This window comes from Nicotiana sylvestris, chromosome 9 (assembly GCF_000393655.2).
Source record: "Nicotiana sylvestris chromosome 9, ASM39365v2, whole genome shotgun sequence".
Classification (NCBI taxonomy): Eukaryota; Viridiplantae; Streptophyta; class Magnoliopsida; order Solanales; family Solanaceae; genus Nicotiana; species Nicotiana sylvestris.
Genome location: NC_091065.1, coordinates 21,299,473 through 21,371,561, shown reverse-complemented (window position 1 = coordinate 21,371,561; position 72,089 = coordinate 21,299,473). Strand labels below are relative to the sequence as shown.

The 72,089-nt window shown below is 40.3% G+C and overlaps 1 protein-coding gene across 1 annotated transcript; it reads right to left on the bottom strand.

Moving 5' to 3' along the window:
* Positions 1 to 49,783: 49,783 nt before the first annotated feature.
* Positions 49,784 to 50,830, bottom strand: LOC138877320 (uncharacterized). Its single transcript, XM_070156921.1, has 3 exons — positions 50,438 to 50,830; positions 50,027 to 50,287; positions 49,784 to 49,867 (listed from the first exon to the last, which is right to left on the bottom strand). Exons 1-3 carry the CDS (start codon positions 50,828 to 50,830, stop codon positions 49,784 to 49,786), a joined length of 738 nt encoding a protein of 245 aa, XP_070013022.1.
* Between the last annotated feature and the right edge of the window lie 21,259 nt (positions 50,831 to 72,089).

Sequence of the window (72,089 nt, the reverse complement as noted above, 5' to 3'; positions counted from 1 at the left end):
ACCTGGAGAACAAGGACAAAGAAAAATAGAAGTCAGGCGTCCACCTGGAGAACAAGGACAAAAGAAAGAAGAAATCAGGCATCCACCTGGAGAACAAGGACAAAAGAAATAGAAATCAGGCACCCACCTGGAGAATAAGGGAATACAATTGAAGTATTGAAGTCAAAAGCCCGCTCATATGAGAAAGGAGCACACTCATAATCAATAAAGCAGAGGAATACAACAGGAATCCCCATCAAGAAGCAATAAAAATCCCCAGCATTCACAAAAGGCTGGTCAGAAAAGAGAAAAACAAAAAGGGAGAAAAACACGAAAGTGGAGAGCAAATGTGGTCTGCTCAAGAACTAGCACCTACAACTAGCAAGTATCAAGGTTCAGATCCAAAGTCTGCGTGAAGCACCATTCAAGACTCAAGACCAAGCTTCAGAAGACTTAAGAGATAGGAATCCTTGTAACTAGTAGCTGATAGGCTTAGTTAGTCTTTTTCAGTTTTCATTTTTGTTGTAATGACAGGATCGCGGACCGGAACCTCGACGGAACGGCACCTCGATCGGCTCTTCACCTCGGTACACTTCACTATCTCTCTCATTTCCGAACTACACGTGGCCTGATTCCTGTATAACCAAGGATATGTAGGCAGCTCAGATACCAGGGCTCGGTCACAATCCCTCCCTTTCCTTAAGTGTAGTCCGTCCAAGCAATGGTCGGGTCAAAAACACGTCTAGTCGTTCTTTGTCGGAAAACTCTTCGTGTTTCCAGTCAAAGAGGGGCAGCTGTAAGCACGTGATTTTTAACCCTCCCCGAGAATTTTCACATTTTTAGCGTGAATATGTGAAATTGGGTCTAGTATAGCTATTTTAACTATTTTACCTTATTTTGTTGCAAAAAGAAAAAATCACAAAATATATATATAAATTTTAGTTTATGTATTTCTCATAAACTTGAAAAATACAAAAAAATTGTACTTTATTTTGGTACTTTATATAAAATTCGAAAATTACAAAAAAATATAATTCTATTAATGATTTGTAGTCATTTTAATTTTGGAAAAATACAAAAAATATTACTTTATATTTTGTCTTTATTAAAAAACGAAAATTACAAAAAAATAGTTTTTTATTAATATTCTATAGTCATTTTAACTTTGAAAAATACAAAAAAATATTACTTCATATTTTATCTTAATATTTAAGAAAAACGAAAATTACAAAAAAAAATAGTTTCATTAATATTTTGTAGCTATTTTAAATCTTTAAAAAATATTTTAAAAAAATATATAGTTTTGTTTAAATACTAGTCTTATTTTTGGTAGTTATTTTGCTTACATAGGACTAGTTAAGCAACGTGTTCCTATTTCTCGGGTCCGGGCAAAAGAATAATATTCGGGTTCAAACTACCCGGTTTTAGGCCTAATTTTCGGACCTAGCCCATAATAAACCGTGTCCAGGACACGTGGGGAACCCCACCACGCGTGGGGGACATATGCCTTGAACCCCACCACGCGTGGGCTCATTTTTCTGGGCAAAGACTATACAAATACACGGACAAAACTTTGAATTGGGGGACTTTTGGATTTTTTGGTCAGAAAAAGAAAAAAACGGAAAAATTTCTTTGCACTGTTCATCTTCTTCTTCACAAAGAAGAAGAAGAGAAAACCCTACCGGACCCCCCCCCTTCACCTTCCCTACGTCCAAACGCTCCAAACACCACCACCACACGGACCCTCCTCCTCCCAGCGCCACCATCGTCACCTTCCCCCAGCCCGCGAGCTCCAGCTCCATCACTGCATCGCCACCACCAAACGACGCCATAACCACCATCGTCAACCTCCAGCCCTCCGTCGACCACTACCCAAACCAGTCGACTCTATTGCATCGCCACCACCAAACGACGCCATAACCACCATCGTCAACCTCCAGCCCTCCGTCGACCACTACCCAAACCAGTCGACTCTATTGCATCGCCACCACCAAACGACGCCATAACCACCATCGTCAACCTCCAGCCCTCCGTCGACCACTACCCAAACCAGTCGACTCTACTGCATCGCCACCACCAAGCGACGCCATAACCACCATCGTCAACCTCCAGTTCCGTCGACCCTACTGCCCAGCCCGTCGTCAAATACCACCGTCAACAAACCACCAGCCAAATGACCCTCCATAGCCTCCTCCTTCCTCACATCCAAACGACCCCTTTGTTGCCTTTTGTCGAACTAGTTGCTGCGTCAAAAAATACACAGCAGCAACCAACAATCTCAGGTCGTTGACAGACTTGGTCCGAGTTTTCTTTTTCCGTCGTGGTCGACTTTGGCTCGTCGAGGTCCGGTACGCCGAGTTGCTGTCCGAGGTTCCATCGTTGTTCTTCGTTTAGAGAGGTCCGGCTCGAGTTCCGTCGGAATCGTGTTTGTCGTTCTGAGTTTGTTGAGGTTCAAAGGTTAGTAAACCTCGATGTATTGGATTAAAGAAATTTTACGTTCAATGTTTGAAGTTGCAATATATCAATTGATATGATAATTTTCTGCTTATGTTTCACCGTATGCATTTTCGTTCAATGTGTTATGTTATTATTGTCTTAGTTTATTTGGACAAAATTAGTATTAGTACATGTTGTTGCTACGCCCGAAACACTCATTCGCTTAACTTCCTTTGTTAAATCTTGACAAGTTATGAGATTGTATTTGTAAAGAGGCTGTAAGATTTAGTATGGTTAAAGGCGTAAAAATGGCATCCCTTTAAAAATATAAAAAAATAATAAAATAAAAAATAATAAAAAATAAAAAATAATAAAAAAGAGGCGAGCTTCGCTAAATAAAAATGTACGAATTGCGGAGCCCTCGCAAAATATATGTATTAAATATTTAGATCCCGGGATGGGTCGTTTAGCAAATTTCACGGCCCTACCCAAAAATAATAATGTGCTAGTCGCTTTAGGCGCGCCTTTAATAATGTTATCTCCCTAAACTCGGGTGCACATTTATGTGACCCAAATTCAAATCTCAACGGAGTCGAAATATGTCTCTAGTCACGGGCGCATTGATTGTGGCGCGGCCCGAGATGCATTTCCATGACGTTGCAAATTCTTAAAAAAAAAATAAGAATGAGATGAGCCTCGCCGAATAAAAATACAGATTGCGGGGCCCTCAGTAAATACTTGTTTAAAATTACTTAGAATTCAGGAGGGTTGTTTAGCGAATTTCACGGCCTCCGCAAAATAATAACGCGATAGTCTCTTTAGGCGCACCTTTAATAATCTAATTTTCTTAAACTCGGGTGTGCATTTCATGCGACCCAAATCCAAATCCTAAAACATCAAATAAAATATGTTTCGGATTGTGGGTGCATTTCATGTGACACAGTCCAAAGATATATTTTAAGCGATGTTCACATTCTTGTAAAAACAATAATAATAAAGCGGTTAAAAGATAAATTTGCACATAAGTTCATAGTGTATTAAAAATCAGATAAATAAGCCAAATATAACAGTTGAGCGACCGTGCTAGAACCACGGAACTCGGGAATGCCTAACACCTTCTCCCGGGTTAACAGAATTCCTTATCTAGATTTCTGGTACGCAGACTGTAATATAGAGTCATTATTTTCCTCGATTCGGGATTAAAATTGGTGACTTGGGACACCCTAAATCTCCCAAGTGGCGACTCTGAAATAAACAAATAAATCCCGTTTCGATTGTCCTTTAATTGGAAAAAAACTCCCTTGCGCCCCTCGGGCGCGGAAAAAGGAGGTGTGACACTGGGTAGCTCAGAAATTGAAACATTATTTGTCATCCTACACTACTTACCTCATTTCGCGTCTGGATCCCTTGAAATATATTTTTCAAAAGCCTATGCCAACGGGAAAACTTGCAAAGTGGCAGATATTGCTCACAGAATTTGACATCGTCTATGTGACTCGGACTGCAATGAAAGCCCAAGCACTGGCCGATCATTTAGCCGAAAACCCGGTCGATGAGGAGTACGAGCCATTGAAAACCTATTTTCCCGATGAAGAAATAATGCATATCGATGAGATGGAGCAAATTGAAAAACCTGGCTGGAAACTTTTCTTTGATGGGGCCGCTAACATGAAAGGAGTCGGGATAGGAGCTGTAATTATTTCTGAAACCGGGCATCACTATCCGGTTACGGCTCAACTTCGATTTTATTGCACCAATAATATGGCTGAGTATGAAGCTTGTATTTTGGGGTTAAGGCTAGCTGCAGACATGGGTATCCAGGAAATCCTGGTCTTGGGAGATTCGGATCTTCTGGTACATCAAATTCAAGGAGAATGGGAAACACGAGACTTGAAGCTCATACCATACCGACAATGTTTACATGATCTTTGTCAGCGGTTTCGATCAGTGGAATTCAGGCATATTCCAAGAATCCATAATGAGGTTGCCGATGCATTGGCTACCCTGGCGTCAATGTTGCACCATCCGGACAAAGCTTATGTGGATCCACTGCATATTCAAGTCCACGATCAGCACGCTTACTGCAACATGGTTGAAGAAGAATTTGATGGTGAACCATGGTTCCACGACATCAAGGAGTATATCAGAATGGGGATGTATCCAGCACAAGCCACAGGAGATCAAAAGAGAACCATTAGGCGATTAGCAAATGTATTCTTCTTAAGTGGAGGAGTATTGTATAAAGGAACACCAGACCTTGGTTTACTAAGATGCATAGATGCTAAACAAGCTACGACTGTCATGTCTGAAGTACATTCGGGAGTTTGCGGACCCCACATGAGCGGATATGTGTTGGCAAAGAAAATTCTCCGAGCTGGTTACTATTGGCTTACCATGGAGCGAGATTGTATCAGTTTTGTGCGCAAATGTCATCAATGACAGATACATGGGGATTTGATTCATTCTCCACCATCCGAGTTGCACACAATGTCGGCACCATGGCCCTTCTTCGCTTGGGGCATGGATGTCAATGGACCAATTGAGCCGGCAACATCCAATGGGCACAAGTTCATTTTGGTAGCCATTGATTATTTCACCAAATGGGTTGAGGCCAAAACATTCAAATCGGTGACCAAGAAAGCTGTAGTAGATTTTGTTCACTCAAACATCATATGTCGATTCGGAATCCCAAAGGTGATCATCACAGATAACGGTGCTAATCTTAACAGTAGCTTAATGAGAGAGGTATGTCAACAGTTTAAAATTGTACATCGCAATTCTACCCCATATCGGCCCAAGGCGAATGGAGCAGTCGAAGCAGCCAACAAAAACATAAAGAAGATACTTCGGAAAATGGTAGAAGGTTCAAGACAATGGCACGAAAAATTACCATTTGCGTTGTTGGGATATCGCACTACTGTTCGCACTTCAGTAGGAGCAACTCCTTATTTGTTGGTATATGGCACTGAGGCGGTAATTCCTGCAGAAGTTGAAATTCCTTCCCTTCGGATCATCGCCGAAGCTAAGATTGATGATGATGAATGGGTCCAAACCCGTTTGGAACAATTAAACTTGATTGATGAAAAACGATTGGCAGCAGTATGTCATGGCCAATTGTATCAAAGAAGAATAGCAAGAGCATACAACAAAAAGGTGCGTCCCCGAAAGTTTGAAGTGGGTCAACATGTGCTGAAACGTATTCTTCCACATCAGGTTGAAGCAAAGGGCAAATTTGCCCCGAATTGGCAAGGACAGTTCATTGTGACCAGAGTATTATCCAATGGCGCATTATATTTAACAGATATTGAAGGAAAATGCATAGACATGGCTATCAATTCTGATGTGGTAAAGAGATATTATGCATAATTTTTCTTTGGTATGGTTATTGAATGTTTGTATTCGGTATTATTTCGAAGATTGGAATGACAAAGGCAATTTATTCTGCTATCCAAACACTGTACCCTTTGTTTCCCCTTTGAGCCACATTTGTTTCTTTCCTACCCTCTTTTGGAATCAATTAAAAAAAATTATTATTATTGGAGTGAACTACGTTTGACCTGATTCCTCAAAGAGGATATGTAGGCGCCTCACAGCTCGGTCATAGGGTGCATAATATGCATAATGTGCATATAAGGAAACATCAAGAGACCCCCAATCAAGAAACTGGGGCAGGAATTGTATTGGCAATAAGAAAAATGATTCCAAGAGTTGTAATTTTTAAACCCCTATCAAAATTGTTTAACTTTTGATACCCTTTCATTCCAACCACATACCAAAAAGACCTTTCGATCAATCTTAGAAAAATGCTGAGTCAAGCAAATAAAGGTGGTTCATAATACTCTGGTCCAAACAAGAAAAACGATGAAGATGAGAGAGTCTTATAGGTGAAAACCCTTATAGGTGAAAACCCACACGGGCACCATGAGACGACGGAGGCTGACAGGAAGTAAAATGAGAGTCTTATAGGTGAAAACCCGCACGGGCACCATGAGATGACGAAAGCTGAGAGAAAGTAAAATGAGAGAGTTTTATTGGTGAAAACCTTCGCAGGCACCATAAGGCGAAAAGGAATTAAGAAATAAATAAATGAGGAAGGTTTGTCGGGGAAAACTCTTTAAGATGTTGCAAGTCGAACAAGGTCTGTAAATTGGCAAAAGTAAAATTGGGTTATGGAAATTCTGGAAAGAGTGAAAAGGAGATTGGTTAAATAGACTGGGCTGATTAATCCAAAATGCATGCCCCGATCATTGGTGCCAGTAACTCCAATCAGATAAGTTCCTTATTCTTTCTCCAACAGTCATCCAAATTTGGATTTTTCTTTTCATTCTTAATTGTCAAAATCATCATGTTTCGTCACTAATAATCTTACTCTTCTAAAGCTTTTGAGGTAAGTTTCGTTCCAAACAAATAAAAAGGAATGTCAAGGTATACTACCAAGATTCAAGATTGCATAATGCAAAATACGGCCACAATAGGCGGGAAGTAATAGGATGAAAATAAGATATGGGTATGAGAAAAGTTGAATCGGAAAAGTGGTTCAGTAATGTCAGGAGAGATATATGATTACAATTGAAAGGATTTGAAGTGAAAACAACAGTTGGGGATCCTACGGTTAAGGATCAATTACAAGGACAAAACAGTCTTTTCAACCACTCCAAGGCAGTAAAACAGGACAAAAGAAACCCCACCCTCAGCAAGAATGCCACAACTAACCACCCTGCTTTAAATTAACAAAATTTTCTTTGATTTGAAATAGGGGCAAAAACAACATTTGTTTCAGGAAACACCCGATGAGGGAAGTATTAGCAGTCAGGCGTCCACCTGGAGAACAAGGAAGAGCAATGGAAGTATTAGCAGTCAGGCGTCCACCTGGAGAACAAGGAAGAGCAATGGAAGTATTAGCAGTCAGGCGTCCATGTGGAGAACAAGGAAGAGCAATGGAAGTATTAGCAGTCAGGCGTCCACTTGGAGAACAAGGAAGAGCAATGGAAGTGTTAGAAGTCAGGCATCCACCTGGAGAACAAGGAAGAACAGTTGAAATAGCAATCAGGTGTCCACATGGAGAACAAGGAAAAGCAATGGAAGTATTAGCAGTCAGGCGTCCACCTGGAGAACAAGGAAGAGCAATTAAAGTATCAGCAATCAGGAGCCCACCTGGAGAATAAGGGAATACAATTGAAGTATCAGCAATCAGGAGCCCACCTGGAGAATGAGGGAATGCAGTTGAAGTATCAGCAATCAGGAGCCCACCTGGAGAATAAGGGAATACAATTCAAATTTTAAGTGATCAGGAGCCCCCTGAAGAATAGAATGGCAATTTGTTTTTGACATTGCTGGTTGAAATCAAGAGCCCGCCCATATAATAGAGGAGTGCACTTAGAGTCAATAAAGCAGAGGAATCCAACCAAATCCCCAGCGGGAAACAACAAGAGTCCCAAACAGAGGAAGGAAGTACAAGACACAATGAAAAAAAAATACGAAAGGAAAAAAAAGCAGTTCGAGATCGGTGGTCCAATGAGAATACGAGACAAATCAGAAGCAAGGGATACCAAAGAGTCACCAAGACATCAAAGCAACAAGAAACGCAAGGGCATGATCTAGATAAGATTTTGTAATTTATATACCATGGTCTAGTCTAGCTTTTTGTTTTTCATTAAGCAGGGTGTAATAAGGAGGTCAACAAGCAGTAAAAGCAGCACGCAACAGCAGTAAGATCGCAGTCCCATGGTAGTCCCAGCTACCAAAACATCCCAAACTACATTGACCTGATTCCTTTATAGCCAAGGATATGTAGGAAACCTTTGAAGCAGAGGTTCGGTCAAATCTTTCAAAAAATGCTTCCCACGGAGTATTCAAACAGGCAAAAGTCGCTCGTATCTGCTCACTTTATCTTTGCACGAAAACTTTTCGTGTTTTGGGGCAAAGAGGGGCAGCTGTGAGCACGTGATTTTTGCCTCACAAGAACTACTCCAAAAGAAATCACAAATAATTGTTTTCTTTGTGTGCAATTTTTGAATGTTTCGTGGCATTTCGTCTGTGCATGTTCATTTTTATTCTAATTAAGGAAAATACAAAAAAAAATGGTAATGTAGATGCATATGCATTCCGGAATTAATATTACCTTTTTAGAATTAATTAATCATTGGTTTATATAAAAGGATAATAATAAAAATAATTAGGAAATTATAAACTATAGTTCGGTTTTGAAAGAAGGAAAATCACAAAAAATATATAATTATTATAATTTTTGTCATTTAAGTATGTCTTTGTGTGGTTGTGATGTTTAACTACTTGTTTAATTTGTATGATATTTATTGTCAAAATGTCAATTGATTTTACAATTTAATTAAGAATTATATAAAATTAGGAATAAAAGTAGAAAATGAAAAGGATTGAAAAATAGGCAAAACGGATCTGGGCCAAGAAATTTTAAACAAAAATCAGGCCCAAATTCACAGCCCATACCCGCCCCAATCCAGTCCACTCAGGGGTAAACCAAACGACGGTGTTTGGTCATTTCATCAAGGCCATTGGATTAAATCAATCCAACGGTTGAGATCCCATACCCTTACCTGTAACCCCATACCCGACCCATTGCCCGGTTCAGCCCGACCCCAACACTAAACCAAACGACACTGTTTAGTTAAATATATTAATCTCAACCGTATATCTTACCTGATCCAACGGACGAGATCAAACCACCCCTCCCCTATATAAGCCCCAAATCCTTGCCCCACCCCCCAAACCAAACACCCCCCTCCCTCTCCTGTTCATCATCGTCTTTGAAGACGATACCCCTAACCCTAGCCGCCCTAACTCCCCCTCGCCTGAAACCCGGCGGCAACGACGCCGCCGGTCACCACCTTAACACCCCTGAACCCCCTGACCATCCTCTATCCGAATATGGTAGCCACTGAGCTCGAATCTTTCTGGAGTTTCTCGAATCTTCATTTGAAGATTCGAGCCAAACTCAGATCCAAACCCAACCGTCTCCGATGGCCGCCCCTTTAACACCATAACACCTCCTTCACACCCTGAACCCAAATCCCTTACCCCGTTGGTTCGAATCTAGCTAGAAACACTCGAACACCAAATCGAAACAAACAAAACCCTAGAAAACCCGGAACTGATTTCTGTCCAAATTTTAAGAGATTTTGGGTGTTTAACTGACATTAGTCGAAGTGTTTTCAATTGAAAACACTTCGATTAAAGTTTGTTTCGACCTCAAAGTGCTAAGGCCTGAGTTCAAACCTGGGTCCGAAGGCATTTGATATTCTGAGGTAATTTTGTTTTTCCTTTGATCTATATTCATGTTTTTTTTATCTATGTAATGTTTAGTTTAATTAATTTCCCCTGCTTTTCAATTCATCTGCTTATCTCCAGTAGACCTGTTTGTTTGATCCAATTCCGACATTATTTCTGTTTGCTTGTTGTGATTGTTTACAATGTGTGTAATCGACTCGATTAAGTTCATCGATTAGTTGTTTTATAAATTCTTGTTTCCGTTAATGCTGATTGAAACAACTTGTTTGTCTATTTTGGGATTGATTTTTATCAATTATTGTAGATAATCAGTTGATTAGTACTCGTCAATTAAATCATTTTTGTAAATCAATAAGTTCGTCAAATGGATGTTGTGTATGTTGATCTCTAGGCAGTTAGTTTCAGGGCAGTGTCAATATACTGACAATGCTCCTGCATTTGTTGATCTTAGTTCAATTTTTGAATTTCAGTTTAAATGATTCTGCTGTTTCTGTGTAGTGTTAATATGTTTTATTCAAGTTCAGTGTTCAGTCTGTTAGTCTCAGTTGGAATTTAGCCTTTGTCCATTAATTATTAGACATTTGGTATGTTGGATCAATTAGCTATTGCATTTCCCTGTTTGGCACAATCTGTGAGGATAGAATGTTTGTTTGATTTAGGAATTGGTTATTAGCTGTTAAACAGTTTAGTTCAGATAAATTGTTAAAGTTTGGGCAGTTTTGGTCTGGGGCTGTAATAACAGTAGGATTATAGGGGTATTTTGGGAATGAAACAGTAAGAACAGTATTTTAGTATTAGTGTGTTATAGTGGAATGTTAATGGCTTTAATTTAATGGGATAATGGGAAACAAAAGGTATTGGAGGGGGCTGAAATTAAGGGAAAAAGGTATCCTTAGTGGTTTGGTCATTAGAAAATCAGCCTTAGTGTTATTTGAGTGGAGATTTCTGATTTTAAAAGAAAAAAGGGGTCCGGACAGTAGGCTGCTAGAAAGAGAGTTTAATTGTATAAAGAGGGGGTGTTGAGGACTGAAACAGGGGAGGACAGAAAAAAAAAAAAGAGCAGAAGAAAGAAAAGAAAGAAAATCTGAATCAGAAAGAGAGAATATACATAGAAAAATCAGAACAAAAAATCTGAAAAGGAGAAAGAGAATAGAAAAAGAAAAAAAAAACAGAACAGCAAAAAAAAAAGAGTGCACACACACACACACAGAATCTGAAACAGATAAAGAATAAAGAAAGAAAATCAAAAACATTGTGTCCTTGAGTCTGTCCGGGTTTGTTTGTTGATATCGTTCGGTTTAAATCTGAAATTTTCTAAGATTCCTGCCACTATGTGTCTGGGTTTCACGGTCTTGTTTTTTGCTCGAAGCTGTTGAATCATTGGCATTTTTCTGCTGGTTTTGTTGCTGCTGCTACTGCTGAACTTTACTTCTTTTACCCTCATTTCAGGTACATATCTGTAGATTCATGTCATGAAAGCTTCAATATTGCAAGAAAAAATGAAATCAGGAATTTCAAATATGTGTTGTTTATCTTAATGCATTAGTTGAGGTTTTTTTTATTAACTATTAACTTACACTTGACGTGAGAACTGTTAATTAATCATCCTCTTTTGAAATTCGCCTAAGCTATGTAATAATGTTATGTATTTCAGAATCTCATTAAGTATAGCTATATTCGAATTATAAGATAGGGAACATGGCGGAAAGCTAGCCATTAATTAAATCTTGTGATATTGTTGGCTAAGTATAGAATAGTATGGAAGTATCAAGAAACTACATTACTAGCATATCTTGTCAAAAAATCCGATTTTGTTTAAAGCTAGATTGATGTAAGTTGTATGTTGTTCGTATATGGCGTGATAACGGTTATGTGTATAACCATAGGTGAGAGGTGAGTTGATATAATCCGTTACGATGTTGGAACATTATGAATGGTTCAGATGTACAACTACGTTATATGTAATGTCATTTTATTGAATCAACTTGTAGAATAGTTCTCCTTCTTATCAACAAAGGGTCCCTTTATTTTAATTCACTTCTTAAAAATAGTATATAAAAAATAATGTCAATGATTCTTACAAAGTGTATATTTAGTGACTGTAAATAGCTTGCATAGGCCGAGAATAAAAATTGGTTCAATTTTACCTATCCCAAATTCAATATCGTAAGCAAATTAATTAAATAATTATACTTTTTGGATTAAAAAACAAGTTGTGTAGAAGAAGGTCGGATTTATAAATTGTAACATTTTAAGTCAAAAATGTATAAAATAGCGTTCGCTCCAAATAGAATAAGGGAAACTCTTCGAAAAATTATTAGTTTGCTTATTAATTAGATTTTCCTAGTTTTTACACATAATTCGTTTTTTTGGTAAATTTTCAAACGTATACATTTAGTCTTAAGCTTATAAAAAATAATAAATGATTTGCGCATATAATTATCAAGTATTGAAAGTGTATATACCGTATTCACGATAAAATGGTAAATTTAGTCGCACGTTATTTATTTTTCATATCATTAATTCGTTAATTTTAGATAGTTTTGAGGTATATAATTCATACGTTTAAAATATAACCTATGGTCAACACCTAATAAATTTTGAATTCTTTTCAAGAAATTTAGAGGCGTCTCAAATAGTGATTTCTCATGACTTTCACATTAAAAATAGATGGATGTAATAAACAATTTGTGGAGAATTTATACTACCATCAAGAATATTTTGTGTAATTAGGGATACGTTCGCGTGACCTGATTATATTTCTAAAGGCAATTCGGATTATGCATTCGCGCAAATTCTAGCAAAATTTTGTTTAAAAAGGGGGTTCTTCGGAGGATATTAAATTAATTTCATATAACCCGAGATGTGCAGTTCACTATTTAATCATACAAGAGTGACGAACGTTCTTAATTTTATTTTAAGCACAATTTCGAACATAAGTTTTTTTTATAATAAAATATATAAAAATAATATTATCAATCTTATTGTGTACACGTATGTGTGACACGATTCTTTACGTTTATAAAAAATATATAATACGAATATACGTACGCGTGATTCGTTTCAAAGAAGGGTCTATAATTATAAACAATCTAAGGCGGTAACGAAATCATGTAACAACAAAAAATGTATTTAGTAAATCGAGATAATTAAGCCAAGTATAAAATGGTTAAGCGACCGTGCTAGAACCACGGAATTCGGGAATGCCTAACACCTTCTCCCGAATTAACAGAATTCCTTACTCTGATTTCTGGTTCGCAGAATAACAAACAAAGTCATATTTTCCTCGATTCAGGGATTAAAATCGGTGACTTGGGACGCCATAAAATTCCCAGGTGGCGACTCTGAAATAAATAAACGAATCCCATTTCGAATGTCCTTTAATTGGAAAAACTGTTGTACCCTCGCGTGGGCGGAAAAAGGAGGTGTGACAATAATTAAGTTGAATCTGTGAAGTTTGGTAAGAATCGGAGTCCGTTTAGTATAAATCGGACCTTTATTTGAGAAAATTGGAAATTTTGATGTTCTTGAGTGATTTCAAGAATTTGTGGCTTAATTCATAATTGTTGATGTTATTTTGATGATTTTATCACACTAGCAAGTCCGCATGATGTTTTTAGGTTAGGGTGCATGTTTGGTTTGGAGCCCCGAGGGCTCGGGTGAGTTTTGGATAGGCCACGGAGTGAAATTGGACTTAGTAAAAAGTTGGTGGTATCTGATATTTTGCCAAGGCCTTGCGAGATCAGGCTTGGTAATAGCGACCTAGGCGTCGCAAATGCAAAACAAGCCTGGGCAGGCCCTTTTCGCAAATGCGAACCCAGGGTAGGAATTGCGAAGCCCTCCTTTTCGCAAATGCGATGTTACCTTCGCAAATAAGAAGGTGATCGGATTTTTTCTTTGGTCACAAATGCAACAGGTTCTTCGCAATTGAGATGATAGCAGGTTCCAAAGGGGTTCGCAATTGCAAACCCTGTTCGCAATTGCGACATCTGCGACCTGCTAAATTATAACTTAGCTGAAAATTCTTCATTTTTCAAACTCCCTCAAACCCTAAGCTCTCTTGGGCGATTTTTCCAAAGAAAGTTCTTCTCCAAATCGATTGTAAGTCATTTCTAACTCATTTTCTTTAATCTATAACATCTTTTCACATGATTTCAATCCAAAATCAAGGGTTTTCATGGGGGAAATTGGGTGATTTGGGTAGAACTTAGGATTTTCAAATTTTGGGGATTTGGACCTCTATTTGAGGTCCGATTTCAAAACAAATTATATATTTGGGTTCGTGGGTTAATGGGTAATCGGATTTTGGTTCGAACCTCGGGTTTTGACCATGTGGACCCAGGGTCGATTTTTGACTTTTTGGGAAAATTATTAGAAAACCTATTTTCATGCATTCGAATTGATTCATTTAGCATTTATTGATATCGTTAAATAAATTGTGGCTAGATACAAGCGAATTGGTGGTGGAAACAAGAGGTAAAGCGATAGTTGAGGCTTGAATTGTGTTCGTGGCATTGAGATAAGTATTTGGTCTAATCTTAGCTTGAGGGATTAAGAGTCGTGTCTTATTTGCTATGTGTTAATTGTTGAGTACGACGTATAGGCATGGTGAAGAGTATCTATATGTTGGTGCCAAGCATGCCCGTGAGTCTTATACTATGTTTAATGTGACTCCGTTTGGTATTGTTCATGCTTTATATGATGATTTCTATTGTTGAACAAGGCTTGTGGAAGTATTATTGGTAATTGATCATTGTAGAGCGTTGGCTCAAGTTGAGAAATGAGTTGTGAAAAAATTGTGGAAAAGAGTAGAGGTTTTTGATATTATCTCCCTTGCTGGGATGTTATTATTCATGATATTGTTTCCCTTCCCGAGATATTGTTGTTATGCTATTGTTCCCTTCCTGGGATTTTATTGAAATATTATTGATTCCCTTGCCCAAATTGCTTTGTGATTGTTGCTTAGGTGAGGAAGAGTGTAAAGCACGAAGGGTGATGCCGTGTATGGTTTTTGAGAGTGTTAATGCACGAAGGGTGATGCCGTGCCGATATTGTGAGGTAAAAGCACGAAGGGTGATGTCGTGCCGCACGATGTACAATGTCGTGCCATGATATGAGTGATAATGCACGAAAGATAATTCTATGCCATGATTATGTGAGGTAAAAGCACGAAGGGTGATGAATGATTCTTGTTGATAATTGAATTATTGTGTTATTTATATTTATCTATCGTTTTTCTGTTGATACTTATTGTTCCCCGTAGCATGTTTCTCCGCTCCTATCCTTAGCTGTAAATTTTTGCCTTTATTATTTCCGCTGTATGTGATTTAACTACACAGGTTTATTTGGTTGTCTTGTGCTAGCCTCGTCACTACTTTGCCGAGGTTAGGCTAGGCACTTACCATCACATGGGGTCGATTGTGCTGCTACTACACTCTGCACTATGTGCAAATCCCGGCGCTGCAGCTTTTGGACCACAGTGAGGTTGCTGCCTTCAATCCATCAGGCGACCCAAGGTAGTCCTGCAGACGTCCGCAGGCCTTGGCGTCTCCTTCTTTCTTCCCATTTTGTTTCTTTTATGTATTTCATAAACAACTTGTAATTTTCTTTTAGGCCCTTATTTGTAGTACTCTTAGACAGTCTGTGAAATTGTGACACCAGTTCTGGGTACCTTATGTTTAAGGATTTGTGTCAGTAATATTTAAATTTGTTATATTTCGTTCTTCCGCTTATTTAATTCCGCTGTTTATATAATGTTAATTCATAACTGTTAAAGGATTAAAAATGGAAAAGGTAAATATTTGGAATGATTGGCTTGCCTATCTTTCACTAGTAGGCACCATCACGACTCCCGAAGGTGGGAAATCTGGGTCGTGACAAGTTGGTGTGAGCACGTGATTTTTGTTTCGCACGACAATCGCTCCAAAAGAAATAAAAAATAATAATTGGCCCTGCTGTACAATTTTCGGATTTCTGTGCGGCACTTTGTTGATTTATTTGTGACTTTTGCCCATTTTTATTTTTTCTTATTTATTTATTTAAAATACAAAATGTGTGTGTCAGGCGTAATTCGAACCGTAATCCGGTCGTTAAAAAAAAGAAAATCATAAATAGGCATCTTCGTCCGTGATTTTGATTTGTTTGATTTTACCTGTTTTGAAATATTTTAGTGTGTGTGAATAATTGTATTGAGTGTGTATTTCATTTTTAATTTGATTTTTTGCTTAGTTTTGTTTTTAAAATAAAAAAAAAATAATCTTCTTCCGGATTGGGCCAATTTATTAAAATTGGCCCAAAACAAACAACGTCCAAACCAGGCCTGCCCGGTCCAAGTCCAGCTGATGCCTAGAGAGTCCAAACGACGTCGTTTCAATCCAGTGTGGTCTGGGCCGTTGATCTCAGATTGATCAACGACCAAGATCACATTTCCCATACCCACGAACAAAACCCGACCCGTTCCACCCGGACCAACCCAAACCCCCATTAGTTGAAACGACACTGTTTCCCCTAAGCCCTTAGATCCAAGCCATTGATTTCAGTTGATCCAACGGCTGAGATTAACCCACCCATTCCATATATAAACCCTTTAACCTTACCCTGCCCCCCATCCGACACCCCAGCCTCCATCTTCAACCTCATCCCCATCAAACCCTAGAGCCGCCCCTGTATCCCCCACCATGAAAACCGGCGGCATGGACGCCGGTGACCTTCCCCTTTACACCCTAGAACCCCCTTGCCATCCTGAACATGAATCTGTTAACCATGTAGTTCGAATCCCTCCCCACCTTCTCGAATCTTCATTCGAAGATTCGAGTCAAAACTCGATCTACACAGTTTAACCCCAGTTTCACACCAGACACTCCCCAGACCCCCTCGTGACCAAACCATACTTGGTTTGGTCCGAATCTGACCAGGGAAGCATGAATCCCGGATCTGAGTTTTGGAACTTTGTAGTTCTTCATCACTGGCCCATGTCCGTCCGAGCCAAAGAGATTAAGGTCTAATGGACCTTAATCGAAGTGTTTCTCATCTGAGAAACACTTCGATTAAAGTCCGTTCAGCCTTAAGAAAGGTCTGTCCAAATCCGAGTTCAAACTTTTAACTTTTCAAGTTTTAAGGTGAGTCTGCTTTCTTTCCTTTATTTGTTTTAGTCCGTGTGATTTGTTTTAAAAGTCTGTTCATATTTGTTTTAATTTTATCAACTTTTGTTTGTCCACTTTACTTGAACCTCTGTGTTTGTCTGAATCCCCCCTCCTATTCTGATAAGGCATGTGTATTGGTTGTATTCCAAATTTGTACTGACTAACTGATTCCTCGAAGTATAATTCTGTTTAATCAGTATAAGTCGAGTCATGTGTCCCATGCTTTTGAATGTCTAATTTTTGGCTACGATTGTGTATGTTAATGCTAATATAGTCGAGTCGACATGTGTCGTCAATTAGTTTCAGCTATCCGAACAATGACAAATCGACTTACTTCTGCTAAGCATTTGATGAATCAATTAAGAACCAGTTTTGGTTTACCTATAGCTGTTTGAATTGATCAGTAATGTAAAAGGGATGTTTGGTTTAAATTCTGAATTGGAGGGCATGTGCACTCGTGCACAGCATGTGCATTGGTGCACCTCATGTGCTTTGTGCACAACCTGTGGCCTGCATAAAGGTCTTTGTTAAGTTTTAAATAATTTGACAGCATATGCTGTCAGATAGATTCTACTGCCCATACCTTGCTTTAGTTTTAAAAGTATTAAACCTTTTAAAAGTTAAGTCTGCCAGGGAATGTTGATGGGGGTTAATACTTAAATAACTAATTGGAATCTGAAAATGAAAAAGGGCACATGGGAGGGGTACTGTGATATTCTAAAACAGGCTGTTAAAAGGGGTAGTGTTTAGGCTTATAAAGAGGAGGACCTGGGAGATACACAGAGAGAGCATGAGAGAAGAGGGGACATCTGAGAAAAAGACAGACCTAAGAGAGGATTAGAGGCTAGAGAACCCTGAAGATTTGAGAAGAGAAAAGACACACACTATGAGGAATTTTTGAAAGAGAGAGTGGAAATACATACAGATATATACACACAGACAGAAATAGATAGAGGGAGGATAACACAGGAAAGAGGAACTGCATCTTTCCTCTTTGTCTTGATTCTCATCTGGCCGGATTTCCCTGTTCCATATCGATTTCTTTTGAGTTCTGTTTGAGATTTTTAGTTGTGTGTAGCATCAGTGCATCCCCAAATCTGTTTTGCCTAAATTCTGATTCATATTACCGGGAACTTGCCACACCCTGTCATCTTTCATTGGTTCTAGTTGCATCTTGCACTGGGATTTTGCTTTCTATTTGGTTACCTGCTGTTGCTGCTGCTATTTGGTTTCCTGCTGCTGCTGACCTTTCTGCTTCACTTCTTCTTTGTATTTCAGTATTCAGTGTTTTCCAGGTACACATTTCAAATCCAACTTTGGTGTTAACTGTAACAGTTCAAAAGCATGAAATGAAAGGAGTTTTCTTGAAGAAGATTCAGATGTCTGTTTTGTACTGCTTGTGATATACTGATTTCTGTTGTATAAATTGATTAGTGTGATTCAGTAGTGAAAGATTAGTTAGACAATACTTAATCAAGTTTTGCTTTTTGCATCTTAGTTTCTAGTTGTTTGCTAAGTACAAGATGTAATGGTATAATATATAGAAGGTGTGGATAATTGGCATAGAACTTTCGACTGGATTCCCGTCAACTAATGACATGTATAGGATAGAATATTTCCACCTACACAATAATGTTCTGTGTTATTTTCTTTCCATTTATCAGGACCGTTAGGCAACATATAGGTACATGTTCGAATCCCCATTAGTAACAATGCCTAGCATTCAATTTCCTTAACCTAGCTTAAATAAGTCTAGTTAAGCTCGATTCGAGAAAATGTTCGGATTAAGTATTGCATTCCATCCACCTCCATATAGCTTCTTTGTTCAACCAAAAATATTTCATAAGGTATGGCGTCTTTTCATTTTATAAGTGATTAGAAGTTGATAGTAATCCGTTTTTGGTCAAAACATATATTTCAATTAGCATACATCTCTCCTTCTTCTATTTCTGGAAACGAAAACAATAAGAAATGTAGTCATTGTAGGTTTTATCCTTTTTTTCTAAAAATAATGAGACGAGCCTCGCCAAATAAAAGAAAAATGCAAATTGCGGGGCCTTCAACAACTAATCATAATATTTAGGATTCGGGCTAGGCCGTTTAGTGAATCTCATGGCCTTCTCAGAGAATAATAACGCGTTAGACTCTTTAGGCGCGGCTTAATTAAATTACATTCTTAAATTCGGGTGCGCATTTATGTGACCCAAATTCAAATCTCAACGGAGTCGAAATGTGTTAACAACTACGGGTGCATTGATTGTGACGTGGTTCGAGATGCATTTTCACGACGTTGCAATTCTATAAAAATAAATGATAATAATAAAAGCGGTTTAAACTTAATAAAAGCACATAAGTCACAACATGTATTTAAATCAGATATTTAGCCATTATAACAATTTAAGCGACCGTGCTAGAACCACGGGATTCGAGGGTGCCTAACACCTTCCCTCGGGTCAACAGAATTCCTTACTTAGAATTTCTGGTTCGCAGACTTCATTTGGAAAAGTCAAAAATTTCCTCGATTTGGGATTCAAGATAAACCGGTGACTTGGGACACCAAAAACCAAACCTTTCCCAAGTGGCGACTCTGAATTAAATAAATAATCCCATTTCGAATATTGTCACTTAAATTGGAAAAACTCCACCCGCGCATCTTACCCCTCGAGGCGGGCGCGCAAAAAGGAGGTGTGACAGTTGATATCAGAGCTCTAGGTTGCTTAGGACTCACAATTCACGGACAAGCTTAGTAGAGTATGAGGGATCGGTACAGAGACGTCTGTATTTATCCCAGAGGCTATAGAGTTAGGAAAAACTTCACATCTATTCTTTCCCATCGTGCGACTTGATTTCTCAATGCTAATTGAACTTCCACTCTATTCTTTCGCTTATGGTGAGAACACGTACCGCTTTATCAGCTGACCAGCAGCTCCTACGAGGGGTAGAGGCCGAGGTCGTGTTAGGTCCTGAGGTAGAAGCAGGGCTCAACCTAGAGCTTGAGCAGTAGCACCAGCGGCGGAGCGTCAAGTTGAGTTTGACGATGAGGTTCCAGCCCAGACAGTTTCAGCAGGACCAGCTCAGGTCCCAAAGGGGTTCATCTCCACCCCGATACTTTCGGATGTTTTGGTCCGTCTAGTGCGACTTATGGAGAGTGTCGCTTAGGCAAGTTTACTCCCTGTAGAACAAGCTGTCTCTCAGGATGGAGGAGGATCCCAGACTCCTACTACTCACACTCCGGAGCAGAAGCTCCCCAGTTTCAGACTCTAGCAGCTCAGCCAGTTGGGGTAGTTCAGCTGGGTGTTGTGGCACAAACCAGAGAGGGGCCAGCTATGTCTAGTGATGCCTTGTGGAGATTGGATAGGTTCACCAAGATCTTCACTACTACTTTTGGTGGTACTTCTTCTGAGGATCCCCAGGATTATTTGGACAGTTGTCATGAGGTTCTTCGGAACATGGGGATAGTGGAGACCAATGGGGTCGACTTTGCTGCTTTTCGTTTGTCTGGATCCGTTAAGACTTGGTGGAGAGATTATTGTTTGGCTAGACCAACTGGGTCACCAGCTTTGACTTGGGATCAGTTCTATTAGCTATTTCTCAAGAAGTTTCTTCCTATCACTCAGAGGGAGAACTATTGGAGGTCGTTTAAGCGTCTCCAGCAGGGTTTTATGACTGTTACTCAGTACAAGACCAGATTTATTGACTTGGCCCGTCATGCTCTTCTTATACTTCCCACTAAGAGAGAGAGAGAGAGAGAGAGAAAGTGAAGAGGTTCATTGAGGGACTCGTTCAGCCTATTCGATTGCAGATGGATAAGGAGACGGGGAGCGAGATTTCTTTTCAGGATACGGCCAATATGGCCAGGAGAGTTGAGATGGTTCTATCATAGGGGGTGGTCATGGGTCTAATAAGAGGCCTCATCATTCAGGTAGGTTCAGTGGTTCCTCATCCAGAGGCAGGGATTCTTTTGGTAAGGGCCATCCTCCCAGGCTGTTTCATTCAGCACTTCAGGCTACTCACAATGCTCCAGGTGGTCGTGGTTCTCATATGCAATATTTAGATCAGTTGCCCTACAATGCAATACCAGCTCCTATCAATGCACCTCCGCTCCAGAGTTTTCAGAATGGTTATTCAGGTCATTAGGGTCAGTAGTCTCAGTAGCCGAGGGCTTGTTATACTTGTGGTGATATGAGTCATACTTCTAGGTTTTGCCCTCGAGCACCGAGCGGTTCTCAGCATCAGAGTTCATATACCGTGGTTCAGGCACCAAGTGTTCCACTGCCCGCTTGGCTAGCTAGAGGTGGGGTAGAGGTGCTAAAGGTGGAGGTAGATGCATTAGAGGTGGAGGTTAGGCCGCTAGAGGTGGAGGCCAGCCAGCAGGAGGTCGTCCCAGAGATGTAGTTTAGAGTGGTGGGGCCCAACCCCAATGTTATACTCTTCTAGCCAGGCCTGAGGCTGAGGCTTCCAATATGGTTATCACAGGTATTGTTTTGGTTTGTAGTAGAGATGTTTCAGTTCTATTTGATCCAGGATCTACATACTCTTATGTGTCATTTTATTTTGCACCGTACCTGGTCATGCCTAGTGATTATTTGAGTGCTCTTGTATATCTGTCTATATCGGTGGGTAATTCTATTATGGTAGATCGTGTCTATCGTTCGTGTATAGTTGTGATTGGGGGTTTTGAGACTCGAGTAGATTTGTTACTTTTGGACATGGTTGATTTTGATGTCATATTGGGGATGGACTGGTTATCACCTTACCACAATATCTTGGACTGTCATGCCAAGACTATGACCTTAGCCTTGAAGGGTTTACCTCATTTATAGTGGAGAAGAACTCTTGGTCATTCTACCCGTAGTGTTATCTCATATATGAAGGCTCGACGTATGGTCGAGAAGGGGTGTTGGGCCTATTTGGCATATGTTCGTGACTCTAGTGTCGAGGTTCCTTCTATGGATTTTGTGCCTGTTGTTCGTGAGTTTCTTGAGGTATTTCCTTCAGACCTGCCGGGTATGCCACCCGATAGGGATATTGACTTCTGCATTAATTTGGCTCCGGGCACTCAGCCCATTTCTATTTTGCCGTATCGTATGCCCCCACCTCAGTTGAAAGAATTGAAGGAGAAGTTGCAAGACTTGCTTCATAAAGGCTTTATTAGGCCTAGTTTCTCGCTTTGGGGTGCGCCGATGTTGTTTGTTAAGAAGAAGGATAGATCGATGAGGATGTGTATAGATTACCTGCAGTTGAACAAGGTTACAATCAAGAATAAGTATCCATTGCCGAGGATTGATGATTTGTTTTATCAACTTCAGGGTGCCAAGGTATTTTCGAAGATTGACTTGAGATCTGGATACCATCAGTTGAGGATTAGGGCATCCAATATCCCTAATACAAGTTTCCCACTCGGTACGGGCATTATGAGTTCTTGGTGATGTCATTTGGGTTAACAAATGCCCCAGCAACTTTTATAGATTTAATGAATCGAGTGTACAAGCCTTACTTGAATTCGTTTAGTCTTCATTGATGATATTTTGATCTATTCCCGCAGCCGAGAGGAGCATGGGCAGCATCTGAGAGTGGTTCTTCAGACTTTGAGAGATAGTCAGTTGTATGCCATGTTTTCGAAGTGTGAGTTCTTGTTGAGTTCAGTTGCATTCTTGGGTCATGTTGTATTAGCAGAGGGTATCCATGTAGATTTGAAGAAGACAGACGTAGTCAAGAACTGGCCTAGATCCGCATCAGCTACAGAGATCCGGAGTTTCTTGGGTTTGGCAGGCTATTACCGTCGGTTTGTGGTGCAACCCCGATGACCAGGTTGACCCAGAAGGGTACCTAGTTCAGGTGGTCGGACGAGTGTGAGCGAGTTTTCAGAAGCTCAAGAAAGCTTTGACTACGACGTCGGTGTTGGTTTTGCCCATAGGTTCAGGGCCATATATAGTTTATTGTGATGCATCTCGTATTGGACTTGGTGCGGTGTTGATGCAGGATGGCAAGGTCATTGCTTATGCTTCGTGGCAGTTAAAGATTCATGAGAAGAATTATCCAGTTCATGATTTGGACTTAGCAGCCATTGTTCACTCATTGAAGATTTGGAGGAATTATCTGTATGGCGAGTCATGTGAGGTGTACACGGATCACAAGAGTCTACAGTATTTTTTCAAGCAGAAGGAGATAAATTTGAGGCAGAGAAGGTGGTTGGAGCTACTGAAAGACTATGATATCACCATCTTATATGATCCGGGAAAGGCCTATGTGTTGGCTGATACTTTGAGTAGAAAGTCAGCCAATATGGGTAGTCTGCCGTATATTCCAGTCGGTGAGAGACTGCTTGCCTTGGATGTTCAGGCTTTGCCCAATCAGTTCGTGAGGTTGGATGTTTTTGAGCCCAGCCGTATGTTAGCTTGCATAGTCGCTCGTTCTTCATTATTTAAGCATATCCAAGATTGGCAGTATGATTATCCTCATTTGTGTGTTCTTAGGGACACAGTGCAGCACGGAGGTGCCAAGCAGGTTACAGTTGGAGGTGATGGAGTTTTGAGGTTGCAGGGTCGAGTTTGTGTACCTAATTTGGATGGGCTTCGAGAGTCGATCCTAGATGAGGCCCATAGTTCCCGCTATTCCATTCTTCCGGATGCCGCTAAGATGTATCAGGATTTGCGGCAACATTATTGGTGGAGGAGGATAAAGAAGGATATTGTTGCATATGTGGCTCGGTGTTTGAATTGTCAGCAATTAAAGTACGAGCATTAGAGACCTAGTGGTTTGTTCTAGAAGATTGAGATTCATAAGTGGAAATGGGAGCATATCACTATGGACTTTGTTGTTGGATTCCCACGGACTCATAGGAAGTTCGATGCGGTGTGGGTTATTGTTGATATGCTGACCAAGTCAACACATTTCATTCAATGACAATTTCCTATTCTTCCGAGAGGTTAGTTGAGATCTATATTCGAGAGGTTGTTCGTCTTCATGGTGTGCCCGTGTCTATTATTTTGGACTGAGGTACGCAGTTCACCTCACATTTTTGGAGGGCAGTTCAACGTGAGTTGGGCACACGGGTTGGGTTGAGCTAGGGCTGTTCATTCGGATCGGATATCCAAAATCCGAATCGATCCATTCAATTTCGGATTTTATTTTTTAAAATTTCGGATTTCGGATCGGATTTAGGTTGGTATATTTTAATCCGATCCGATCTGAAATCTGAAATTATTAGGGAATGTATAAATACTACACTTTAATTTCGGATAGTCAGTACTTCCTTTATATCAACCTCCAAATTATTACCTTTACAATTGCTAGATTTAGCTATATTGGCACCATAGTACTCTCATAATTGCATAAACATGAATTTTTCTTAATGTATTGCTTCTTTTACAAAGAAAATATACATATTAGTTTAACTTTGAGGCATAATAATACGATCCGAAATCCGATCCGAAATCCAAAATTTTAAAATCTGATTTAATCCGATATAATTCGGATCGGATTCAGATTGCATTTTCTAGAATCTGAAATCCGAAATTCGAATCCAAAATGTGCTAAATCCGATCCGATCTCATCCGTGCACAACCCTAGGTTGAGCACAACATTTCATCCTCAGACAGACGGGCCGAAATATGCTAAATCTGGTCTGAGCGTACTATTCAGATTTTGGAGGATATGCTCTGAGCTTGTGTCATTGACTTTGGAGGCTCGTGGGATCAGTTCTTGCCTTTAGCGGAGTTTTCCTACAACAACAGCTACCAGACGAGCATCCAGATGGCTCCATATGAGGCTTTATATGGTAGGCGGTGTTGGTCACCGGCTGGATGGTTTGAGCCGGAAGAGGCTCGGTTGTTGGGTACGGATCTAGTACAGGATGCCTTGGACAAGGTCAGGATCATTCAGGATAGGCTTCGTACAGCTCAGTCTAGGCAAAAGAGTTATGCCGATCATAAGGTTTGTGATGTGGCATTCATAGTCGGCGAACGGCTGTTGCTTCGGGAGTCGCCTATGAAGGGCGTGATGATATTTGGGAAAAGGGGCAATCTTAGCCCCAGGTTCATTGGACCGTTTGAGATTCTTGATTGAGTGAGAGAGGTGGCTTACAGAATTGCATTGCCGCCGAGTGTATCAGTCGTGCATCCAGTGTTACATGTGTCTATGCTTCGGAAGTATCACGTCGATCCAACCCACGTGTTAGATTTCAGCACTGACCAGTTGGAAAAGGACTTGTCCTATGAGGAGGAGCCAGTAGCTATTCTAGACCGGCAGGTTCGTCAGTTGAGATCAAAGAGTTTCCCTTATGTTCGTGTTCAGTGGAGAGGTCAGCATGTTGAGGCAGCAACCTGGGAATCCGAGTCCGACATGCGGAGCCGATATCCCCATCTTTTCTCCGACTCAGGTACTTCTTTCCTATGTCCGTTCAAGGACGAACAATTGTTTTAGAGGTAGAGAATGTGATGACCCAAAAGGCCATCACTTGTTTTACAAGTTGCTTCTGTGTTCTGAGGCCTTAAAACCTCTTTTTGTCTCACCTAAATTTGAGTACACAGTCCGGGTGCATTTTCAGAAAGCTTTTATGTGAAAACTAAGTAAAATAAGGAAAATTAGCTTTTAAAATTGAATAAAGTTGACTTTGGTCAATATTCTTGGTAAACGGACTAGGACCTGTGATCCGACAGCCTCGTAGGGTCTGTAGTAAAATATGGGACTTAGGCATATGCCCGAAATCGAATTCCGAAGTCCCAAGCCCGAGAAATGAATTGTTTTTAAAAAATTATTTTCTGGAAAATATAAGAGTTTTTGAAATGAAAAGATATTGGAAATTGATAGTATCGGGCCCGTATATTGGTTCCATTTCCTGGTACAAGTTTGAAATAATAATTAAGTTGAATCTGTGAAGTTTGGTAAGAATCGGAGTCCGTTTAGTATAAATCGGACCTTTATTTGAGAAAATTGGAAATTTTGATGTTCTAGAGTGATTTCATGAATTTGAGGCTTAATTCATAGTTGTTCATGTCATTTTGATGATTTGATCGCACGCGAAAGTCTGCATGATGTGTTTAGGTTAGGGTGCATGTTTGGTTTTGGAGCCCCGAGGGCTCGGGTGAGTTTTGGATAGGCCACAGAGTGAAATTGGACTTAGGAAAAAGTTGCTGGTATCTGATATATTGTGAGATCGGGCTTCGCAATTGCGAAGTTCTCATGCTTGGTAATTGCGAACCAGGCGTCACAAATGCGAACCAAGCCTGGGCAGGCCCTTTTCGCAAATGCGAACCCAGGGTGGGAATTGCGAAGCCCTCCTTTTCGCAAATGCGATGTTACATTCGCAAATGCGAAGGTGACCGGATTTTATCCTTGGTCACAAATGCAATAGGTTCTTCGCAATTGAGATGATAGCATGTTCTGAAGGGGTTCGCAATTGCAAACCCTGTTCGCAATTGCGACATCTGCGACCTGCTAAGTTATAACTTAGCTGAAAATTCTTCATTTTTCAAACTCCCTCAAACCCTAAACTCTCTTGGGCGATTTTTCCAAAGAAAGTTCTTCTCCAAATCGATTGTGAGTCATTTCTAACTCATTTTCTTTAATCTATAACATCTTTTCCCATGATTTCAATCCAAAATCAAGGGTTTTCATGGGGAAATTGGGTGATTTGGGTAGAACTTAGAATTTTCAAATTTTGGGGATTTGGACCTCGATTTGAGGTCCTATTTCAAAACAAATTATATATTTGGGTTCGTGGGTGAATGGGTAATCGGGTTTTGACCATGTGGGCCCGGGATCAATTTTTGACTTTTTGTGAAAATTATTAGAAAACCTATTTTCATGCATTAGAATTGATTCATTGAGCATTTATTGATATCGTTAAATAAATTGTGGCTAGATACAAGAGAATTGGTGGTGGAAACAAGAGGTAAAGCGATAGTTGAGGCTTGAATTGTGTTCGTGGCATTGAGGTAAGTGTTTAGCCTAACCTTAGCTTAAGGGATTAGGAGCCGTGTCTTATTTGCTATGTATTAATTGTTGAGTACGACGTATAGGCATGGTGACGAGTATCTATACGTTGGTGTCAAGCATGTCCGTGAGTCTTATACTATGTTTAATGTGACTCTGTTTCGTATTATTCATGCTTTATATGATGATTTCTATTGTTTAACAAGGCTTGTGGAAGTATTATTGGTAATTGATCATTGTAGAGCGTTGGCTCAAGTTGAGAAATGAGTTGTGAAGAAATTGTGGAAAAGAGTAGAGGTTTTTGATATTATCTCCCTTGTCGGGATGTTATTATTCATGATATTGTTTCCCTTCCCGAGATATTATTGTTATACTATTGTTCCCTTGCTGGGATTTTATTGAAATATTATTGATTCCCTTGCCCAAATTTCTTTGTGATTGTTTCTTGGGTGAGGACGAGTGTAAAGCATATAGGGTGATGTCGTGTATGATTTTTGAGAGTGTTAATGCACGAAGGGTGATGACGTGCAGATATTGTGAGGTAAAAATATGAAGGGTGATGTCGTGCCGCACGATGTACAATGTTGTGCCATGATATGAGTGATAATGCATGAAGGATAATTCTTTGCCACAATTATGTAAGGTAAAAGTACGAAGGGTGATGCCGTGCCGATTATATTGATTCTCATGGTGAGGACGACAGTAAAAGCATGAAGGGTGATGCCATGCACTTGCCTTTGATTTCTGATTCTGTTGATAATTGAATTATGTGTTCTTTACATTTATCTACCATTTTTCTGTTGATACTTGTTGTTCCCCGCAACATATTTCCCCCCTCCTATCCTTAGCTGTAAATTTCTGCCTTTATTATTTCCGATGTATATGATTTAACTGCATAAGTTTATTTGGTAGTCTTGTCCTAGCCTCGTCACTACTTCGCCGAGGTTAGTCTAGGCACTTACCAGTACATGGGGTCGGTTGTGCTGATACTACACTCTGCACTGTGTGCAGATCCCGGCGCTGCAGCTTTTGGACCATAGTGAGGTTTCTGCCTTCAGCCCATCAGGCGACCCGAGGTAGTCCTGCAGGCGTCTGCAGGCCTTGGCGTCTCCTTCTATCTTCCCATTTTGTTTCTTTTATGTATTTTAGAAACAACTTGTGATTTTCTTTCAGACCCTTATTTGTAGTACTCTTAGACAGTCTGTGAAATTGTGACACCAGTTCTTGGTAGCTTATGTTTAAGGATTTGTGTCGGTAATATTTAAATTTGTTATATTTTATTCTTCCACTTATTTAATTTTGTTGTTTATATAATGTTAATTCACAACTGTTAAAGGTTTAAAAATGGAAAAGGTAAATATTTGGAATGATTGCCTTGCCTATCTTTAACTAGTAGGCGCCATCACGACTCCCGAAGGTGGGAAATCCGGGTCATGACAGTTGTTCAGTATTGTAGTTGTAAAAATATCATCATTTACTCTGTGAATTTTATCACTTATCATTTAATTGAAGGAAATTATGATTTCAAAAATACTAAAATGAGAACCAAGTTAATTATTTATTTTTTGCTTGCCTGACAGCGGTGTTAGGCGCCATCACGACCTTAATGGATTTTGGGTTGTGACAACATGGTATCAGAGTTCTAGGTTTACTTAGGTCTCACGAGTCATGAACAAGTCTAGTAGAGTCTTGTGGATCGGTACAGAGACGTCTGTACCTATCTTTGAGAGGCTACAGGGCTATTAGGAACACTTCCCTTCTTGATTCGTCATCGTGCGATTTGATTCCTTTGAGGCTTATTCCTCCCTTTCCCTCCTATTCAATATTATGCAATGCGAAGTGCTTGTTATAAATTGGGAATCGAGGAATTGTAATGGTACTAGAGATATGGTACAGGATGTTTCGCCCTGCGTATTTGATTGGCTATTGTCATCGCCTTGCAAAAGGTCGTTCTATCGTTTCAGCTCAGTATCAGTATCACCTAAGGTTTTGAGATTTGGCATTGATTGTTTTGATGATTTGTGCATTGCTATCGCATAGTGTTTGTGTAATGGTATGATGCTTGTCTATGCGTTGAGGCAACGAATGACTTGAAAGGAGGTTTTACTCAGTGCATAATTCAGAGATTCAGTATTTTATTCCCAGCAGAGGAGAGGCAATCGGACTAAGAATGTGCAGATTTGTGTTGATGGAGCAATGAGACTTGGTATATTCGAGCGTGGTGGAATTTTCACCTGTGATGTGGTGTTGTTGTCCTTGTTGAAGGTTCTAAGTTCACCGGTGCTATGGTTTTCTTCAATTTGCCTTCGGGGCACGGTATTGTGAAATGGTGTCGGGGAAGCGGTTGTCAGAGATCGCGGTGTGCAGTGGTTCAGGATCGAATCGGCGTTCCTAGTGTTAATGGCTCAAGAAAGATGATCTCCGGAAAGGTCTAAAGTTGATCGCGATCTATTGGTTCAAGTGCTACAAAGATAGATATCGATTTAAGGCAACAAATGGGCGGTAAAGGATAAGGATGAACATATGGGAGGTGTCTAGCGGTCGTTAAATTTCTAGAAGGCCAAATGTGAGAAGCAGATGTCGAGTAGTTTCTTAAAGGGGAGGGATTGAAAAAAGTAGGAGAGTGCCAGAGCAGCATATGGGTTCTGTGGTAGGATAGCTGCACGCCTTGAGGAAATTATAGTGATTTGGGATTCATGGTAGACAGTGACTAGGTCTACGAGCTTAATTTGGAATATTGGCTTCTATACGGAGGAAGGTTGGATACGACGGAAAGGAGTTTGCTTGATATGAAGAAGGATACAACATGACCTTGGATTGGAATGTATTGTCGTACCTTTAGTTGATGTCCATAAGGAGTGAACGGACTTGTACAACTGGTGAATAAGCACGGTCTCGGAATGGTTTAAGGATTTCATAGTAAGGGTACTCAGTGCAGCGTCATTGGAAGATGTCGACATATAATTTCCATAGGTGTATTATCTCTTGTGAGCGGATTAGAGATCGTAGGGTGTTGACGAAGCTTCTACGTGGGATTCTACTGGCTATCCGATAAGAGGATGGATATTTAAATGTGGCTAGTGATTCAGGGTGTTCATGAAATATTAACATAAGGATTTTGAGGAATTTGGCAGGTTGATTGTGCAAGATCATGTCAATAGAGGATAAGGAATCTTGGTGGGTTCTCGAGTTATGAAATGGGTAGCTTCAAGCTAAGTGGGAGAGCCCCACCATCTATGAATTGATTGTGTGGTTGTCTACTTGTGAGGTTCCCGGTTATCGGTGTATTTTGGTGGGTTATTACAGCTAATTGAAAAGAAAACACCAGTGACAATTTGAGCAAAGTGTTTGAGGAATATGTGCAACAATTGGCCTTATCAATTCATGTTCAAGATTTGGGAAAACTCAGAGTTTACGCTTCGTGTAGAGGTGATTTACAAGGAAAGTGATCCATCGTGCTCGTTTGAGAGAGTGTTCATGTGCTAGCAGGGCCTTAGAGTTTGATTATATTTGGGACCAAGCCAGAGTGGGTGACTCTCCACAATGGTCCTAGTGGATTCAAAAGTTAAAATGCGGTGCCTCAGGATTTCAACTCCATAGTATGGTTAAGTATCGGGCTTGTGCAGCGGATTATTAAAGGGACTTGGAGTTTCTATGTTATATTCGGTCTGCAATGTAGTGCTAGAGGGATGGAGAAAATAACTTCGGATTCATGGAGGAATTATCAGAATAGGTGTACCAGTTAAAGACGCGATTATATGCACAAGGAGGGTATAAGATGGGTCGTGGGTTTTGAGACAGTGTGGTCTCATAAAATAAGGCCACTCAGGATGAGTGCGGATTTGGGCTCGTGATATTTTGAATGGAGCTATTATTATTCCTAAGGCAAGTCCGGAGTAAATTAGAAGAAGTCAAATTGGTTAGTAATGGTTGAATTGACATAGTGGTGACAATAATCGGTTCCTTCAGTGTGTTACGTTATAAATGTGATTTATGGTGGTGCATGCGAAGCTCGACGGCCGCCGTAATTGATTTTATTTTGAGGCATTTGAGTATTATATCCTGTTATGTGTAGATGGATGCTAGAAGATGTTATGGTGGTTTAGAACACTACTTAAGGATTGTGTTTTCTATGGTTTTGGGTATTCTTTCACGTGTTGCAATGATTCTCCTGAAACGAGTAAAGTGAAAGGTTTCTACAAGATGAAGTGTGTATCCTATTAGTGGTTCAGGTGTTATGGTGAAACTTTTGGGTTCTCACGTATTGGTAAGATAGGTGTAGTGAGCAGCATGAAATTTGAAAATTGAGGATCAAGGTTGTGGTTTAGTGTTGACAAGAATGTCACGAGTTCGAATGAGCAAGAAAGAATTTAGATGTTTAGGGTAGACTGGTATTGTCTTCAGCATCACAAGAGATTGGTGTCATGTGTAAGAGGCCTTGTGTACGGATTTGGGGGTCCATGATTCGTTTTAACAACATTAGTATGGCCGGTGGTATGGATGTGCAGACTTGTTACCTGGAGCGGAAGGTCATGGGAGCATATCCCACAGGAAAACTGTATAAGTGTGACATATGGTCACTTTATTTATTGAAGATTGAAACCAAGTATGGATATTATGGTGCTACCGCTAATGTGAGAGTTTAGGCCTGGAAGGCGCTCTATTCATGTGGGTGTGAACTGAGGATGTTTGTTTCAGATTTGAGGGCTATTCTTGTGTGTCATGGAAAAATGGTTATTGTGGACCCCTAAAAGGTTAATGGCCCAAAAGCAAGGAAAGAGCTGGACAAGCCTTCGTGAACGCGGCCAAGGCGACCCAAACGTGAAGAAGAAAGGGGGAGGTGGGCCTAAGTCCATTTGGCTTACGCGAACGCATAGAAGGGAACGCGAACGCGAATGCGAAGGGTCAGGGCAGCTGGCCTTCGCGAAAGCGTTCAGAGGGTCGCAAATGCGAAAAGAGATTTCTGGGCGTGAGGTTGTTGAGCTTCGCAAACGCGAAGGATGTGCCGCATACACGAAGAAGGGTCGGACTGGGCAGTGAGTTGTTTTAAAACCGGATTTTGGTCATTTTCACTTCATTTCCTCCATGGGAGCTGGTCTTGGAGCAATTTTGGAGCTCTATATTCATCATCTATGTCAATGTAAGTGATTTCCACTTATTGCAAGTTAAATACTTGGATTATATATGGATTATACATGAAAATTTGTAGAAATTTGGGATTTCGAAGAAAAACCTAGAAATTGGTATATTTGAATTTTGACCGCGAAATTGGACATGGAATTTGGATTAAATTATATATTTGAATTTGTGGTATTATGGTCAAAGTTTATCTTCAAAAATGTTTGGAATCCGGGCACGTGGGCCCGAGGGTGATTTTTATCAACTTTTTGACCGGAGTTGGAAATTGTTATGAATTGGATTATAATGAGTATTAGAGTATATATTTATGGATTTTCAAATTTATTTATTTGTTTTAGAACGTTGGGCATCGGTTTGAGTGGGTTAAAAGGCTTGGGAGACGGCTATGAAACTTCAGAGCGAGGTAAGTCTCTTTTCTAACCTTGTAAGTGGGGATTAACCCCATATGTGAACTGAATTAATATGTGCTTCTATTTATGGGGGCTACGTACGCACGAGGTGACGAGAGTCCATACGTAGCTACTAGTTATGCCTATGTCCGGGTAGTTTTAGGTTTACACCATGCCTTATTGATACCGTTAGTTGATTATGCTTATTAAATGCCTTGAAAAGAGTTGAAATTGAGGATCCCGGACTTGAAAGTTTTCATTTGAATTTCATATTTTTGAAAAAGTATTGAAGAATACTATAATAACTTAAGAAATCTATGTGCAACCACGTCGCAAATATATTCTGCAAGCGGGGTAAATTTCCACTACTCTCATGGGAGCGGGCAATTCGCCTCGGCGGGTTAATAGATGCATCTATGGTTCATGTTGTTTTACCCTCGGCAGTGCACAATTTATATTTATATGTTGGTTTGTTCCGTTCGACACTCGACAGTGCACAATTTATATTTATATGTTGGATCGGGCCGTACGGCCTTGGCATGAATTTCACATGATAACTCTTTGAAATTAATAATAATTGACATTGCTTCACTAGTTTGAGATATAAATTTTTAAATCATAAAAATGGATTTGGGAATTTCTATTAGTAAAAAAAGAATTGTTGATTATCTTCGGTTATTGAATTTTCATCTATGTTATGTATTCAATGCTTAAATATAATATCAACATTTTATTATTAGCCCATAGTAAGTATCGGAGTCAACCCCTCGTCACTACTTCTTCGAGGTTAGACGTGATACATACTGGGTACGCATTGATTTACGTACTCATACTACACTTGATGTACATTTTTGTGCAGGTACATATATGTGGCCTTGCGGGCGCATAGGCGTGGTTGAGGCGGGGACTAAGGTGCTACATCCTATGTTACGATCCGCAGCCAGCAGAGTCTCCTTCAAAGTCATGTATACATTTCCTGTCTAATTTGTATTCCAGACAGATACTGTATTTTATTTCACTCCCTAGTTGATGCTCATGCACTTGTGACCGTGGGTTTTGGGGGAACTTATGGGTTGTTCAGTATTGTAGTTGTAAATATATTATCATTTACTTTGTGAATTTTATCACTTATCATTTAATTGAAGGAAATCATGATTTCAAAAATACTAAAATAAGAACCAAGTTAATTATTTGTTTTTGGCTTCCCTGACAGCGGTGTTAGGCGCCATCACGACCTTTAATGAGTTTTAGGTCATGACAGACCCAATCCATAATAATCGTGTACATATACTATCGAGTACATACGGCCCGATTCAAGAATCCATCTCTAATATACCACCGAGTCGTTCGGCCCGAGCCACAGAAATAGAGAAACTCTTCGAACTACGGGTCAAACAACTACAACACAAGGATGGCACTCAAAGAAAACATAATTTTCACCAACAATCAAGTATTCCGCCAAAACTCAAGGTAATAAAACTCGGCCTAGCATAATCCCTAATCACATTTTAGTTATAAATTTAATTAGTTCAACCAAAAGGTTAAGTTCAAACACTATAAATATTACTAATAAAGTCCTAAGTCTACCCAGACATGAATATGATTTAGCTACGTTCGGACTCTCATCACATAGTGTGTATGTAGCACCCATAACTAGTAACAAATAACAATTTAAGCACCTACGGGAATAATTCCCTCTTTCAAGATTAGGCAAGAGACTTACCTTGTTTCCAAGTCCTCTTTTCAGCCCTCAAACTATACTAATAACCTCAAAATAATACCAAGCAACCCAAAACTAATCAAAAGTCGTACAAACTAATCAATATGTGCTCAAAAGTTCATAACTATTAAAGTAATTACCCAACCCAAATCGAAAATTTGCTAAAAGTCACCCCGGGCCCACGTTCCTGGATTTTGATAATTTTTGTAGATTAATGTTACCGATGTCCTTACGAAATCAAATAGATAATTTCTAAGAAATTCCATAATCAATTTTGTGGTATAATACCATTTTTACCAAACCCAAGATTTTTTCAATATAATCCCATAGTTTTCAATATTTCTATGTTAAAATCTGTCCATAATCTATGTATTAAACTCACATTAAGTAGAAATCAATTATCTCAAGATGCTAGATAAAAATACCTCTCCAAGAAGCTCTAAAATCGCCAAACCAATATGAAATGAGAGAAAATGAGCCCAAGTTCTGATTAAAATATGATTCTGCACAGCGACCCTTCTTCGTGATCACCGAGTTGCCTCGCGATTGCGATGGTAAATTTGATAATGCCCAGATTTTTCCCCTTCGCAAACGTCGCAATCACAAAGACTAATCTGGCCAACCCTTCGCGAACGCAAAGGCTACCAGTCTGTCATTTTCACGACCCTAAACCTGAACCCGGTCGTGATGGCGCCTCTCATGAAGACAAGCCAGCCAACTAAACCCAATTCACATGTTAAAGCAGTTAAACAATATAAAAGCAGTCTAAAACATGCTTTAATGATAATAAGTAGCGAAAATACGACCCAACACAGCCCTAACCGGGGTGTCACAAGTCACGAGCATCTAACAATACTGAATCCTCAGATGTAACTACAGAGTTTTAAATAATGAACTAAGAACCTAAAGGAAATAGATAGGGAGGAGCTTCAGGCTACGAATGCCAACAACTGCCTAAAGACTCCTCAAAGATCCTCCTGAAGCTGGAATGAATCAGCACTCGGGAGCGGGACCAGCTACGCCTGAATCTGCACACGAGGTGCAGGGAGTAAAGTGAATACTCCAACTCAGTGAGTAACAAATGTAAATAACGACTGAAAGTAAGAAAACACGTAGGGCACGAGGCATTATATAATGAAGCAATAAGATCATTTAAAATAGTAAACCAGTGAAAAATCAAGTAAAATCCTCCTTTCAACAAGTAAACAAGTAATTGACAGGTAATTAATGTAAAGTAAGCAAATAGAAGTTCGCCCCTCGGGCACAGTATCAACAATTCCGCCCCTTGGGAAACATCTCAGAACAATACCAGCCCTACGGGCTCAATCTCACATCACAATGGGTACCCGCACTCATTGAGGGTGTGCAGACTCCTGGAGGGGCCCCTTACGGCCCAAGCGCAATAACAAGCCATCTGGTGGCATCAAAACTGGGCCCTCGGCCTTATATCAATCAATCCACCTCGTGGCATACATATCTCAGGCCCTCGGCCTCAAATCAGTATTAGTGTTTCCTCACAACATAGGACCTTGGCCTTACTCAGTCAAAAATACTCACAAGCCCCTCGGGAAATAGTAAAACAGTGTTTCTCAGCCCAAACATCATTTAAAAGTATCATTTAAGTCTTAAGACTGAGTAAACATGGCTGAGTATGAAAACAGTGGAAAATAACATGACTGGGTTCAAGTATAAAATCAAAACAGTGAGGAAATAGCAATGAGAATCCCCGAAGGTTTCAAATAGTTGGCACGAAGCCCAAATATGGTATTCAACCCAAATAATGATGATAGCAAATAGTTTTCAGCCAAATACGCGATAAAATCATCAACCAGGATAGACCAAGTCACAATCCCCAATAGTACACGACCCCACGCTCGTCATCAAGCGTGTGTCTCACCTCAACATAGCGCTACGATGTGCAATTCGGGGTTTCAAACCCTCAGAATATCATTTACAATTATTACTCACCTCGAACCGGCTAAATCTCTAGCTCGCGACGCCTTTGCCCCTCGAATCGGCCTCCACTTGCGTCGAATATATCCAATCAGAAAGAGGACGTCAAAATATGCTAAGGGAACAAAGCCCAAGCAAAAATAATCAACAAAGGGCACAAATTCCGAAATTACCAGAACCTGACCCCCGGCCCACGCCTCGAAAATCAGAAATTTTTACATCAATATATTCCTCATCTCCCCACGAGTCTATGCATGTCAAGAACACTAAAATCGGAGTCCAAATGACCCCTCAAATCCTCATTTAAATGCCTCTTAAACTCAAGCTTTAATCCTCCATTTTTAGCCCTTTAATTCCTTTAATTACAGCCTTAACCCATGAAATACTACCATAGAAGTGTGTTTTAGGTCCAAAATCCTTACCTTAACAAAGTCTTCTTGATTTCTTTCTTCAAAATTGCCCAAAGCTCCCGAATCCGTGTTCAAAAATGGTGAAAGCCTTCAAAAATTGCGAAGGAAGACTTATATACCTTCTGCCCAGGGATACCCGCACCTGTGGTCCAAAACTCGGTTCTGCGGTACCGCATATGCGGTCAAATCCTCCGCTTCTGCGGAATTCACTTAAGAGCCCAACTCGCATCTGCGATACGCCCTCTGCATCTGTGACTCTGTAGATGCGGCCAACCTGACCGCTTCTGCGGTACCTGACAAATCCTCACAATCCGCTTCTGCGGACATCCCTCGCACATGCGGTGCCGCACCTGCGGTCCCCAAACCGCAGGTGCGAAAACACCGAAAGCAGCAAATTTCAGCTGTTGCAATAATATTCCAACTTCTCCGTTAACCATCCAAAATCACCCCGAGACCCCAGGGACCTCAACCAAAAGCACAAACATAACCTAATACCTTATTCAAACTTGCTCCAATCATCAGAATACCTCAAACAACATAAATTCAACCAAAACACCTCGGATTCAAGTCTAAGTTTTTAAAATCTTCTGAATTTTGCTTTTGATCAAAACCCCAACCAAACCACGTCCGAATGACTTGAAAATTTGGACACACATCCCAAATGACACTACGAAGCTACTGCAACTCTTGAAGTTCTATTCTGGCCCCTATATTAAAATCTCGCCTACCAACCGGAAATTACCAAAATATCAACTTTGCCAATTCAAGCCTAAACCTACTCCAACCCTCCAAAATCCATTTCGATCACACTCCTAAGCCATAAATAACCTCCCAAAGCTAACCGAACCATCGGAACTCGCATCTGAGCCCTCTAACACATAAGTCAATATCCGGTTGACTTTTCCAACTTAAACTTCCTTAAAAGAGACTAAGTGTCTCAAACCTTACCAAAATCATTCCGGACCCGATCTGACCAATCCGATACCATAAAACATAGATAACAAAGCATAAAGAAGCAGAAATGGGGAAACAGAGCTATAAACTCATGAGACGACTGGCCGAATCGTCATAGACATCCCCCAGCCTCAACATCTACTTCGTGATCGCGACCTACTCTTCGCGAATGTGCAGCTTCCCGGTCCCCTCCTTTCGTTAATAAAACACTAATAAAATTATGAAAAACGATTCTAAAGAGAAAGGAACTTACCTCGGAAGCCATGACGAATGAAACACCAGCGATCGGCAAACGACAAGGCAAAAGAATAGTGGCATGGTAGACAAATGAGATCAATGGCATGAGATAACAAAGAGAAATAGAGGGAGTAGCAGATGAGTGAAGCAACTAAGAAGAGAGAGAGAGAGAGAAAGAGAGAGAGAGAGAGGGAGAATTAGGGATTTTTATCCCAAGTCCCAATCACTCACTTTTTTGGGGAAAAATATATTAAAGGGCAAAAAGACGTCTTTTAATTTTGTTAAAAACAAACAAAACTGAAGTGAAAAGGACTAAAATGCACTTAACAGGAATTGAACATGTTACCTTTGCATCTTCTACAAAATCTGAACCCCTTAACCACTAAGCCAAGCTTTTGGCTTGTGTCAAAAGGGTTCAACATATATATAATAAAAAAAATTAAAAAAATCCAAAGAATGGGGTTCGCCCCCTTCCACCTCCCTAAATTCACCACTGTCGCGTAGTTAACAATTGGCATTAGCACATGTTGTCAAAAAATATTAGGCAATAGGTAACCTCTATAGCTTTACCTTTCTCTTTTTTCACATTTTTCTGTAACCATCAACGAAAACCTACTGCAATTCTCTTCTATAGCTCATTCAACAACTCATAAAATTTTCGAGATAGTCCTCTATAGTTGAAAAAAATGGTAAGTTATCAGAAAGAACCATTTCCGACACATTTTTATTGTCCAAGATTAATTCTACTTTTTCATTTACTATTTTTTTTATTTTTTCCAACAAATGGATCATTTAAAATAACATTTTCTTCTTTGTTATCTTTGTAGTTCAACATCACTCGAATGATTAGCTCTCCATTTTTACTTCCTCGATTTGGCTTATAAGCTCATTTTCAGCTTCACACAACTCATTACTATTTTGTTGGGCGTTAGACGTATCAACTTTTGCATTCAATTGAGCCTTTAAGTCTTGAAAAGTAGTGCCAAATCTATCAATCTCTTGTCCCAATTTAGATCTTCCTTCTATAAAGTATCTCATCTCATTTGTAATTTCCTCACGTTGAACCTCAAATATTTCTAATTTTTTAGCTTGTTTTATAGCCATGTTTGGCTTAAAATCTCCTCTTTTTCAAAATGTTCTCTTGCTGGAACTCACTCTCTTCATTCAATTCTTCCAGATTAGCCTTCATCCTAGTGATTGCTGCCCTTATTCTGTTCATATCTTTTTTGATTTCATCCTGATGCTCTGCTACTTGCCTCAAAATATCCCAAATATATGCATCACATTCCATATCCTGCACTCAATTGCCCCTATAAACACTATTAGAAAGATCATAATAAGGGCTCAGAGAAGGATGAAAAGAATTAGGACAACCATCCCAATGACCACCACATATATTACAAATATTCCACTCAAAAAATTGAGATTGTGCGCACAACTTCGCGGGAATATTCTGATAATTTTTTCACCAGTGAGGTCCTCCACACTATGGACTAGGATCATAATAATAAGAACAACCATCATTCGAATAATTTTCACTCCAAGATGCCATGTTAAAATAAATAAAAATAATAACTAAACTAAAACAAAAAAAAACTTGAATAGATTAAAAAATAAATGTCTAATCTAGAAAAATAGCTAAATCTAAGTCCCCGTCAACGGCATCAAAAACTTGTTGCGGCCAAACGGAAATGCAAGTATATGCGATTGTCAAGTAATAAAGTGACTAAAAGTCGGATGTCGAACCCACGAGGACTTGTGATTAACTATTAACTAAATTAGACTATCCTAAGTATCTAAATGAGAATTAAAAGTAGACGTATTTGATTTTAAACTAATTAAAATAAGGAAAAATAAATAGTGAACTTTGAATAGAGGAAGAGAAGATTTTTATGTTATCAATGTTATGAAAACGATCTAGGGTTATGGGCTATCTAATATTCCTATGGAATTTTTATATTCCTATGCCATATAGTAAACTATATTACCCTCCATGCTTAACTTTTAATATAATTACTTTCTATATACCTAATTACCATTTATGTACCATTTAGGATTTTAATGGTATTAATTAGTCTCCTAATTTTACTCAACCGTATATTCCCACTCCCCCAAGTTTCTCTCTCTAAATCCCCACGATTTCCTCTTCAAACACCCACGATTTTCTCTTCTAAAACCAGCGAAAATATGTAACCCCTCCACCATTGACAACAATTAAAAAGCTTTGAAGCTCTGAATTCGAATTTGGGTTTTTAAAAGATATTGTTTGTTTGGATTGGATGTTGTTGCAAAGAATTGAGAATTCTCTCTATGTCTCTCTCTATCTCGCAATCCCAAATTTCAGTAATATAAGAAGAAAGGAAAAGAGAGCAGCAATTCCACCATTGACAGCCATTAAAAAGCTTTGAAGCTTTGAATTCAAAGTTGGGTTTTCAAAAATCATTATTTGTTTGGATTGTGTGTTGTTGTAAATAATTGGGAATATGGGTTGGAGTTTATATCTCAATTTTGAGGGGTTTTGGTGAAGATTAGACTTGGTTTTGGCTGAATTTCAGATTGAAACTCGAAGAAAAAGAAGAAGAAGAAGACATGACATGCATTATATTTCATAAATTGTAGAAAAATTGTAGACTATTGTTTATTTATTTTTGAGCTTTGTGTTTTTGTGTTAAAAGTTTTGATGGGAGCTTGTTATTCCACTTCGTCTGTTTTGGAGCTAACTTGTGTAGAGGAGAATATGTTTTTTAAGTTATATATATTGTTATACTTTTAAATTCAAGAAAGTATGGTTGTATTGTATTTAAAGAGGCGTGAATTTGTAGAATAGGTTGAATGTGAGGAGTGAGTCAAATAAGACTCACAATGGCTTGTTTTCTACATTTAATCTACAACAAAACTACATATCATTTGAAAAATTAATATGAAAATACAGAATTTCAATGTTTCTACAAATTATCTACAAAATTTCTACAAACTATTCATAGCAGAATTTAGCTTTATTTTCATGCATGTTCGTCTGGAACACTAAAGTTACTTGATATGCCAACATCTCCCATTATAGAGGAATACAACTTATCTACAATTTTCTACAACTTTTACACATTATTTCCACCTAGTTAAATACAACTACAATAACATAAAACTTACATACAAATTTTATACAATATATCTTTTGTATATTTTGTATCTGATTTATACGTAGTAAAAATATTTTTCATACAACTAATTATATGTTAAACAACTTATCTACAAATTATCTACAATTTTCATACATTATTTCTACTAAGTTATATACAACTATAATATAATACCACTTAAATATAAATTTTATACAATGTTGTTCAACTTTTATACAATATGTAAATGAATAAAAGAAAATTAAATAAACAACATTCTACAATTTTTCTTCAATTTCTGCAATATAATGTATGTCATGTCTTCTTCTTCTTCTTCTTCTTCTTCTTCTTCTTCTTCTTCTTCTTCTTCTTCTTCTTTTTCTTCGAGTTTCAATCCGAACTTCAGGCAAACCCAAGTCTAATCTTCACCAAAACCCCTCAAAATTGAGATATAAACTCCAAACCATATTCCTAACTATTTTCAACAACACCCAATCTAAACAAATAATGATTTTTGAAAACCCAAATTTGAATTCAAAGCTTCAAAGCTTTTTAATGGCTGTCAATGGTATAATTGCTGCTCTCTTTTCTTTTGCTTTGTATTACTGAAATTTGGACATAATTGCATTTGTTGCAGAAGCATTGTAGAAGATTTAGTCATTTTTGATTTGTGAAATCAGAAAAAAGGTTGAAACAGAGTGTATCGCAAAAACAAAGTATGGAAATTTGAAACGAATCCGACGATAATTATGAATGTGCGTGATTTGCGTTGTAGAAGATCTGGAAGAATATTTAATTTCCCAATTTTAGCGCGCCTAAATAAGGAAACCTACAGCTACAATGATTCCTTATTTGATGAATTGTCAATATTTTGTAAATACTATTAGCATGGTGGGTAATTGATAACGCCCAACTATGCCTTTTAAAGGACAAAGCGGTCGCTGCAAATATAATCTGGTTTTTAAGTCCGGAATCGAATCCTTAGGGAACTAACCTATCTATTACCCTCTTCGGCAATGTTATTATCAACTCAATCAATCTCTAGATGCAAGATTTTTGATCAATAACGATTGGGTTTTTGTTTAACTACTTCGACTACTATTAAAAACAACGGTAAGCTAAAACAAAGATAATTCAATGGTAAAAAGGTCTAGAGTAGTGATTTCCCCAGTTGCTAGTTTAGGTCCTGACTCTTCCGCTATAATCTCGCCATAAAACTCTATGAGGATTAAGAGTTATGGGTTATCGTAATTATCTCTCGATCAACTACAATAATTTACTAGAGCATTTTCTCGAACTACTCTAGCTGACAATAGTTATGCAACTCTAAAGTATCCCATTAAAGTTTTGTTATCTCTAAACCCACTTTTAAGTTCAAGTAATGAATCTCTTCAATTACCCAAAAGTGGTGTTGTTCAACCGTTGTCTAACCTAATACTCTTTCTCAAGCAATATAAGGTAATTAGACACGATTAATCAAGGGCTCATTCAATTAATCACCGTACAAAACGTAGTTGAACAATAATATCATAAATCCGGCTCGATTATAACAACTTGAGTCAAAACTTCAACCAACAATTGGTTCCATCAACCCTAGATAAGTATTTAGCTACTCATAACAAAAAAGAAGAAAACTACTAAATTGTTCATAATGTAAAATTGCAAGAATTAAAAGGAGATAGAAAAACTCTAATGTTTTGTTGATCTTCTCACACTTGTTCTTCCTCCCAAAAATAGTCTAAAATTAACTTCCCTCCTCAGTTGGGCGAGTTTCTAAATCTTATAAGGGTTTTACAAAAGTTTCCCCAAAATTACACTTTGGTCCTCAAACTTCCAACTGCATGAACAGTGCATCGCGATCACGGCCAACCGCGGTCGACCGCGGTGAAAGCTGACCTTTCTGCCTCACTTCAGTAACCTGTCGCGGTTCACCGCGGTCGCGGTGGCCTTCTTGCCCAAGCCATTTATGCTTCTTTGTGTTCGGGTACTTCTCGAGTGGGTGTTTTTCTTCACATTATCGCCTCCAAAACACTCCATGTTGCTTCCTCTCATATAACATTCCCTGCTAAACAAAAGAACACTATTTAGAGCATTTTGTTGGCAATTTATCTATAAAACAACAATAAAGTATGGTCATATTAAGGTGTAAATATCAACTTTATCGCCTACTATCAACACCTCACACTTAAATCATTGCTAGTCCTCGAGCAATCCACCACACTCCATCAAAATTTCTTCCCTAAGCTTTTCTTTTAACGACTAACACCATGAACATTTTACAAAAATTTGCACCTAGAGTGAACAACCCTTACCTCAAGAGTCAAACCTTTTGTACCATGCAACATTTGCACTTACTCAAACTACTCTATACAAGAGTCAAGACTTACCTTTCCTTTGTGGATCACATGCCGTCACATCACACAAGAGAGTAGTTCCACATATAACGATAATTAGATCAAGTAGAAACTAAGATAGACAAAATTCGCTCACTCTCAGAAAGAACGTTCACATGCCACAAAGATGCACCATAGGCTTGCCCGTAGTGTAATACTTTACTAATTGAGCCCATTCAGTCTAAGATCAATAGGACTTTACTTGGTTGTAATGTAAGCTAAGGTACGGGTAGGATATATATAGATATAGTGACTAACCTCCCTAAGCACTTTTAATACAATTACATTAAACTTAAAGATCATAGTTGTGCCAACCAAACACTCCACCTCATTTGTTTAAAACATCCCCATCCATTAGGTGCAATTTGTACAAGCCACCACTTATCAACCATTATAATTGTTTATGAACCATATTTTTCTTTTTCTTTTTTCTTTTTTTTCTTTTCGTGGTGCTTTTTCTTTTATGCTTCAAATTTCACACATTTTCTCTATCTCAATGGTTCCACTCAAAAACCAAACCACCACCCCACACTTTTACTTTTGCATATTTCCATTACCGTTCAAGTGCTTATTGGGAGGTAAAAGGGTTCAAACGGCAAGCTATTCACACAATTGGGTAAGGTTCGCAATGTGGTTGCCAAAGAAATAGGCTTATAGGCTCAACGGGGCTAACTACGATGTATTGCATTCAGGTGGATTTACTTTATATATCTGGCTCAACAAAGAAATGGCTATATCACTTCTAAAACTGAAAGAACTACTATTTCACTTTGCAAACACACAGGGCAAGTTCTAAGCATCAAATATGAAACATGGAACACAGCAAAACTCACACACACATGGCACGTGACTCACTCGGGATTGGTTTATCAAGGCATTCTCTTTTGAGTGTTCAAGTTAGATACAAACGTACAATTTTAAGGCACTCTAACAGGATTTAACCAATGAAGCTAGGCGTTAGACTCTAGTGTCTATTGTGTTCAAGTGTAAAAAATCGATTTTCGCTCGTAGCCCATTAATCCTAACCTAAAACTAGAAAGAACAAAAACAAAAATTACCTATACACGGTTCAAGCTAAACCCTTGGAAAAGAACTGTGACCCAAAGAAAACCCAAGGGGGAGCTACTACAGTATCTAAAAATAAAATAAAAAAATCTTTTTGGTCTTTTCTCTAGACTACTTCCCTCAAGAAAATTGTCTAAAGGATCTGTCATCAGGAAGAGTCTCCATATTCCCATTTTTTTTTCTCGACATAGTCCCTCAAGAACCCTGCCGAAAGAGATCCGTCGTCGGGACAAGTCACTTACTATTTTAGCTTTCCTAATGAACTATTACTCTACATCAAAACAATCAAGGCAAGACAAAACAAGCAAAATTAAACAGTTAATTATTACAATTACAAACATAAAATGAAGTATCCCAACCCCACACTTAAAATGAAGACATGTCCCCATGGCTTAAAATTTAAAGAACAGTGAGGTTAAGGAACTTCCCTGAAGGCTCACTCCTGATCGGAGACAGTGTCTGGGTTCACGTTGCACGCACGTCCCAACGCTCTCAACCAGCCTAAGAATATTTTCTCCAATTTCACTTGCCTCTCAGCCACCACATCAACACGGACACCCAAATCAGTGACTAAGGTACGCCACTCAGCCATATCCTGCTTCAAAGCTGTCATACGGGTGCTCCGTCATGGCTGTGATGGGCCTGCCACATCAGCTCTCGGAGGAGGGGGAACCTCAGCTACCTCAGCATCATTATCATCATTAGCTGAATCATCATCAGAGTCATCAACATTCCCCACTGGCTCTCGTCCAATTCCAATTTTTCTCGCCCGGAACGGGGCTTTTAGTGGCAATCTCCCATCAACCCGAGGGTCTTCAGGTACTTGAGCAATACGGCACAACTGGGTGATCAGTGAAGGGAAATAGTGGCCCTTGGTTTGCTCAGGTGATCTAATGAACATCTCTTCATGGATGAGCCGGGCCACTTCAAAATCACTGTGGGACATGAAATAGTGGATTGCACATGCCCGTGGTAGATTAACATCTGTCGTGTTGCTGGATGACTGTTGACAATGGTGAGCCAACACTTAGCCTCCCAATTCAGACAGTAGAGTTGAGAGTAATCATGTGCTTGATCCATAGGTGTTCTCCGTCCGGCACATAGATAGTATCAAGAAGAGTGCCCCACAAGGCCCGTGTTCCGCTAAAAGTACGATAAGGATCAAATTCACCCCGAAACACAGGCAGCCTGTATACCCTGCGGATGGTGTCAAGGGATGCATTTACCGGGGTATTGCGCACCATCATAACCCTATTCTCATGTTCTGGCAAGTTTGCATAAAACTCCCTTACTAGTTGAACATTAGCCTCCTCTGGTACCTCGAAAAAGATGTCCAGCTGACACCGCCTCAGCTCATTAAACATATTAGGGCATTCCACCTCCAAAGTCGTTCGATCAATGTACACCTCAGGTTGTAACTTCTTAGCTGCTTTCTGGTTGTACCTATCCTCCGCTGCTCTGGATACAAACAGAGTGCTATCGAACTGAGGTGCACTGGCTTGGCTCCTAGCTCGTGAGGAGCCTCCCGGTCCACTAGTGGAGTGTCTGGTGTTTCATCGCTTCCTGGAAGAACTCATTGTACCTATCATACAACGAAACGGCTATTAGTGAGTGCGCAAAATATGTGACTATGGATGGTTACTCAGACTTCACCATAACCATGTCACAATAGCTATTTATATCTTCATTGGGGCAATTTCCCAAACATCTTGTGAGCAGGGCACTATCCATACACATATAGCCCTCATGGGTACATCAAAGCTCCTCCCCAATCAAGTATACTACCAAACCAACACACCTCATACTTACTTCATTCAATCACCCACCAATAATACCGTTCAAACATGCAATGCACAGCCCCTTAACCAATCAAACTCAAAAACGAAATTTAAAAGAAAAAACAAGAAGAGAAAGAGTATACCAACAATTACATCCCAACACAATATAAAATTACATAAACTACAACACAATACAACACAATACTAAAGAAAAGAGAAAGAAGAGGTGATGAACATACCGTAGTTGAAGAATGGAGAGAGGAATGGAGGTAAGGGATGTTAGTATGAGGGAAGAAGAAGAAGAAGAAGAAGAAGAAGAAGAAGAAGAAGAAGAAGAAGAAGAAGAAGAAGAAGAAGAAGAAGAAGAAGAAGAAGAAGAGAGTATTTGAGGGGTTAGGGTTTAGAGAGAGAGAGAAATTGGAAATATGGGGGAGAGGATCGGGTGTGTTGGGTTTAAGATGGGGGAAGTTTGGGTTGTAAAACTAAAAGAGGAGGAAAAGAAATAAGCAAAACGGAAAAAAAAATTAAAATTACCTAGGACCCACTGCGGTCGACCGCGGTCCACCGCGACTGCTATGGGTTTAAAAATTTGAGGCAAAAAGTTCACGCTTCATCGCGGTCGCGGTGAGGTGAAAAATCTGAGGCATAATGTTTGCCTTCCACCGTGGTTGCGGTGCTAGCGCTGTTTTTCTATTTTTTATATATATAAAGTTACATGAACACACTAACAACACATTCGTGGGTTGCCTCCCACGCAGTGCCTGATTTAACGTCGCGGCACGACGCAAGCATTTGATCATCATTCCTTGTCCGCGTACTGGGGCTCTTCCAAAGTGATTACCACTCTATCCCTTTTTTCTTCAGCAATTCCAAGGTAATGTCTCAACCTTTGCCCATTTACTGTGAACTTGTTTGTCCCATCTTCTGATTCAATCTCTACAGCTCCACTTAAGAACAATTGGACCACTCTGAAGGGTCCTGACCATCGGGACTTTAACTTACCTGGGAACAATCTCAATCTCGAGTTGTATAACAACAATGGATCTTCGGGTTTGAAGTTTCGATCCAAGATGTGCTTATCATGCATTAATTTCATCCTTTCTTTGTATAATCTAGTACTCTCAAAGGCCTGGAACCTGAATTCCTCTAGCTCATATAACCCAGTGATTCTATTAGTACCTGCTATCTCCATGTCTAAGTTTAACTGCCGCAATGCCCAAAGTGCTTTATTCTCTAGCTCCACTGGGAGGTGGCATGCCTTGCCAAACACCAACTTGTACGGTGACATACCAATTGGGGTTTTGAAGGCTGTGCGGTACGCCCACAATGCATCATCCAATTTCTTTGCCCAGTCAGTCCTTGTTGCATTCACTGTTTTCGTGAGGACACTTTTAATCTCCCTATTGGACACTTCAACTTGGCCGCTCGATTGTGGATGGTACGAGGTGGTTACTTTATGACGAACTCCATATTTTTCCAACAGCCGTGCGAATGCTCTATTACAGAAATGGGTTTCGCCATCACTGAGTATAGCTCTTGGGGTACCAAAACGTGTGAAAATATTCTTCTTCAAAAAACCTAGTACCCCTTTAGCGTCATTGGTCAGGAGAGCCACCACTTCGACCCACTTGGAGACATAGTCAACTGCTACCAATATGTACTTGTTACCATACGAGCTGATGAATGGCCCCATGAAGTCAATCCCCCACATGTCAAAAATCTCCACCTATTGAATTGTGGTCATTGGTATCTAGTGTCTACGAGATATGTTGCCAGTCCTTTGGCAATCATCGCAGATTTTGACCCAAGCATGGGCATCCTTGAACATAGTAGGCTAGTACAAGCCTGACTCCAACACCTTAGCTGCTGTCTGAATTCCTCCAAAGTGTCAAATATATGATGAAGCATGGCAAGCCTGCTAAACAAAATGTTGATCTTTCTCGGGGATACACAGCCGGATCATGTTATCTACATATATTTTAAACAATAGAGGTTCATCCCAATAATAATACCAACAATCACGGAAGAACTGTTTCTTTTGAATTGAGGAGAGTTCATAAGGTACAATACCACTTGCTAAATAATTAGCAATATCAGCATACCATGGTGCCTCCTCCATTGTCATTGCCAGTAACTGTTCATCTGGGAATGTCTCTATTATACCCTCAACCTCTACCTTCTTTTCAGCTCCTTCTAAACTTGAGAGGTGGTCAGCTACTTGGTTCTCTGTCCCTTTTCGGTCACGTATTTCCAGATCGAATTCTTGTAACAAAAGAACCCAGTGAATCAAGCGTGGCTTTGACTCCTTCTTTTCTATCAGGTACCTAATTGTTGCATGGTCAGTGTAAACAATAACTTTCGAGCCAATCAAGTATGACCTGAATTTGTCGAATGTAAAAACAACAGCCAACATCTCCTTTACTGTCACAGTGTAATTGAGTTGTGCATCGCTTAACGTTCTACTTGCATAATAAATCGGGTGCATCAGTTTACCCTTTTGCTGCACCAAGACTGCTCCTATGGCATAGTCACTTGTGTCGCATATGAGCTCAAACGATTTCTCCCAGTTGGGTGCAACAATGATGGGTGCAGTCACCAATCTCTTCTTCAGCTCCTCAAGTGCCAACCTGCAATCATTAGAAAACACAAAGGGGTGATTCCTTTACTGGACACTCGATGTCCCAGGACTATCCCTTCCTGTACCATAAAATGGCACTTCTCCCAGTTCAACACTAAATTTGTCTCCACACATCTTTTGAGCACTCTTCTTAAGTTGTGAAGACAGTCCTCGAATGAATCTCCCACCACGGAGAAATCATCCATAAAGACCTCCATAATATCCTTCACCATGTCTGTGAAAATGACTAACATGCACCGTTGAAATGTCGCGGCGCATTGAAAAGCCTAAAAGGCATTCTCCGAAAGGCAAAGATGCCATAAGGACAAGTAAAGGATGTTTTCTCTCTATCTTCGGGGGCTATTGATACCTGATTGTACCCCGAATATCCATCTAAGAAACAGAAGTGCGATCGCCCGGCCAGCTTGTCCAACATTTAGTCAATGAAAGGGAAGGGGAAGTGGTCCTTTTGGGTGGCTATATTCAAATTTTGGTAATCCATTCAAATCCGCCATCCCATGACTGTGCGAGTTGAGATCAACTCATTGTTCTCATTTTGCACGACAGTCATTCCCCCCGTTTTCGGCACGTATTGGACAGGGCTGACCCAATTGCTATCAGATATGGGCAAGATGATTCCTGCATCTAACCATTTAATCACTTCCTTCTTTACTACATCTTTCATGTTCGGGTTCAGCCTTCGTTGATGTTCTCTGGAAGGTTTGTGCCCTTCTTCCAAGAGAATCTTGTGCTTACAGAAGGTTGGGCTGATACCTTTTATGTCTGCCATAGTCCAGCCAATGGCAGTCTTACTTTCCTGCAGTACCTGTAAGAGTTGTTCTACCTGCACATCTAGCAAACCAGATGATATAATAACAGGCAATGTAGAATCAGGGCCTAAGAAAACGTACCTGAGGTGAGCTGGGAGCGGCTTCAGCTTCAGCTTGGGTGGTTCTTCTACTGATGGATTTTCTAGAGGTGTAGCCCTTTTTTCTAACTCAAGGGACTCGAACTGAGGGTCCCTTTTCCAGAATCCTTGGCCTTCAAGTGCCATGACCCACTCAGCTAACCCTTCACCATCCATCTCTTCTAAATTTGTCAGACATACCTCCAATGGATCTTTAGCAGTCAGGGTCACTCATCTTCTTGCAGAATCACATCCACTGCCTCCACTAGAGAGCAATTAGCATATTCACTGGGTCTCCTCATAGATTGCTTAACATTGAATATGACTTCTTCATCGTTCAGTCTCATTTTTAATTCCCAGTCTCACAATCGATCAGTGCTCTCCCAGTGGCCAAAAATGGCCTACCTAAAATGATAGGTATCTCCTCATCTACCTGATAGTCCAGAATAACAAAGTCTGCAGGGAACACGAACTTCTCCACTTGCACCAACACATCATCAAGAATCCCAGTAGGCCTTTTTATCGTGCGGTCAGCCAGCTACAGTAGCATCGAAGTCGGTCTATCTCTGCCAATGCCCAGTTTGGTGTATACAGCCAGAGGCATCAAATTTATGCTGGCTCCCAAATCACATAATGCCTTTGCAAAGGCATAACTCCCAATCGTGCATGGAATAGTGAAGCTACCTGGGTCTGACATCTTTTGAGCCATCGGTTTGGTCACTACTGTGCTGCAGGTCTGCGTCAAAGCCACTGTGGATAGGTCCTGAAAATCAAACTTCCGTGACATTAGGTCTTTCATCATCTTCGCATAACCTGGAATCTCCCTCAAGGCATCCATAAAAGGAATATTCAACTGAATTTGACACAGCATCTCCATGAATTTCTTGTATTGATCTTCCTTCTATTGTTTTACCAGTCTCTGAGGGAATGGTGCCGGTATCACCCTTTGTGCACTGTTTGTTGGCTTTTCTCTGTTGGTGTTCTATGGTACAAGATGCACCACCTGCTCTGCAGCTTGTTCATTTACCGTAGCCTTACCCTTTTCATCTTGACCATGTTCAACCACCACTTCAGTCAGATTTGATGGTTCATCTACCTCTAGTAGAATTAGAGTGGCTGGCGTAGTCTCTTTGCTGGCTTGTGAAACCTCCTGCTCTTTGTCGAAATCTCTCCCATTTCGGAGACTTACTGCCATCAGCTGATTCGGGTTTGGCTCCTTGGGGTTAATATTTGTGTCCGCTGGCAATGTTCCCTGGGGGCGATTGTTTAAAGCCATAGACAACTGCCCCAACTGAGTTTCAATGTTCTTTATAGCTGAATCATGTACTGCCAACTTTTCTTGCATCTTACCATTTGTCCTAATGAGTTGCTGGAGCATCCCCCTGATCTCTACCATGTTGTTATCTTGCTGTTAAGGAGGTGGCTGATATGTCAACTGTTGTTGGTTCTGCTGTGGGTAGCCCTGTTGTCTCTGGTGGTATGGCACCATTTGGCCTTGAACTTGCATGCCCCCAGGCTGAGGCATGTTAGGTCTGTATTGTTGATTTGGTGTAGTCTCCACTGTTGTCCTCCTTGTCTCTGCCCCCCAAAGTTGTTAACATAATTCATATCTTCCCTTTCCCCTTGATTTTCACCTTCTCCGCTTCGTGAACACACATAAGACTGATTAACACAGGGTGTACACAAACCTTCATTTGTCATGTCAACAATATGCACCTGTTTGGTACCCATCTCATCTATCTTCTTTGTTAAAATACTCATCTGAGTCATGAGTGTGGCCATTGTCACACCTCCTTTTTGCGCGCCCGCCCCGAAGGGTTAGAAATGCGCGGGTGGAGTTTTTCCAATTTAAGTGACAATATTCGAAATGGGATTATTTATTTAATTCAGAGTCGCCACTTGGGAAAGGTTTGGCTTTTGGTGTCCCAAGTCACCGGTTTATCTTGAATCCCAAATCGAGGAAATTTTCGACTTTTCCAAATGAAGTCTGCGAACCAGAAATTCTAAGTAAGGAATTCTGTTGACCCGAGGGAAGGTGTTAGGCACCCTCGAATCCCGTGGTTCTAGCACGGTCGCTTAAATTGTTATAATGGCTAAATATCTGATTTAAATACATGTTGTGACCTATGTGCTTTTATTAAGTTTAAACCGCTTTTATTATTATCATTTATTTTTATAGAATTGCAACGTCGTGAAAATGCATGTCAAACCACGTCACAATCAATGCACCCGTGATCGTCGACACATTCGGACTTCGTTGAGATTCGGATTTGGGTCACATCAATGTGCACCCGAATTTAAGAATATGATTAAGACGCGCCTACGGAGTCTAACACGTTATTATTTTGTTAGAAGGCCATGAAATTTATTAAATGGGCTATCCTGAATTCTAAATAATTATCATGGTTATTTATTGAGGGCCCCGCAATTTTGCATTTTTTATTTGGCGAGGCTCATCTCTATTTTAGGAAAGGATATCCTAAAGTGGCTACATTTCTAACTATGTTCAATCTAAAATAGAAGAAAGAAGATACATATTAACTCAAGTATATGCTTTGGGCCTAAATCTTGTCAATTTCTGATTAGTTAAAGTAAAAGACGTCCTACTTTTATGAGAAATGTTCTACTGTGATAAAGAAATTACGTGACAAATGCTAGGCTCATATCCGAAACATCTCTTGAATTGAATTCAAACTAGACTCATTTAGGCTAGGTTAAGGGAATTAACCCACTGAGCATTATTATCATTGGGGGTTCGAACGCGCTCCTATATACTGCCTAGCGGGTTTTGACGGAAGGAACTAAAATAAATCGGAATATCATTGTGTAAGGTGGAAGTATCCTATCATTATAGCTAAAACAAGAATCTGATCAGTCACTGTGTCAAATATTTGTACATCCTACGTACCACACCATTACTTAACCCATATCAACAAACAACTACAAACTAAGATACAAGAGGCTAAAACTCAGCTTAAGCATTAACTAACTGGCATTTTTACTATTGAATTATACACTGATCAATTCATACGAAAGGAGCAATAGACCACGAGCATTACAGACAGACATTTAAACTTCTTGGAATTCCTTTCATTTCATGCTTTCGAACGGTTACAGTTTACACCCACATAGGATTTGAAATGTGTACCTGGAATGCTGAAATGCAAAGAGGAAGAAGAGAATGACAGGGGAAGGTCAGCAGCATCAGGAATCAAAATAGCAGTAGCAGCAGGATAGAAATGCAGCAACAATAATGAGCAAAATAGCAGTAGCAAGAACAGGCTCGAGTGCAGAAATGCAACTATGGCCAATAGAAAGCAATAGCCAAATAAAAGCAACACCCAGTGGAGTAGAATCAGAACTCCGGACAGACCAAACACAGTAGTAAACCAATGAAGGCACTCAACTAATAGACACAACTGGGATTTCAAAGGATCAGAATTGGCTTGAACAAATTGAAACAACTGAAAACCCAATAACAATAGGAGGAAGAAAGTTTCTGATTGTTGGGTGTATCCCTTCTATCCCTTAATCTCCCTCTATCTATGTGTGTCTATTTTGTATGTATTTCAGCTCTCCTTTTCAAACTCCTCACAGTATTTTTTCTTTTACAACCCTCCAAGTTCCAGTCCCCTTTCTGTATGTCTCTCCCCTCTTTTTATAAGCCTCTATCCTACTCTTTTTAAACAGCCTGTTTTCAGAAATCACAACACCCTTCCCATGTGCCTTCCATTTTCAATTCCAACTTTAGCTAATTAAGTATTAAACCCCATCAACATTCCCTGGCAGATTTCACTTTTAAAAGGTTTAAATACTTCTTTAAACTAAAGCCAAGTATGGGCAGTGGAATGTATCTGACAGCATATGCTGTCAAATTGTTTAAAACTTAACAAAGGCCTTTATGCAGGCCACAGGCTGTGCACAAAGCACATGAGGTGCATTAATGCACATGCTGTGCACGAATGCACATGCCTTCCAATTCAGAATTTAAACCAAACAAATCTTTTTACATTACTGATCAATTCAAACAACTATAAGTAAACAAAAATTGGTTCTTAATTGACTCAACAAATGCTTAGCAGAAGTAAATAGATTTGTTATTGTTCGGACAGTTGAAATTAATTGACGACACATGTCGACTCGACTATATTAGCATTAACATACACAATCGTAAACAAAAATCCGACATTTAACAGTATCAACCCATAATTCGAATTATACTGACTGAGCAAAGTGGTACTCGAGGAACCAATTGCTCAGTCAACATTTGAAGCTCAATTATTGTACAACAAATACATATGTCTTATCAGAATAAGAAGGGGGGGATTTTAGACAAACAAACAGAAGTTTAAGTAAAGTGGCCAAACAGAAGTTGATGAACTCAAAACAAATACGAACAGACTTTTAAACAATCACACGGACTAAAACAAATAAAGGAAGAGAAAGAAACTCACCTTAAATCTTGAAAAATCAAAACCTCAAACCCGGACTCGGACAAAACTTTCTTAAGGCTGAACGGACTTTAATCGAAGTGTTTCTCAGATGAGAAACACTTCGATTAAGGTCCATTAGACCTTAATCTTTTAGTTTGAACAAAACACGGACCATCGACGAAGACCTTTAAAGTTCCAAAAATTAGATCCGGGATTCGTGCTTCCCTGGTCAGATTCGGACCAAACCAAACATGGTTTGGTCACGAGGGGGTCTGGGGACTGTCTGGTGCGAAGTTGAGGTCGATTGGTGTAACTCGGGTTCCGACTCGAATCTTCAAATGAAGATTCGAGAAGGTGGGAAGGGATTCGAACTAAACGGCCAACAGATCGATGTTCAGGGCGGTGAGGGGGTTCTATGGTGTTCAGGCGGAGGTCATCGGCGTTCATGCCGCCGGGATTAATGGCGAGGGATAAGGGGGCGGCTAGGGTTTCGTGGGGAAGGAGGTGAAGACGGAAGCTGGGGTATTGGATAGGGGGGCAGGGTGTGGTAGGAGGCTTATATATGGAATGGGGGGATTGATTTCAACCGTTGGATGAGACGAGATGGACGGCTTGGATCTGAAGGTTTAAACGAAACGTCGTCGTTTGGCTTAGTAGGGGGTTTGGGTTGGTCCGGGTGGAAACGGGTCGGGTTCTGTTCGCGGGTATAGGAAATGTGATCTTGGCCGTTGATCAATCTGAGATCAACGGCCCAGATCAAACTGTATCCATACGACGTCGTTTGGACTCTCTCTGGGCATCATCTGGACTGGACCGGGCAGGCCTGGGTCTTGGGCTGTTTGCTTGGGCCAATTTTAACAAAATTGGCCCAAATCCGGAAGAATAAAGGGACCCTTTTCTTTTTCTTTTTTTTTATTTATTATTTTTTATTTCTTTTCCTTGTTTATTTAAAAACAAAATTAATCAAAAAAAATCAAAAAAATAAATACACACTTAATACAATTATTCGCACACACACTAAAATATTTCAAAACAAGTAAAGTCAAACCAAATAAAATCACGGACGAAGATGCCTATTCATGATTTTCTATTTAACGGCCGGATTAAGGTTCGAATTATGCAGGACACATATATTTTGAATTTTATTTTAAATAAAGTAAATAAATAAAAATGGGCCGAAGTCACAAATAAATCAACAAAGTGCCGCACAGAAATTCAAAATTGTACAACAGGGCCAATTATTATTTTTTATTTCTTTTTGGAGCGATTGTCGTGCGAAACAAAAATCACGTGCTCACAGCTGCCCCTCTTTGTTCGGAAACACGAAGGGTTTTCGTGCAAAGACAAAGTGAGCGTGTATGAGCGATTTTTGGCCTGTAGACCACTCCATATGAAGCATTTTTTGAAAGATCCGACTGAATCTTGCTTCAAAGATTTCCTACATATCCTGGGCTAAACAGGAATCAGGTCAATGTAGTTCGGGAGGTTTTGGTAGCTGGGACTACCATGGGATTGCGATGCTTGCTGCTACTGCTGCTGCTGTTGTCACTGCTACGTTACTGACCGCCTTATTACAACCAAATGGAAATTGGAAACTGAGCTAACTACTTATGTGTATGTCAACTGCTAGTTACAAGATTCCTATCTATGATTCTTTTACGACTTGATCTTGGGTCTTAGCTGATTCTGCTTGTAGACTCCGATCTGAATCTTGACGCTTGCGAGTTGTGGTGACCTGTTTAATCTCTGGGATACTGAGTGAGGCGCGACTGGCAGGGTTCAGTATCTTAATTACATGCTGGAGTCAATCTGCCTTCCATTTACTCCGAACCTTGGGACACCTCTTTTTCTTCTTTGATTTTGAGTTGAGACTCATCTCGCGGGTCATTTCGATCCGTGTGGCTCGAGGTTAGACCTGCGGGAGAAAACAAACAAACGAACGAAATTTCTGCCCCAATTTCACTAGGAAAATTTCGTTAATTATTCACCAAGAAATTCATAAAATTGATGAAAGAGGATATGCATGCTTAGTTCAGGGCTGGAGCCCTAACACCGGCTAGCTGGGGAGAGGTTCGGTTTGGGGTTTAAAACCCTAACGCCGAACAAAGGAAAATTCAGTTTAGGGTTTAAAACCCTAATGCTGATTGCATGGGAAAGCTCAGTTTAGAGTTTAAAACTCTAATGCTGGCTGAAAGGAAAAAGTTCAGTTTAGGGTTTAAAACCCTAATGCTGATTGCATGGAAAAGCTCAGTTTAGAGTTTAAAACTCTAATGCTGGCTGAAAGGAAAATTCAGTTTAGGGTTTAAAACCCTAATGCTGATTGCATGGAAAAGCTCAGTTTAGAGTTTAAAACTCTAATGCTGGCTGAAAGGAAAATTCAGTTTAGGGTTTAAAACCCTAATGCTGATTGCATGGAAAAGCTCAGTTTAGAGTTTAAAACTCTAATGCTGGTTGAAAGGAAAATTCAGTTTAGGGTTTAAAACCCTAATGCTGATTGCATGGAAAGCTCAGTTTAGAGTTTAAAACTCTAATGCTGGCTGAAAGGAAAATTCAGTTTAGGGTTTAAAACCCTAATGCTGATTGCATGGAAAAGCTCAGTTTAGAGTTTAAAACTCTAATGCTGGCTGAAAGGAAAATTCAGTTTAGGGTTTAAAACCCTAATGCTGATTGCATGGAAAAGCTCAGTTTAGAGTTTAAAACTCTAATGCTGGCTGAAAGGAAAATTCAGTTTAGGGTTTAAAACCCTAATGCTGATTGCATGGAAAAGCTCAGTTTAGAGTTTAAAACTTTAATGCTGGCTGAAAGGAAAATTCAGTTTAGGGTTTAAAACCCTAATGCTGATTGCATGGAAAAGCTCAGTTTAGAGTTTAAAACTCTAATGCTGGCTGAAAGGAAAATTCAGTTTAGGGTTTAAAACCCTAATGCTGATTGCATGGAAAAGCTCAGTTTAGAGTTTAAAACTCTAATGCTGGCTGAAAGGAAAATTCAGTTTAGGGTTTAAAACCCTAATGTTGATTGCATGGAAAAGCTCAGTTTAGAGTTTAAAACTCTAATGCTGGCTGAAAGGAAAATTCAGTTTAGGGTTTAAAACCCTAATGCTGATTAAAAGAAAAATTCAGTTTAGGGTTTAAAACCCTAATGCTGATTGGATGGAAAAGCTAAGTTTAGAGTTTAAAACTCTAATGCTGGCTGAAAGGAAAATTCAGTTTAGGGTTTAAAACCCTAATGCTGATTGCATGGAAAAGCTTAGTTTAGAGTTTAAAACTCTAATGCTGGCTGAAAGGAAAATTCAGTTTAGGGTTTAAAACCCTAATGCTGATTGCATGGAAAAGCTCAGTTTAGAGTTTAAAACTCTAATGCTGGCTGAAAGGAAAATTCAGTTTAGGGTTTAAAACCCTAATGCTGATTGCATGGAAAAGCTCAGTTTAGAGTTTAAAACTCTAATGCTGGCTGAAAGGAAAATTCAGTTTAGGGTTTAAAACCCTAATGCTGATTGCATGGAAAAGCTCAGTTTAGAGTTTAAAACTCTAATGCTGGCTGAAAGGAAAATTCAGTTTAGGGTTTAAAACCCTAATGCTGATTGCATGGAAAAGCTCAGTTTAGAGTTTAAAACTCTAATGCTGGCTGAAAGGAAAATTCAGTTTAGGGTTTAAAACCCTAATGCTGATTGCATGGAAAAGCTCAGTTTAGAGTTTAAAACTCTAATGCTGGCTGAAAGGAAAATTCAGTTTAGGGTTTAAAACCCTAATGCTGATTGCATGGAAAAGCTCAGTTTAGAGTTTAAAACTCTAATGCTGGCTGAAAGGAAAATTCAGTTTAGGGTTTAAAACCCTAATGCTGATTGCATGGAAAAGCTCAGTTTAGAGTTTAAAACTCTAATGCTGGCTGAAAGGAAAATTCAGTTTAGGGTTTAAAACCCTAATGCTGATTGCATGGAAAAGCTCAGTTTAGAGTTTAAAACTCTAATGCTGGCTGAAAGGAAAATTCAGTTTAGGGTTTAAAACCCTAACGCTGATTAAAAGAAAAATTCAGTTTAGGGTTTAAAACCCTAATGCTGATTGGATGGAAAAGCTCAGTTTAGAGTTTAAAACTCTAATGCTGGCTGAAAGGAAAATTCAGTTTAGGGTTTAAAACCCTAATGCTGATTGCATGGAAAAGCTCAGTTTAGAGTTTAAAACTCTAATGCTGGCTAAAAGGAAAATTCAGTTTAGGGTTTAAAACCCTAATGCTGATTGCATGGAAAAGCTCAGTTTAGAGTTTAAAACTCTAATGCTGATTGCATGGAAAAGCTCAGTTTAGAGTTTAAAACTCTAATGCTGGCTGAAAGGAAAATTCAGTTTAGGGTTTAAAACCCTAATGCTGATTGCATGGAAAAGCTCAGTTTAGAGTTTAAAACTCTAATGCTGGCTGAAAGGAAAATTCAGTTTAGGGTTTAAAACCCTAATGCTGATTGCATGGAAAAGCTCAGTTTAGAGTTTAAAACTCTAATGCTGGCTGAAAGGAAAATTCAGTTTAGGGTTTAAAACCCTAATGCTGATTGCATGGAAAAGCTCAGTTTAGAGTTTAAAACTCTAATGCTGGCTGAAAGGAAAATTCAGTTTAGGGTTTAAAACCCTAATGCTGATTGCATGGAAAAGCTCAGTTTAGAGTTTAAAACTCTAATGCTGGCTGAAAGGAAAATTCAGTTTAGGGTTTAAAACCCTAATGCTGATTGCATGGAAAAGCTCAGTTTAGAGTTTAAAACTCTAATGCTGGCTGAAAGGAAAATTCAGTTTAGGGTTTAAAACCCTAATGTTGATTGCATGGAAAAGCTCAGTTTAGAGTTTAAAACTCTAATGCTGGCTGAAAGGAAAATTCAGTTTAGGGTTTAAAACCCTAATGCTGATTAAAAGAAAAATTCAGTTTAGGGTTTAAAACCCTAATGCTGATTGGATGGAAAAGCTAAGTTTAGAGTTTAAAACTCTAATGCTGGCTGAAAGGAAAATTCAGTTTAGGGTTTAAAACCCTAATGCTGATTGCATGGAAAAGCTTAGTTTAGAGTTTAAAACTCTAATGCTGGCTGAAAGGAAAATTCAGTTTAGGGTTTAAAACCCTAATGCTGATTGCATGGAAAAGCTCAGTTTAGAGTTTAAAACTCTAATGCTGGCTGAAAGGAAAATTCAGTTTAGGGTTTAAAACCCTAATGCTGATTGCATGGAAAAGCTCAGTTTAGAGTTTAAAACTCTAATGCTGGCTGAAAGGAAAATTCAGTTTAGGGTTTAAAACCCTAATGCTGATTGCATGGAAAAGCTCAGTTTAGAGTTTAAAACTCTAATGCTGGCTGAAAGGAAAATTCAGTTTAGGGTTTAAAACCCTAATGCTGATTGCATGGAAAAGCTCAGTTTAGAGTTTAAAACTCTAATGCTGGCTGAAAGGAAAATTCAGTTTAGGGTTTAAAACCCTAATGCTGATTGCATGGAAAAGCTCAGTTTAGAGTTTAAAACTCTAATGCTGGCTGAAAGGAAAATTCAGTTTAGGGTTTAAAACCCTAATGCTGATTGCATGGAAAAGCTCAGTTTAGAGTTTAAAACTCTAATGCTGGCTGAAAGGAAAATTCAGTTTAGGGTTTAAAACCCTAATGCTGATTGCATGGAAAAGCTCAGTTTAGAGTTTAAAACTCTAATGCTGGCTGAAAGGAAAATTCAGTTTAGGGTTTAAAACCCTAATGCTGATTGCATGGAAAAGCTCAGTTTAGAGTTTAAAACTCTAATGCTGGCTGAAAGGAAAATTCAGTTTAGGGTTTAAAACCCTAACGCTGATTAAAAGAAAAATTCAGTTTAGGGTTTAAAACCCTAATGCTGATTGGATGGAAAAGCTCAGTTTAGAGTTTAAAACTCTAATGCTGGCTGAAAGGAAAATTCAGTTTAGGGTTTAAAACCCTAATGCTGATTGCATGGAAAAGCTCAGTTTAGAGTTTAAAACTCTAATGCTGGCTAAAAGGAAAATTCAGTTTAGGGTTTAAAACCCTAATGCTGATTGCATGGAAAAGCTCAGTTTAGAGTTTAAAACTCTAATGCTGATTGCATGGAAAAGCTCAGTTTAGAGTTTAAAACTCTAATGCTGGCTGAAAGGAAAATTCAGTTTAGGGTTTAAAACCCTAATGCTGATTGCATGGAAAAGCTCAGTTTAGAGTTTAAAACTCTAATGCTGGCTGAAAGGAAAATTCAGTTTAGGGTTTAAAACCCTAATGCTGATTGCATGGAAAAGCTCAGTTTAGAGTTTAAAACTCTAATGCTGGTTGAAAGGAAAATTCAGTTTAGGGTTTAAAACCCTAATGCTGATTGCATGGAAAGCTCAGTTTAGAGTTTAAAACTCTAATGCTGGCTGAAAGGAAAATTCAGTTTAGGGTTTAAAACCCTAATGCTGATTGCATGGAAAAGCTCAGTTTAGAGTTTAAAACTCTAATGCTGGCTGAAAGGAAAATTCAGTTTAGGGTTTAAAACCCTAATGCTGATTGCATGGAAAAGCTCAGTTTAGAGTTTAAAACTCTAATGCTGGCTGAAAGGAAAATTCAGTTTAGGGTTTAAAACCCTAATGCTGATTGCATGGAAAAGCTCAGTTTAGAGTTTAAAACTCTAATGCTGGCTGAAAGGAAAATTCAGTTTAGGGTTTAAAACCCTAATGCTGATTGCATGGAAAAGCTCAGTTTAGAGTTTAAAACTCTAATGCTGGCTGAAAGGAAAATTCAGTTTAGGGTTTAAAACCCTAATGCTGATTGCATGGAAAAGCTCAGTTTAGAGTTTAAAACTCTAATGCTGGCTGAAAGGAAAATTCAGTTTAGGGTTTAAAACCCTAACGCTGATTAAAAGAAAAATTCAGTTTAGGGTTTAAAACCCTAATGCTGATTGGATGGAAAAGCTCAGTTTAGAGTTTAAAACTCTAATGCTGGCTGAAAGGAAAATTCAGTTTAGGGTTTAAAACCCTAATGCTGATTGCATGGAAAAGCTCAGTTTAGAGTTTAAAACTCTAATGCTGGCTAAAAGGAAAATTCAGTTTAGGGTTTAAAACCCTAATGCTGATTGCATGGAAAAGCTCAGTTTAGAGTTTAAAACTCTAATGCTGGCTGAAAGGAAAATTCAGTTTAGGGTTTAAAACCCTAATGCTGATTGCATGGAAAAGCTCAGTTTAGAGTTTAAAACTCTAATGCTGGCTGAAAGGAAAATTCAGTTTAGGGTTTAAAACCCTAATGCTGATTGCATGGAAAAGCTCAGTTTAGAGTTTAAAACTCTAATGCTGGCTGAAAGGAAAATTCAGTTTAGGGTTTAAAACCCTAATGCTGATTGCATGGAAAAGCTCAGTTTAGAGTTTAAAACTCTAATGCTGGCTGAAAGGAAAATTCAGTTTAGGGTTTAAAACCCTAATGCTGATTGCATGGAAAAGCTCAGTTTAGAGTTTAAAACTCTAATGCTGGCTGAAAGGAAAATTCAGTTTAGGGTTTAAAACCCTAATGCTGATTGCATGGAAAAGCTCAGTTTAGAGTTTAAAACTCTAATGCTGGCTGAAAGGAAAATTCAGTTTAGGGTTTAAAACCCTAACGCTGATTAAAAGAAAATTCAGTTTAGGGTTTAAAACCCTAATGCTGATTGCATGGAAAAGCTCAGTTTAGAGTTTAAAACTCTAATGCTGGCTGAAAGGAAAATTCAGTTTAGGGTTTAAAACCCTAACGCTGATTAAAAGAAAATTCAGTTTAGGGTTTAAAACCCTAATGCTGATTGCATGGAAAAGCTCAGTTTAGAGTTTAAAACTCTAATGCTGGCTGAAAGGAAAATTCAGTTTAGGGTTTAAAACCCTAACGCTGATTAAAAGAAAATTCAGTTTAGGGTTTAAAACCCTAATGCTGATTGGATTCGAATGGCGAAACCTTTAGACTGCTCAAGCTTGTATTTCCGGATTCTGTGATGATTTGCCTCGTAAGGCCTCTCTTTTTTTTTTGTTCCGTTTTGATTGGAGGTTTTCAACGGGGAATTTATTGGAGGTGTTCTGTGGGAACTTGTACAAAAGGAAGCTATGTGGCGGGGAATATTTACAAAGTGGATCCTTTGTGCGGATTCTGTACAATGGGGTGTGCTGGGTTTTTGTTTCAAAACAGGTTTCCCAGGGTTTGTTGGGGTAAGCTTGTTGGGGAATATTTACAAAAGGACTCGCTGGGGATGTGCTGATGAAATTCCAACGGGGATTTTTGTTTTTTTTTTTTTTATACTGGGGAGACTTTGTGGGAGATTGTACAAAAGAGAAACTCTGTGGGGTTCTGTACAGGGGGAGACTCTGTGGGGATTTGTCCGAAGGTGGACTTGCTGGGGAAGATTTCAAGATTTCTCTCTTTTTCCTTTACTCCGGAACACCATCAAACGTCATGATTCATCATGCTTGGGTAATCATATCAACGAGATGAGGTGCTTTCCTTCATGAGACGGGATTCCGTGCAAACAAACCATGCCACCTACTCTTTCCGGTGTGTCCTGAACTCGGGGTTAAAATGCAAAAGGGATTCGAAAAGAAACAAAGCAGGGGAAAACAAATCAGAAAAGGAATACCCTTTTCGGGACGAGAAAGACTTATCTGAGGAAGATAACGCCGGCTTTCAATGACATGACATGCTTTTTGGACTGGACGTCTGACCTTCTAAGAGCTTGCGTTTTCCTGAACCAGAACGGATCTGTGATTCCAAACTGGTGGCACTCTGCTGAAACTTTCTCGGGATGGCGTCCTTCTTTTTCGGCCAACAGCACCCTTTGCGGGTTTTCGCTGGCTGACCTCTCTCATTTCTCTTCCTGTCATCGCTTGATAGCACTCTTTACGAGTTTTTACTAAACAAGCTCTCTCATTTTGGTTTCTCTTCTCCCGTCGCCTCGTGGTGCCCGAAGGTTTTCACCGCCGAGACCCTCTCATTTTATCTCTCTCAATTCGGAGTGTGATGGTCTTCGTTTGTGACGCTTATTGATTCCCCACCATATTTGGTAATTGATTTGAAGGCTTGTGCTTGGTAAAGAGAGGTAGTGATACTAACTTCTCAACTGCTCGACGTGCCCCGGTTTTCAATTTCAGGGTGAATGGGATTTTATTGTTGGTATGACTGAACCTCAGGGAGAGGCTGCCTACGTATCCTTTCGGAATCAAGTCAAACGTAGTTCAGGCCTCAATCAAATTTTGTTTTCTTTTTTTTTTCTTTTTGTTTTTTATTTTGTTTTGTAAACGGCTCAAAAGTTAGTGGAGAGGATTGGGTAGTGTTTGAGGAGTAGTGGGGAACAAACGCCTTCGCCATTTTCAATGTGTCAGGACCAACTGGAGTATGCTTTAGACGTAATACCTCTTGACTGCATCTGCATTTACTGCTGTGTCGGGGTCATTTCCTTTGATATCACCCAAATACAATGCTCCTCTCGGAAATATCTTCCTTACGATGTATGGGCCTCTCCAATTTGGGGCAAACTTTCCTTTTGCTTCTTCATGATGCGGCAAAATACGCCTTAGTACCAACTGACCTACTTCGAAATTCCGGGGTCGGACTTTCTTGTTGTAAGCACGGGCCATCCTTCGTTGGTATAACTGTCCGTGACAAACTGCAGCCATCCGCTTTTCATCAATCAACGTCAATTGCTCTAACCGAGTCTTAACCCACTCGCTGTCCTCGATTTCTGCTTCGACAATGATTCGAAGCGAAGGAATTTCTACCTCTGCCGGTATTACAGCCTCGGTCCCATAAACCAAAAGATAAGGAGTCGCTCCCACCGATGTGCGTACCGTAGTGCGGTACCCCAATAATGCAAAAGGTAACTGCTCATGCCACTGTCGGGAACTTTGTATTGTTTTCCTCAAAATCTTCTTGATGTTTTTATTTGCAGCTTCCACAGCACCATTGGCTTTTGGCCGATAAGGAGTGGAATTCCTGTGTGTTATCTTGAATTGCTCGCACACATCTCCCATCAAGTGACTGTTCAAGTTTGCTGCATTATCTGTAATGATGGTCGCAGGAATACCGAAGCGACAGATAAGATTTGAGTGTACAAAATCCACCACAGCTTTCTTGGTGACCGACTTGAGAGTGACGGCTTCTACCCATTTTGTGAAGTAATCGATGGCAACCAGTATAAACCTGTGTCCATTCGAAGCCTTTGGTTCAATTGGTCCAATGACGTCCATGCCCCAAGCGACAAATGGCCAAGGTGCGGACATGGGATGCAGTTCCGTGGGAGGTGCATGAATCAAATTACCGTGCACCTGACACTGATGACACTTCCGAACAAAGCTAAAGCAATCCTTTTCCATGGTCATCCAGTAATAACCTGCTCTAAGGATCTTCTTTGCTGAAACATACCCGTTCCTGTGAGGTCCGCACACACCTGCGTGTACTTCGTGCATGATCTTTTTCGCTTCCTCGATATCGACACATCTTAGGAGATTGAGGTCCGGAGTCCTCTTATATAACAAATCACCGCTCAAAAAGAAACCACTTGCATGTCGCCTAATGGTCCTCTTTTGATCTCCAGTAGCGTGCTCGGGGTATTCTTGTGTCTTCAGGAATTTCTTGATGTCATGGTACCAAGGCTGCGTATTTGATCCCGCCTCGATTACACTGCAGTAACCGTGTCTTTCCTTGATTTGGATTTCCAAAGGATCGACGTGGGCGTTGCCCGGGTAGGGTAGCATAGAAGCCAGAGTAGCAAGTGCATCTGCCAATTCATTGTGACACCTTGGAATATACCTGAACTCTATTGAGGTAAAGCGCTTGCTGAGGTCCTCCACATGTTGTCGGTATGGGATAAGTTTGACATCCCGAGTTTCCCATTCGCCTTGAACTTGTCGGATGATCAGGTCAGAATCTCCCATAATCAGTAAGTCTTCGACATCCTGATCGATTGCCATATGCATGCCCATAATGCAGGCTTCATACTCAGCTGTATTGTTTGTGCAAAAGAAACGCAGTCTAGCTGTGGCGGGATAATGCTGACCGGAAGGCGAGATCAAAATTGCCCCAATCCCTACACCCTTGGCGTTCACGGCTCCGTCAAAGAACATCTTCCAAACATGAGCTTCCTCCGAGATCATTTCTACGGTGTTTACTTCTTCATCTGGGAAGTAGGTATCCAATGGCTGGTATTCCTCATCGACCGGATTTTCGGCCAAATGATCTGCTAACGCCTGGGCTTTCATTGCCGTGCGAGTGACATAAACTATGTCGAATTCCGTAAGCAAGATTTGCCATTTAGCCAGTCTCCCAGTAGGCATTGGCTTCTGAAATATATACTTCAAAGGATCCAACCTGCTTATGAGGAATGTAGTGTGGGCTTGGAGATAATGTCTCAGCTTTTGTGCAACCCATGTGAGAGCGCAGCATGTCCTTTCCAACAGTGTGTATTTGGCCTCGTAACCGGTGAATTTCTTGCTCAGGTAGTAGATTGCTTGCTCCTTCTTTCCGGTTACGTCGTGTTGCCCGAGGACACAGCCGAAAGAGTTCTCTAAGACTGTCAGATACAAGAAAAGTGGCCTTCCCGGTTCTGGAGGGACCAAGACTGGGGGATTCGAAAGGTATTCTTTGACTTTATCAAAGGCTTCTTGACACTCTGCTGTCCACTTAATCGCCGCATCTTTCCTTAACAGCTTGAATATGGGTTCACACGTGCTTGTCAGCTGGGCAATAAATCGACTGATGTAGTTCAACCTGCCCAACAGACTCATCACGTCTTTCTTTGTTCTTGGAGGAGGCAAATCTCTGATGGATTTTATCTTAGTTGGATCTAGCTCGATACCTCTCCTGCTTACGATGAAACCCAAAAGTTTGCCCGACGGAACTCCGAAAGCGCATTTGGCTGGATTTAGCTTCAAGTCATACTTCCTTAGCCTCTCGAAGAATTTCCTCAAGTCTTGGATGTGGTTATCCTGCGTCCTGGACTTGACTATCACATCGTCCACGTACACCTCTATTTCCTGATGCATCATGTCATGGAAAATGGCGGTCATGGCCCTCATGTAAGTAGCCCCAGCATTCTTTAAACCAAATGGCATGACCCGATAACAGTAGGTGCCCCAAGGCGTGGTGAAGGCAGTTTTCTCGGCATCCTCTTCATCCATCAATACCTGATGGTATCCAGCGTAACAATCTACGAAAGACTGTATCTCGTGTTTGGCGCAATTATCAACGAGGATGTGGATGTTAGGCAGCGGGAAATTATCTTTAGGACTTGCTCTGTTCAGATCTCGGTAATCTACACATACCCGAGTTTTCCCGTCCTTTTTCGGTACTGGAACCACATTCGCCAGCCATGTTGTATATTGGACTACCCGGATCACTCCCGTTTTCAGCTGCTTGGTGATTCTCCTCTTTAATCTTGTCACTGACCTCAGTTTTGAACTTTCGTTGCTTTTGTTGAACTGGAGGACAATCAGGATGAATCGGCAATTTGTGAACCACTAGATCAACACCTAGTCCCGGCATGTCATCATATGACCAAGCAAACACGTCTTTGAATTCAAGAAGAAGTTGAATTATCGCCTCTCGCATTTTCTTGTCCGTGTGAATGCTTATCTTGGTCTCCCGGACTTCTTCCGGGGTTCCTAAGTTTACCGGTTCAGTGTCGTTCAGATTTGGCTTAGGTTTATTCTCGAAATATTCCAACTCTCGGTTTATCTCCCTAAAAGCCTCTTCCGCATCATATTCTGGTTCTGGGTTCATTAATCCGCAGTTAAATAGCTCATTGTGATCTGGGCGTGAAGTCCGCAAGCATGTCATATTCAAAGCCGCATTATTAGGACTGAAAAGGAAGATAAAAGGAAAACTAATAAAAAATCAAAGCAAAAGAAAGAATAGGAAAGCAATGATGATTATTTTTTGTATATTTCCTTTGGAAAGTTGGAAGACAACAATGTTTACAATCGGGAATTCAAAACAACAATTGAAAAGAAGAAAACGTTCAAGTTAAGTCCCGGAGATGACTTGTGATACAGGAAAGGTGGCAGGGCAGATCTACCCGGACTTCCGTCTAGTCGGGAATGGTGTGGCCTCCCAGTTTTGAAGTTGGGCGTTCGGTCCCATGTATAGCATCTCAGCAGTGCTTGTGCCTTCACCTGGTTGAACCATGTGGACCTCGTAGAGCATTTATCTCATCGCCTCACATATTTCCTCGATTTCCTCAGCTGTGAAGACCTCATCATCCTCTTCTTCAACGTACCTTGGCCTGACGAAAGTCGCATATAAATCTGGCAGTGGTTGAGGCAACTTCCAACCCTCATTTCTCCTTTTCCTTGCCCATTTTTCGTCTGCTGGAGTAGGTTTGAAACCTAGTCCAAAAGGTTTCTTGACGACTGGTAAAGTAATGGGTTCTGTTATTCCCTGAAGGGTTCGTCCAAGTCCCTTCCCTGGCCTAAATCCGTGCCGGATCATCTCTTTGGCCACCATAACCGAGGCGTTAGACAAGAAAGGCTGGGGGCAGGGTATTCCCTCTTCGTGCTGCTCTGCCAGTACCACCTCGAAAGCTTGATAGACCGTATGTTCGCTCCCTTCTCTCGGTTCAAGATACGGGATGGATGGGTCCCGGTAAATGGCATGTTCGTCTTCCCCATGGACCACGATTTCTTGGTCTTCGTACTCGAATTTCACCATCTGGTGAAGAGTGGAAGGCACGGCTCCTGCCGCATGGATCCAAGGTCTGCCAAGGAGGAAATTGTAGGATGTGTCCATGTCGATCACCTGGAAGGTTACTCGAAATTCGACTGGTCCTATGACCAACAACAGGTCTATTTCTCCCATGGTATCTCTCTTGATGCCGTCGAAAGCTCTCACGCAGACGTTGTTGGGTCGGATTCTTCCTGCCCCAATTTCCATTCTTTGTAGCGTGGAGAGCGGGCAAATGTCAACACCTGATCCCCCATCCAGCATTACCCGCTTGACATAGTAGTCCTCGCATTTCACTGTTAAGTGCAAGGCCTTGTTGTGTGCTGCTCCTTCCGGGGGTAAATCGTTCTTGTTGAAAGAGATTTGGTTGACGGCGAAGAATCTTTCTGTCATCCGCTCTAGTTGCTCCACCGAGGTTTCGACCGGTACATATGCTTCATTCAGGGTTTTCAGCAGGATCTTTTGATGCTCGGTTGACCTCATTAATAATGACAGCATGGATACTTGCTCAGGGTGCTTGCGCAGCTGATCTATCACTTCGTAATCCGGCATCTTCATCTGTTGGAAGAACACTTCCGCTTCTTCAACACTCACGGGCTCCTTTGGAGGGAAGCGCCTTTGTGTGGCGTTGTTCAGTTCTTGGGTATTTGAGTACCTTCCAACGAAAGTATTTTCTGGAAGTTCTTCCATGACCTCCTTACCTTTGTATGTTACCAAAGTCTTTTGATAATTCCACGGCACTGTGGACGGGTTGGTCATTGGCTTTTGTGGCACGCGTCCGATAACCACTGGCTCATTCAGCCGAGGTGGTTGAATCGTCCCCCGGACCACATAGGCCCCTTTTGGCACGTACATAGGTTTTGTCTTTTTGATCCCGAAGTTCTGCGTCTTCTTGGCTTGACCTCGCGGTATGTAAAGAACTCCACCCTTTACCGGTACTACTTTCTTCTCCACCTTCTTTTCAGGCTTGCTTTCTGCAGCCTTGGCCTCCTCCCCCCTTTCTGATTTCTGGTCTATTTCAGGCCTCCTCCCCGTGTCGACAATGGCAATTATGGCTTTCAAGGCAGGGTCGAACTCTTTGTCTTCACAAATCATGCCGATCAGCGGCCCATTATTGTGAGCGGGCAATGGATTGTTAGTCACATTTGGGATCTCTTCGTCCCTTAGCACTATTTTTCCCTGCTCTATCAAATTTTCGACCACTCTTTTCAATGACCAGCAGTCGTTTGTATCATGTCCTTCGGCCCCTGAATGATAGGCGCATCTGACTCCGGCTTTATAAGAAGGAGATGTCGGGTTTTGCCTCGTTTGGGGAATTGGTTGCAAGAAACCCAACTGGACTAGCTTAGGGAACAATGTGGAGTATTGTTCACCGATGGGCGTGAAAGTCCGCCGTCGAGGTGGCTCCTGGGGGCGGTAGTTATTCTGCGGGGGTTGTGGGTTATAGTGGTTGCGGTAAGGAGGCTGATTTCTGGGAGGTGGAGCTGGGCCTCGGTTGGCTTGTTGTGGTGAATGGTTATAAGGTTGGGCATTCATGACCATATAAGGTTGATGAGCATATGCCACATTTGAGTGGGGGTAGTAGTGTTGTGGGGCCCTTTCCGAAAAATGGGGCCTGGGATGACGATACTCCCTTGCTTCAGAGGCTGCCATAGCCGTTTCTTCCTTCTTCTTCCCCCTTGTCGTTCCTCCAGACCCGCTTTGGACGGCCTGGGAGGTTGCCCTTATGGCTGCTTGACTCAGAATCCGACCCGTTTTCAGCCCATTCTCTACCATCTCTCCTATCTTGATCGCTTCCGCGAATGGCTTACCCATGGCTGACATCATGTTTTGGAAATAGTCAGACTCTTGAGCCTGGAGAAAGGTAGTGACCATTTCCACTTCATCCATGGGAGGCTTCACTCTCGACGCCTGTTCACGCCACTTAATAGCATACTCTCTAAAGCTTTCCGAAGGCTTCTTCTTCAAATTCGACAGAGAGTTTCGGTCTGGCGCAATGTCGATGTTATACTGGAATTGCTTTACAAAATCTCTGGCGAGATCATCCCATATATGCCATCGGGACATTTCCTGATCCATATACCATTCCGAAGCTATCCCTACTAAGCTTTCCCCAAAATATGCCATTAGCAGTTCTTCTTTTCCGCCGGCTCCCCGCAATTGGTTGCAGTATTTCTTAAGATGTGCAATGGGGTCACCGTGCCCATCGTATTTCTCGAATTTGGGGGTCTTGAAACCCGTTGGCAGGTGCACGTGAGGGAACATGCACAGGTCGGCGTAAGAGACGCTCTTTTGTCCGCTCAACCCTTGCATATTCTTCAAACTTTGTTCAAGGCTTCTCATTCTCTTAGCAATCTCATTTTGTTCTGCAATCCTGGGGTTCTGATCCTGTCCCGGTGCGAGTTCGCACTGAGGCGGTAGAGGATTATTGTTGGTAGCGAACCTGGTTGGTTCCATTGAGAACGATGGTGCTTGGAATGTAAAAGAGGATGAGTCAAAGCTTGGCTTGTATGTGGCAGGCTGTGCCGTAGCTGGGCAAGGCGATGCAGTAAAGATGTTCATGCTTGCATCAGTGGCCGACATTCGGGGATGAGGCTCAGAAGGTGATCCTGCGGAGAAGGCGGAGTTGGCTGGGTACCCAAATGGGGTAGCAGGGTAATTTATGGGGACATTAGAAGTCCCACTTGACCTGGAGAATAATTCAGGGAATCCGGGGACGACACTTGGCGGCTCTTTCCCATTGTTCCAGTCATCCAGCATTTCCAACATGCGGAGCCGTAGGATTCTATTTTCCTCCGCAGTTGCGGATTCAGGTGTGAGGACGGCTGAGATTGAGCTCTCCTCAGAGACGGGGACTGTTTGCAATGGAATTTCCGAAGACATTTCCACACTTCCTTTTGACCTGGTGAAGTAAGTGTGAGTACTGCTTCTGGTCCTAACAACAGGTAGTTGAACACCTCTCCTTGACCTCGTGAAGTATGAGTGCGAGGCCAGACTTTCACCAAACCAACCGTCTTTTCAAAAACCCTGGGAAAAATGCTCAATGACAAGCGCACGGTTAATTTGCAGCAAATAACAGATAGTTAATCTCACGTTGGGCATGATGCACCTATACAGTTAAGTGGATTACTATATGTCTGCTACGAGAGCATGCGTCATTCCGGTATTTTTTCCTCTTATTTCCATCTTCTTCTTTTTTTCTTTTCTCTTTTGTTTTCCTTTTATTTTATTTATTATATATTTTTTTTTATATATATTTTTGTAGTAAAGAAAATGCGATCGGATCCGATGGGGATTGCCTACATATCACGATGCTCACGTGAATCAGATCATTACGTAATTCGAAAAACACAAATGGACGTAAAAGAAACAACCTCTTCATTGTTGAAATGTTCTATTACAAGCTACATTCTGCAAAAGAAAAAGCAAACTTGGAAAATGAACCTAGACTCAAAATAGACTGAAAATCACCTTGATGAAAAAACAGGCAGAAGATGCTAAAATACAGATTTGACCTATGAATGCATTATGGTTTTAAAAATTGGTTTCCGCGGGGCATCGTTCGGCCTCGCCGCGGTCCTAGGCGTGAGATCCCTCTCAAGTTGCTCCAGCTCGTGCATAGTCTGCTTGACATAACCCATTACTGCCGAGAGGACGGTAGCGCTGGACATGTTCTCACATCGTAGACATCGTCTGGTGATGGCATGGGCAATGGCCTTGATCCTATCTCTGGTTTGCTTCTTCTCTATGAGTAGGTTCCTTATCTGATCACTGCTCGTCTTGAATACCTGTGAGTCCTGTATGTGCTGATCCCTCAACTGCCGCACTTCTTCCTTCATTTGGGCCAACAAGTCGTAATAGTATCTACTCTCCGTTTGGAAATCCCTGGCCTGCTTAACTGCTTCAAACTCAAGTGTAGCCATCTCCCTTTTTATTTTGGAAACAGCCTTCTCGTGATCACGTTTCAATTGGTTCAAACATCGGCGATGCTTATCTACTCTTGTTTCCCACTGTGCCCTGAATTCTGTCATGACCTTTTCGAATTCTTCTAACCTGTCTCGCCATTCCGTGATCTCTCTTTTCAAACCCTTTATCAACCGCTGGTCTCATTGACTTCTGGGTTGCTCATCAAGAGACAATCTCAATTTTTGGACTTGGGCCTTAAGTTCTTCATTCTCTTGGATCAACCTATTCTTTTCGCTTCGATCTGCCGCGATTTGTACGCTGTTATCGAATTTCAAACTATCTATTTGTAGCTTCAAATCGCCAATTTCTGCTCGATAACCCTTCTCTTTTGCTAACCAGTTCCATTGCCCTTGGGATGATTCTACGAAATCTTTGAGATGCGGCCTCTTAGCCGGTCTTTCGTAAGACAGGCTGCCTCTAAACCAAGCGTGATATCCTGGGGCGACTTCCCCTTTTGCCGTATCGATCACACAAGTGTTTGCTGTCAGATGTTGGCATTCACTCCAGATTTGGCGAACTTCTTCTTCAGGGAAATGACCGTGCGGACTGATTTCAATCACTTGGGTACTCAAATCTTCGTCTTTCGGTACCACTTGGTACCTCCCAAG

Coding starts and splice junctions, on each gene's coding strand:
- LOC138877320 (XM_070156921.1), bottom strand. CDS start 50,830: ATGGTAGAGATCAGGGGGATGCTCCAGCAACTCATTAGGACAAATGGT. Junction 50,288..50,437: donor ATGAACAAGCTGCAGAGCAG/GTGGTGCATCTT, acceptor TGTCAAATTCAG/TTGAATATTCCTTTTATGGA. Junction 49,868..50,026: donor TAAATTTGATGCCTCTGGCT/GTATACACCAAA, acceptor CTGGACTATCAG/GTAGATGAGGAGATACCTAT.